The following is a 72,089-nucleotide window of genomic DNA, read 5'->3' as shown; positions in this document are numbered from 1 at the left end:
ATCCCTCAATAATATCATCCGCGCTCACTGGGGGTGTGTACAGACTCCGGAGGGGCTCCTACAGCCCAAACGCTATCATAAGCCAGATCCAGGCATAAATCAATATAGCATGCTGCGGCGTGCAGCCCGATCCAATAACGGTCACTCATAATCAGGCTCTCGGCTTCACTCAGTCATCAATCTCTCCAGTCTCACTCACAGGTTTGCAATGTCATGAAACTAGCCCGACAACAATAATATGATGTATCAATAAATAACAACTCATACTAAGATATGATATGAATGCATGAATATGACTGAGTACGAAATATCAATGAAATCAGTGAGATGACATCAAGAAACGACCACTATGGGTCCCAACAGTATCGGCATAAAGTCTAAACATGATATCTAGCATGATTGACAGCTCAATTACTTTATCACAGGGTGAAAACACGGATATCAACAAAACTAGGGCCACTATACAGTGCCATGGAAATAATGGAGTCCCAATACACATGGTGCACGCCCACACGCCCGTCACCTAGCATGTGCGTCACCTCAATACCAATCACATAACACGTATTACGGGGTTTCATACTCTCAACACTAAGTTTAGAAGAGTTACTTACCTCGAACAAGCCAATTCCAACATCGAGCAAGCCAAGCGATGCTCCAAAATGCCATCCCGCACGTTTCGACCTTCGAACGGCTCGAAACTAACCAAAAATAACTCAAGTAAATCAAACAATGCTAAAGGAATCAATCCCGATCGAAAAAATCAAATCTTGAATCAAAAGCACAAAACCGGCCAAAAGCCCAACCCGAGCCCGCCCATCGAAACCTGACAAAATTTACAAAATTCCAACAACTCATTCAATTACGAGTCCAACCATACTAGTTTCACTCAAATTCGACTCCAATTCGATGTTCAAAACTCAAAAAATAATATTATGAAACTTTAGGCCAAAACCCTCAATTTCCTCTAAAAATTCACAATCCAATTACCAAAAACGAAGGTAGATTCGTGATATAAGATCAAAAATGAGTAGAGAACACTTACCCCAATCCTTGTGAGGAAATTTGGTTCAAAAATTGCCTCAATCGGAGTCCCACATCTCAAAATATGAAAAAAGAACCAAAACCTCGATTTTTATAACTCTGCCCAACTATTCCGCATTTGCGATCAAATTGTCGCATTTGCGACCACCGCTTCTGCTGTAATTCCTCGCTTCTGCGAAACAGCCTCACTCAGCAAAACCACGCACCTGCGGTCCTTAAGCCGCTTCTGCGATTGCGCTTTAGCGCACTTGAATCGCATCTGCGGTTGCGCAGGTGCGTCCAAGCACCCGCACTTGCTATCCTCATGCCCAGCTCCCTTTCTCGCTTCTTTGATGGCACTGCCACTTTTGCGGCTCCACACCTGCGCTATACACTCCGCAGGTGCGGTCATACTATAACCAAAAAATCTTCAACAATGCAACATGGAATGAAAATGATCTAAACCTCGTCCAAAACTCACCCGAGGCACTCAGGACCCCGTCCAAATGTACCAACAAGTCCTATAACCTAACATGGACCTACTCGAGGGCTCAAAACACATATAGCAACATCAAAATGATGAATCACACCTCAATTCAAAATAATTGAACTTTGAAACTTCAACTTCCACAACCGATGCCGAAACCTATCAAATCACGTCCGATAGACCTCAAATTTTGCACACAAGTCACATTTGACATTACAAACCTGCTCCAACTTCCGGAATCGAAATCCGACCCCGATATTAAAAAGTCCACTCCCGCTCAAACTTTCAAAAATTCCAACTTTCGCCATTTCAAGCCAAATTCCACTACGAACCTCTGAATCACAATCCGGACGCGCTTCTAAGTCCAAAATCACCCAACGGAGCTAACAGAATCATCAAAACTCCTTTCCGGGTTCAAATTCACAAAAAGTCAAACTTGATCAACTCCCCCAATTTAAAGCTTCAACAATGAAATCCATTCTTCCTATTCGATTGCGAATAACCTGAAAATCAAAATTGACGATTCATATAAGTCATAATGCATCATACGGAGCTACTCATGCCCGTAAACTATCAATCAAAGTGAAAATGCTCAAAACGACCAGTTGGGTCGTTACACAAAAGGTTAGACAGAGTTTTTTTTCATCTTATACATGTTAGTTTTAGTCAAAGATTAGTAACAAGTACTAATTGTGTTAGCTCTTGTAAATATTTGCAGAATCTTGGGAACTTGCAAGCAAAAAACATGGAGAACAGTTGCAAGATAAAGAAAATGCAATGGGTGGAACAAGCATAAGCAATATCTTAACTCCATTATCTGTTAAAGAAATACAAGAAGACAGGGTAGCTAACACAAGTATTAAGTTCATTTCTTCAGGTAAAATTCCAAAAGTTAAGGACATTTTGGAGAATTGTGTCCTTAATATTAGATTCATACTTCAAATTGTCAGGACATTTCAAAAATTATGTCCTAATTTTTTGTTTCTTCATTTGACAATTTGCCCTAGAATTGAAGACTTGCAGCAAACTAATGTATATGTAGTGTTACTTGCAGAGCAAAATAAAAATGCAGTCATTAACCAATATACTAGGAAAAGAAAGAGAGATAGTATTGGTTTTGATGGTTCATCATTTGCTATTCTTACTCCTACTCCTCCGACTACACAAATGAGCATTGATGAGGGTTTGTCTATAGATGTTGAAAGAAATGTTGAAGAAGAGCTTGGTCCAGGGAAAAGGAATAAGAAGCTTAGTTGGCAATTGAAATCTCCTTTTGAACAGATAAACAAAAGAGGAACATCGATGTCGCACAATGAAAATACTACCGAGTATACAGGCTGGATAAAATCAAAATATACTCGTACATGTATTTTTCATTATGCCAAAGATGATGAAAAGTTATTGAAGAAATTCATTGGGTGGTTGGGCAAGGAGAAAAGGAAAGGTCGCAAAAAAGTGTAAGTCTCTAAATGTATTCATTATTTCTTAATTGCTTATATTTGTGTCTTGAACTTCTAATTTTAAATTCAAGACTAAGTGTCCTAAATTTTTGAGCTTCCAACTCAAAGTTCAGGACTAAGTGTCCTTAACTTTATGAACTTCCAACTCTAACTTCAGGACCAAGTGTCCTTAATTTTTAAACTTTCACTCTAAGTTTAGGACCAAGTGTCCTTAACTTATGAGCTTGTTACTCTAAGTTCAGGACTAACTGTCGTTAATTTATGAGCTTCCGACTCTAAGTCCAGGACTACCTGTCCTTAGTTTTTGAACTTCCAACTCTAACTTCAAGACCAAGTGTCCTTAATTTTTGAACTTCCACTCTATGTTCAGGACCAAGTGTCCTTAACTAATGAGCTTGTTACTCTAAGTTCAAGACTAACCGCCCTTAATTTATGAGCTTGTAAGTCTAAGTTAAGGACTACCTGTCCTTAATTTTTGAACTTCTAACTCTAACTTCAGGACTAAGTGTCCTTAATTGAGAACTAACTTCTAAGCTTTCTAACTTTGATATTATTTCAAATTTTTAGGGGACAAATTGATATATATGCTGAGGATAATGGTGTGAGAAAGAATCCATATAAATTGTACAATCAAAAAATCAGTAGCAAAATGTTCTTCCTTGAGCTTTCAGATAGTAGCTATGTACTTGATGATAAGGTTTGATAATTTACAAGGCATTTCTTTTCTTTCTTCTTAATTTATTATTTTTTAATTATTTATGACTGGTGGATTTGTTTTTCTTTTTTTTTACCTTTTTACGAAGCATATTGACATTGACTTGTATTATTTGAGAAAGAAGGAATGCTATCACCCTTGCGCCCATTCATTTCGTTGCACAACTACAAATATAGTTTTTGATAACTATATTCTACAAAGGTATGAGGATTTCAATGAAGATGCTTCAGATGAGTTTTGGTGTGGTGATAATCAATTGGTTCTCACATCATATGTGTGGGGTGACAATCGTAGATGTGGAATTGCTTGGACAGAGGTTGATAAAATCTTTTTTCCATGTCGGCTACCTTCAGCAGATAATGATGATGTGACGCATTTTCTTTTGGGGGTATTGGACTTGAATGAAAAAAAGATTGATGTGTACGATTCCATATATAGTGAACCATATGAGGGTGTATTGAAACACATTGAAATGTATGCGCGCATGATCCCCCACTTGCTAAAGTTCTCACAGTTTGAGAAAAATCTTAAGTCTTTTGGAAATGCATTCAATAAATTTGACATTCAGTGGCAAAGATCACCGAAACAAACTGGATCGTAAGTGTTGTCATTTACTATATAATTTATATGTACTTTAGATTTATTTATTAAAGATATTATTTAATTGACTCCCTATGCTAACGTTCTTTTTAGTACTGATTGTGGTGCATTCCTAATTAAGTATGTCGAGTTGTTGATGATGGAAAAGGATGTGGAGAAATTCCAACTTGAGGACATATCAAACTTCAGAAAAGAACTTGCAGCAAATCTTTGGGCACATGGAGAGTGGAAAAGAAATTTTGGTTATGAAATACCACCAGAAAAATTCGGCGACGACTATGATAGTAAAAATGAAACTTCTTGCCCGAAGGAGCTGTAGTGTAGTAGTATAGAAAGTCAGTTGTAGTGGAATTGCTAGTAGTATATTTCTGAAATGTCCTGTAAATTGTTCATAAGCCACTTTATTTTGTTTGTATAGCATAATTTTTTGAATTTTTAATTGCTGAAACTGGTCAATGTGTCCCAGTTGAGTAGCTACTGCCTACTCAATTGTCCCAGTTCAGAAGTTCTGCCCAATTTTAATGAAATCTGCAGCTTCATAATTGACAATTTCATTAGTCCAATTTGGTTCTTTCTCTTAACTACTGGTCTGTCCATTTTTGCACAGTTTTAAACTGCAATGTTTGATTAAATTTTCCAAAAGTTTTTCAGATTCCGTCCAGTTATTGTTGATTTACACAGTCTTGCAAATCTGTAAAGCTATTGCAAAATATTCCTATATGTTTACAAGGTAGAATAGACAAAGTAACACACATTGATTGTTCTAGAACTTCAGGACATAATGTTCATAAATGTCCTGATTTGTTGAAGGATGAAAATAATATTCAGGACATATTTTTCTGAAATATCCTGAACTTCTAGAAATCTAGACACTAAACTGAGATTTCCAGAAGTTAAGGACATTTTAGAAATTTATATCCTTAATATTAGATTCATACTTCAAACTTTCAGGACGTTTCAAAATATTATATCCTGAAGTTTACTTGTACCAATCTCATTTTAAAAATAAGATGTAGCAAGCTGCAGTCGTCAAGTTTTATAAAGAAACAAAGAGCACATAAGCACAAAAAAACTTTGAAAATTCAGGACATTTTTTATATAACCATCTGCTAAAGTTTACTTGCTCAAATAAAAACAATCTAAATGAATCCAATTTATATAAAAAACTTAAAAGACTAGATAAACATGAGTGGATATATCTATAATTCTTTATGCTTCCTAGAAAATTGGTGGACTGCGGGAGAATATATACAAGATATTCTATTATGACCAATTCTTCTCCAACTACCACATTTGAATGTTATTTTTGATGATTCGGTAGCTGGAATATGCCTTTTCTTCTGCCCTCTACCTGGCAGGACCTTGAAATCTGGAGGTTTAATAATTTGTGATTTAACACTCTCTGGTACAATCCAAGAATCCGTATGTCCTACAAGATGTATTTGTCTTTCATATGTTTTCAGCCAAGATTCCTTTAAGTACCAGTCTGAGCAGAAATTGGACTTCTTGATGTTTCTCTCTCGATAGTTGCAATTGCATGTATACATGGTAATTCATCAAATTGAAACAGAAAACAATCACACATTCTTTTGTTTAAGTCCACAAATAAAGTATTTCCTTCTTCCTCAACTCTAGAACGCCATGAATCAACAGGGAAGACCTTCAAAGTTGAAAAACTATAAATTAGTACATTATGTTAAATTATCATTAAAATAATAAGCTAAAGTAAGAACACAATGCTTAAATTTATAGTAAAAGCTAAATCTATCTTTTTTTTCAATTCCTCTTCTACCTAACATGAAACATCATAAAAAGTTCCTTCCGCTTCATTTCTTCTTTTATAAAACCAACGTTGCAGCTTCACTTGGATGAAATCCATCATTCTCAATATAGGAAGCTTCATTGCTTCTAATAGCATAGAATTCATTGACTCAACTATGTTTGTTGTGAGCATGTCATATCTTCGTCGTGGACAACAAGAACGCGCCCACCTTTCTGGTGGTTCTTCCATCAAGTAGTCAAAAGTCTTCTTATTAACTTTTGCTATCTCTGACATGTATAGATCAAATCCTTTGCGCCTGTATACTCTTGCAGCACTTTGAAAAAGTTTTATGACCTCACTTTTCACTTTCCTTCGCTTTAGGTTCTGCTCCAAATGATAGATACAAATCCCATGGTGGCTTTCAGGATATACCTTTGCGATGCCATGTGCAATAGATTGATGCCTATCTGATAAAAAAAATTAAATTGTCACGGCTCCCAATTGCATTGTGAAGCTCACTAAAGTAGCACTCATACGAGTTGTTATTTTCATATTCTGCAATCCCAAAGGCTAGTGGGAATATTTGGTTATTTGCATCCTTTAAAACTGAAATCATTAAAACACCATGATAATTTGAGTTCAAAAAAGTTGCATCAACAGCAATCACCGGTCTACAATGATTCCAACCAGCTATTGATGATCCATATGCATAAAACATATAAAGAAACCAGAAAATACAGTTTAACAACAAAAGGTGAAAATACAGGACACCGTGTCCTTAACATTTACACTGCACACATCAAAGTTAAGGACACCATGTCCTTAACATTTACAATGCACACACCATGTTCTTAACATTTACACTGCACACATCAAAGTTAAGGACACTATGTCCTTAACATTTATAATGCACACATCAAAGTTAAGGACACCATGTCCTTAATATTAACACTGCACACATCAAAGTTAAGGACACCATGTCCTTAATATTTACACTGCACACAACAAAGTTAAGGACACCATGTCCTTAATATTTACACTGCACATATCAAAGTTAAGGACACCATGTCCTTAGCATTTATAATGCACACATCAAAGTTAAGGATATCATTTCCTTAATATTTACACTGCACACAACAAAGTTAAGGAAACCATGTCCAAAATATTTACAGTACAAACATCAAAGTTAAGGACACCATGTCCTTAACATTTACACATGCACATATCAAAGTTAAGGACACCATGTCCTTAACATTTACATTGCACACATCAAAGTTAAGGACACCATGTCCTAAATATTTACAGTACAAACATCAAAGTTAAGGACACCATGTCCTTAACATTTACAATGTACACATAAAGGTTAAGGACACCATGTCCTTAACATTTACACTGCACATATCAAAGTTAAGTTAAGGACACCATGTATTTAATATTTATACTGCACACATCAAAGTTAAGGACACCATGTCCTTAACATTTACACTGCATACAACAAAGTTAAGGACACCATGTCCTAAAGTTTAAAATAGACTAATAAACTCTTTTTGTTTACCTGTTGTTGTCGTCTATCTTTATGTTAGTGTATGTCCCCGGGTTTTACTTTTCATCATGTACAAGTAAGAAGACAACAATTCATAATTCTCTTTAGGAATTCCTCTTATTAAAGCTGAAGCACGTTGAATAGCACGCCACGCCTTGTGATACCCAATGTCTAGTCCATGCAATTTTTGCATTTCTGCCATGACAAAGGCTGGTGTAACTTCAAACCTTGGGTCTCAAAGATTGTCAATAATGTAACAACTAATCAACTTTGAAGTTGTATGCCTTTGATCAGCTTTCATAGTGTTAACTGAGCAGTCATGATTTTTCTCAATCTTTACTATCTTAAATAGTGTTGAATCTTTAACTCTGAAAGCACGCACACACCACCCACAATTTTTATCATTGCATTTCAAAGAATATCTTGTTGAGCTTGATCTAACAAACTTGAATTCAAAATTTCATTTAATTGCTATAATCAAAAAACAGTTAATTATACTCTTCTTTTTGTCAAATATTGAGCCCACTTTTATTTCATCTAACGAAGCATTTTCTCTTAATATTGTAGTTGGGGATTCTTTTTGTTTCGACTTTGACCTTCGTCTAGTTAGTTGAGTAGAGGATTTTTCATCAACTTCTTCTATTACTGGTGCACTCTCTAAGACTTGAATACCCAAAGATTGTTGGTTGTCAATCTCTATAATGTTATGTCCTTCTACTTGAATAGAATTAAATGTTTGAAGCACCTCTTTAATTATTGGTTCAGGTTCAACCACATCTATTTCCATTATCTATTGGCATTTGTCTTGATTGTCTTGTTGAGTTTCTATATTGACATGTTCAAAGGTGCTTGTAGAGCCAAAAACTCTTTCTGAAATATCAACAATGAAACGACAGCCCTTGAAGAGTGAATGACATTTTAGTAACTCTATACATATGTGAAGATCTAAATCTTTGGATATAAGCATTCCCTTGCTTCTTCCCAGGTTGATATCAAACCATATCATTGCTTCAAATTTGTCTCTATCTAATTCAATAACTTCAAAGACCTGGTTGACGAAATCTTTAAATCGAAGTGCCTCAGGTACTAGAACAAGCTTTGTTTGATGATCCAGATACTTATAGTCCGCGGTCTATCTTCCATTAAAAGCAACTATAATACATATTGTATCCATTCTGCAAGTCAAGAAAATGGGAAATTCAAGACACTATGTCTTTAATATTTACACAATAGTCATAAAGTTAAGGAAACAATGACCTAAACTTTATCAATACAAGTTGCAAATACATGACACTTTGTCCTTAATATTTATACAACAATCATGAAATTAAGGACACGATGTCCTAAACTTGATTAATACAAGTTGCAAATATAGGACACTTTGTCCTCAATATTCACACAACAGTCATGAAGTTTAAGGACACAATGTCCAAAACTTTATCAATATAAGTTGCAAATACAGGACACTATGTCCTTAATATTTACACAGTAGTCATAAAATAAGGACATTTATCAATATGAATAAATGTCCTGATTTGTTAAAGGATGAAAATAATATTCAGGAAATATTTTTCTGAAATGTCATGAACTTCTGGAAATCTAGACATTAAACTGAGATTTTCAGAAGTTAAGGACATTTTAGAAATTTATGTTCTTAATATTAGATTCATACTTCAAACTTTCAGGACGTTTTAAAAAATTATATCCTGAAGTTTACGTGTATCAATCTCATTTTAAAAATAAGATGTAGCAAGTTGCAGGCATCAAGTTTTATAAAGAAATAAAGAGCACATAAGCACAAAGAAACTTTGAAAATTCAGGACATTTTTTATATAACCATCTGCTAAAGTTTACTTGCTCAAATAAAAACAATCTAAATGAATCCAATTTATATAAAAAAACTTAAAAGACTAGATAAACATAAGTGGATATATCTATAATTCTCTATGCTTCCTTGAAAATGGGTGGACTGCGGGAGAATATATACAAGATATTATATTATAACCAATTCTTCTCCAACTACCACATTTGAATATTAGTTTTGATGATTCGGTAGCTGGAATATGTCTTTTCTTCTGCCCTCTACCTGGCAGGACCTTGAAATCTGGAGGTTTAATAATTTGTGATTTAACACTCTTTGGTACAATCCAAGAATCCGTATGTCCTACAGGATGTATTTGTCTTTCATATGTTTTCAGTCAAGATTCCTTTAAGTACCAGTCTGAGCAGAAATTAGACTTCATGATATTTCTCTCTCGATAGCTGCAATTGCATGTATACATGGTAATTCATCAAATTGAAACTGAAAACAATCACATGTTCTTTTGTTTAAGTCCACCAAGAAAGTATTTCCTTCTTCCTCAACTCTAGAACGCCATGAATCAACAGGGAAGACCTTCAAAGTTGAAAACTATAAATTAGTATATTATGTTAAATTATCATTAAAATAATAAGCTAAAGTAAGAACACAATGCTTAAATTTATAGTAAAAGCTAAATCTATCTTTTTCTTCAATTCCTCTTCTACCCAACATGAAATATCATAAAAAGTTCCTTCTGCTTCATTTATTCTTTTATAAAACCAACGTTGCAGCTTCACTTGGATGAAATCCATCATTCTCAATATAGGAAGCTTCATTGCTTCTAATAGCATAGAATTCATTGACTCAACTATGTTTGTTGTGAGCATGTCATATCTTCGTCGTGGACAACAAGAACGCGCCCACCTTTCTGGTGGTTCTTCCATCAAGTAGTCAAAAATCTTCTTATCAACTTTTGCTATCTCTGACATGTATAGATCAAATCCTTTGCGCCTGTATACTCTTGCAGCACTTTGAAAAAGTTTTATGACCTCACTTTTCACTTTCCTTCGCTTTAGGTTCTGCTCCAAATGATAGATACAAATCCCATGGTGGCTTTCAGGATATACCTTTGCGATGCCATGTGCAATAGATTGATGCCTATCTGATAAAAAAAATTAAATTGTCACGGCTCCCAATTGCATTATGAAGCTCACTAAAGTAGCACTCATACGAGTTGTTATTTTCAGATTCTGCAATCCCAAAGGCTAGTGGGAATATTTGGTTATTTGCATCCTTTGAAACTGAAATCATTAAAACACCATGATAATTTGATTTCAAAAAAGTTGCATCAACAGCAATCACCGGTCTACAATGATTCCAACCAGCTATTGATGATCCATATGCATAAAACATATAAAGAAACCTGAAAATACAGTTTAACAACAAAAGGTGAAAATACAGGACACCGTGTTCTTAACATTTATACTGCACACATCAAAGTTAAGGACACCATGTCCTTAACATTTACAATGCACACATCAAAGTTAAGGACACATTGTCCTTAACATTTACACTGCACACATCAAAGTTAAGGATAATATGTCCTTAACATTTACAATGCACACATCAAAGTTAAGGACACCATGTCCTTAATATTTACACTACACACATCAAAGTTAAGGACACTATGTCCTTAACATTTACACTGCACACAACAAAGTTAAGGACACCATGTCCTTAATATTTACACTGCATACATCAAAGTTAAGGACACCATGTCCTTAGCATTTACAATGCACACATCAAAGTTAAGGACACCATGTCCTTAATATTTACACTGCACACATCAAAGTTAAGTTAAGTATACCATGTCCTTAACATTTACACTGCACACAACAAAGTTAAGGACACCATGTCCTTAACATTTACAATGCACACTTCAAAGTTGAGGATACCATTTTCTTAACATTTACACTGAACACATCAGAGTTAAGTTAAGGACACCATGTCCTTAACATTTACACTACACATCAAAGTTAAAGACACCGTGTCCTAAATATTTACAGTGCAAGCATCAAAGTTAAGGACACAATGTCTTTAACATTTACACTGCACACATCAAAGTTAAGGATTCCATGTCCTTAACATTTACACTGCACACATCAAAGTTAAGGACACCATGTCCTTAGCATTTACAATGCACACATCAAAGTTAAGGACACCATGTCCTTAATATTTACACTGCACACATCAAAGTTAAGTTAAGTACACCATGTCCTTAACATTTACACTGCACACAACAAAGTTAAGGACACCATGTCCAAAATATTTACAGTGCAAACATCAAAGTTAAGGACACCATGTCCTTAACATTTACGCATGCATACATTAAAGTAAAGGACACCATGACCTTAATATTTACACTGCACTCATTAAAGTTAAGCACACCATATCTTTAACATTTATACTGCACACATCAAAGTTAAGGACACCATGTCCTTAACTTGAATTCAAAATGTCCTTTAATTGCTATATTCGAAAAACAATTCAAAATGTCCTTTAACTTGATCCCACTTTTATTTCATCTAACGAAGCATTTTCTCTTAATATTGTAGTTGGGGATTCTTTTTGTTTCGATTTTGACCTTCGTATAGTTAGTTGAGTAGAGGATTTTTCATCAACTTCTTCTATTACTGGTGCAGTCTCTAAGACTTGAATACCCAAAGCTTGTTGGTTGTCAATCTCTATATTGTTTTGTCCTTCCACTTGAATAGAATTAAGTGTTTGAAGCACCTCTTCAATTATTGGTTCAGGTTCAACCACATCTATTTCCATTATCTGTTGGCATTTGTCTTGATTGTCTTGTTGAGTTTCTATATTGACATGTTCAAAGGTACTTGTAGAGCCAACAACTCTTTCGGAAATATCAACAATGAAACGACATCCCTTGAAGAGTGAATGACTTTTTAGTAACTCTATACATATGTGAAGATCTAAATATTTGGATACAAGCATTCCCTTGCTTGTTCCCAAGTTGATATCAAACCATATCATTGCTTCAAATTTGTCTCTATCCAATTCAATAACTTCAAAGACCTGGTTGACGAAATCTTCAAATCGTGAGACCTAGGCATCCTAGTGCTCTGATACCAACTTGTCACGACCCGAAATTTCTACTGTCGGGACCGTGATGGCGCCTAACATTTCACTTGCTAGGCAAGCCAACGCTAGAGAATCATTAAACCAAATCCTTATTTTCATTCAGTAAATAACAATAATTAGCTAAGATGAAATATAATAAGTGCGGAATAATATAAAAACTGTATTAATTACTACCACCCCGATCATGAGTCAAAATTCACGAGCATTCTAGAATTTACTACAAGTAATAGTCTGAAAGAAATACAACTGTTTGAATAAAAGAAACAGTAAAACAGAAGGATAGACGAGGACTTCAAGGTCTGTAAACGGCTACAGATCTACCTTAAGTCTCCGGATAGCCCTTCGTGCTTTTACTCTCAACCTCACCATAAAATTAATAGAAACGGCACGGCATCACCCTTCGTGCTTTTACTCTCATATCATGGCACGGCATCACCCTTCGTGCATCAACACTCACAATATGGCACAGCATCACCTTTCGTGCATTAACACTCAGAATATGGCACGGCACCACCCTTCGTGCATTAACACTCACAATATGGCATGGCATTACCCTTCGCGCATTAACACTCTCCCTTACCATAATGCAATGAAGAATTAACAACAGGGAGATAGAACAACACGTACAAACCTTACTTTAACATTGGGTTCCACAATATAAATCTCAACTTTGAAATAAATACTCAATTATCACCAGAAAATCCGTAAACATGATAAGAACGATCAATTTAACAACACTAGTCTAAACACGTAACAATTAGGCATAGGAAAGAGACAATATAAGAAAAACGGGAGAAAACAGGGAAACCAGGTAAATTGGCGGCGCATAAGTACTCGTCACCTCACATATACGGCGCTCACATACATTTCACATAGCAAATAATCTGAGGTTCCTAATTCCCTCAAGTCAGGGTTAGACACAACACTTACCTTGCTCTGAAGGCCACTTAATTCTCAATCACAGCTTTTCCTCTAGAATTCACCTCCAAACCACTCGTATCTATTCAAAAATGACTCAATGATATCAAATATTGCTAAAGGAATCAATTATATTGCATAAATTAAATTTCCCAAATTTTCCTCCAAAAAGTCAAAAATGGACCACGGGCCCGCTTGGTAAAAACCTGAGGTTCGGACCAAAATCCATTTACCTATTCACCCCCGAGCCCGGATATATAATTGGTTTTGGAATCCGACCTCAACTTGAGGTCTAAATCCCCAAATTTTCGAAATATCTAGTTTCTACCCAAACCCCTAATTCTACCATGAAAACTCTAGATTTTAGGTTGATAATTCACAAAATGTAATGGGTAATTGAAAGAAAATGGTTTAGAATCACTTACCAACACTTTGGGAAAGAAAATAACTCGTGAAAATTGCCTCTAGCCCGTTTGTTTTTATGAAAGTTGGACAATGGCTTATTCCCGTTCTTGATTCTCTTTTATGCACTGGGCGACAGCATTCATCGCTTCGCGAGGCCACTGTCGCGTTCGCGAAGAGTATCGGCTGCCAAACCTTCGCGTTCGTGAGACCTTGCTCGCGTTCAGAATGAAGGATCACTGACTCTCCCCCCGGTATGCCTAACACTACGCGTTCGCGGGGAGCTGGTTGCGTTCGCGAAGGGTAACGCCCCTATCGCTTCGCGTTCGCGACCAAGCCTTCGCGTTTGCGAAGAAGAAAAATCCAGCTGGCCAGTTTACTCTTCGCGTTTGCGAGAGTACCTTCGCGAACGTGAAGAAGGACATGCCAGAACACCTACTGCAGCAAAATACCATATTTTTCCAAAGTCCAAACATCCCGTAGCCTATCCGAAACTCACCCGAGCCCTCGGGACTCCAAACCAAACATGCACACAAGTCTAAAAATATCATATAAACTTGCTCGCGCGATCAAATCACCAAAATAACATCTATAACTATGAATTTAGCACCAAATCAAATATAATTCTCAAGAACACTTTAAAATTTCTATTCTCTCAACTGGATGTCCGAATTACGTCAAACCAACTCCGTTTATCACCAAATTTCACAGATAAGTCTTAAATATTATAATGAACCTGTACCGGGATCCGGAACCAAAATACGAACTTGGTACTAACAATGCCAAACATCAATCAATTCTTAAAAACTATTAAATTTCATACTTTTCATTTTCATCAAAAATTCATAACTCGAGCTAGGGACCTCCGAATTCGATTCCAGGCATACGCCCAGGTCCCATATTTCGATACGGACCCATCGGGACCGTCAAAATATAGATCCGGGCTTGTTTACCAAAAATGTTGAGCGAAGTCAACTAAAATTAACTTTTAAGGCATAAATTCTTATTTTCATCAATTTTCAACATAAAAATTTTTCGGAAAAATGCACGGACTGTGCACGCAAATCGAGGAGAGTAAAAATGAGATTTTAAGGCTTTAGAGCGCAGAATCGAGTTCTAAAATATAAGATGACCTTTTGGGTCATCACATTCTCCACCTTTAAAAGAACCGTTCGTCCTCGAACGAACATAGAAAAGTACCTGAGCTGGTGAAAATGTGGGGATATCTACTCCGCATGTCGGATTCGGACTCCCAAGTAGCTGCCTCAACAGGCTGACCTCTCCACTACACTCAAACTGAAGGGTAACTCTTTGATCTCAACTGGCGAATTTGCCGGGCTAGAATAGCTACCGGCTCTTCCTCATAAGTCAAATCCTTGTCCAACTGGACAGAGCTGAAATCTAACACATGGGACAGATCGCTGTGAAACTTTTAAAGCATGGACACATGGAATATCGGATGAACAGCTGCTAAACTAGGTGGCAACGCAAGCTTGTAAGCCACCTCTCCTACCCTCTCTAAAATCCCAAAAGGTTCGATATACCTAGGATTCAACTTGCCCTTCTTTCCGAACCTCATCACACCCTTCATGGGTGATACCCGAAGCGGCACTCTCTCCCCGACAATAAATGCGACATCACGAACTCTTCGGTCGGCATAACTCTTCTGCCTGGACTGAGCTGTGCGAAGTCGATCCTGAATAATCTTGACCTTATCCAAGGCATCCTGTACTAAGTCTGTGCCCAACAACCGAGCCTCCCCCGGCCCAAACCAACCAATTGGCGACCGGCACGCCTACCATATAATGCCTCATAGGGAGCTATGTGAATGCTCGACTGGTAGCTGTTGTTGTAGGCGAATGATGTTTGGCATATTTCGATATGTGTTGATGTTACTTTACCCATGTTTTAACCACTTCTTGATGTTATTTGATCTTTAAAATTCCCAACATGGTTTAATTATTGGTTTTATGACTAATTAAATTATGTGTGACGATTTAAGGTGTTTGGAGTGCAAAATATGAAGAAAAGGTGGTCTAGCCAAAGGAAGAAGGGTTGGATGCGTCGCATCCAACCTAGAAAAACATCATCTTTCGTGCACCCTTAGCAGTGAAGTCGGCCCATAGCGTCCACCCTCGCATGCAAAACTGGGAAGTAGAAGAGAAGAAGGATGCGTCGCGTCCACCCTCACATGCAAAGTTAAGAAATGGAGGACGAGGTGGATGCGTCGCATCCACCTTAGCATCAACCCCTGAAGCCGATTTGGACTAGGGTTAGGAGAACTCTAGCCCACGACTTTTGGACGCAATATATAAGCTTAAAAACGTTTTTTTTAAGTGGCGGATAGATCGGAGAAGGAGGAGAAGCTATAACCAAGTTCTAAAACCACGAAATTCGTCTGGAGTTCTTATTCTCTCTTTCTTTTATTGATTGTTATGCACTCTTATGAAATTTTGGATGATTGCCTGAATATGAGTGGCTAAGAACCCTATTGTTCTAGGGTCATGGGTATACATGAATGTTGATGTTTGAAGTTTAATTTGACGACGTTGGGTTTATCATATTGGGTTGTTTATTTAATTCTGTTTTTTTATTATTTTGCTGAGTAGCTAACAGTGAAATACTATCTACGAATCTAGAGTTGAACTCGAAAGTGGGAACCTAGATTGCATATAGAAGTAAATAGAGTAAGTTCTCAAACCCGGGCATCGGGGAACGGATTCGCGATTAGGATAGACATATACCTAATTACCTTACTCAGTTGCAATACAGGAATTGTAAATGCGTTCTTGTTAAACTTAATTCCATAGACATATAGGTATTAAGTTAACTTGAATAGGCGAGTAAGAACTCGACAGATTCTTACGAGTGAAATTAACCCTGTGAATCAACAATTCAGATAAATCATTTAGTTATTTTAAACTAAGAATGCAACATGAATGTTAGATGACCCGTGACCCTGGAATATCATATCCTATTGATTGTTATTCAAAACTATTTAAGTGTTGTGTTTAATTCTTAGCAATTCATTATTTGATAGTCTTTAGGTAGTAATTTAGAAAATTATATATTTTGTTAGAAATATCTTGAATCAATAAGCTATTCGAGTTTGAATTAGTCAAAAGTTAATCATAAGTCTTCGTGGGAATGATACTTTATTCACTACTTTATTACTTGACGACCACATATACTTGCGTGAGTGTGTTTGGACCCGACAAGTTTTTGGCGCCGTTGCCGGGGACTTAGAAATTAGCTACGTGACTAAGTTAAGCTTTTATTAGATATTTGTTCAAGTTTTAATTTTCAGTTTGCCTTGTTTGTGTCAACGCAGGATCTTCTCTCGAATGCAGAGGAGTAGAAGTGCAAACAACCTCATTCCTCTTGATCCAGAAATCGAACGAACACTACATAGAGTGAGAAGGGAACTCGAAGCTAGAACGACAATAGAAAGAGAGTTGGACATCGCAGTTCAACCACAGCCAATAGAGATGGCAGGCAATGAAGAGCGTCCGGTGATTGAAGCCGCAAGGCCCAATCTTGCGAATATGACTCAGGCTATTGTGAAGCCTGATATCACTGGGCATTTTGAACTCAAACAGTACATGGTACAGCTGATTCAGTCCACAGGACAATATGTGGGTCTATCTCATGAGGACCCGCAGAGGCATATTCATAACTTCTTGGAAATTACGGACACTTACAATTATCCGAACGTTTCCAAGGACTATGTCAGGCTGACACTATTTCCTTTTTCACTGTTGGGGGAAGCTAAGGAATGGTTGCAAAAGGAGCCCGCGAACTCTATCCACACTTGGGATGATCTAGCAAGGAAATTCCTGATCAAGTTTTTCCTAACTAAGAAGACAAAGTCGCTGAGGAGCCAAATTCTTGGGTTCCAACAACGGGATGGCAAGACACTTTGTCAAGCTTGGGAAAGATACAAGAAGCTACTCAGAGACTGCCCGCATCATTGTCAAACTGATGAGGTATTGGGTCACACTTTTGTTGATGGGTTAGATGAAGCATCAAAGATGAATCTTGACTCAGCTTGTGGGGGTAGTTGCATGGCAAGGCCGTATAGTGAAATACAACTCTTGCTAAATAACTTCACTGCTAATGACCATAATTGGCAAGGAGAGGGGGATTCAAGAAGGGGAATTAAATAGAAGGCAGCCGGGTTGATTGAGCTTGATGACTTTTCCGCCATGAGAGTCGATATAGCAAAATTGGCAAATCAGATGAATAGAATGACAACACAACAAATGCAACATGTACAGCAGATGTCTATTTGTTGCGAACTATGCGGAGACAGTCATATGATTGACATGTGCCCCACGAATCCTGAATCAGAATCAGTATAGGCCTCAAGGAAATTTTACTCAACCTCAGAAGCCACCCCAACAAATGGAAGAAAGTACGAATGACTTGCTGAAAAAGTTGTTGCTAGACAATCAACAGCTCAGGACCGATTTCAGAAATCTTGAGAGGCAAATGGGGCAGTTAGTAGCAAACCAAAATACTAGACCTACAGGCTCACTTCCCAGTGATACAGAGAAGAACCCTCAAGTTAATGCAGTTACACTTAGAAACGGGAGGGAACTAGAGGAAGTGCCAAAGAAGATAAAGGAAAAACCTATACCTGAGGGGGAGCTGACACCTAAGGCAATACAAGAGTCAAAGGAAAATGATGCAAGTTCAGAGCGAATGGGGGTTACAAGGCCACCACCACCTTTCCCCCAAAGATTGCAGAAAAAGAATGACGATCGCATGTTCAACAAATTTCTCTCTATGTTGAGTCAGGTTCAATTAAATATTCCATTAGTGGATGTACTTCGTGAAATTCCAAAGTATGCTAAGTACATAAAAGACATAGTGGCTCACAAGAGGAAATTGACTGAGTTCGAGACGGTTGCACTTACTGAGGAGTGCACATCAAGGGTCCAAAACAAGCTTCCCTAAAAGCTTAAGGATCCTGGTAGCTTCACCATTCCAGTGCGAATCGGTAATATTGACGTGGGACGTGCTCTTTGTGATTTGGGTGCAAGCATAAATCTGATGCCTTTATCCTTGTTTAAGCAATTGGGTCTGGGAGCTCCGAGACCAACCAATGTGATGTTGCAATTAGCTGATAGGTCCATAGCCTACCCCGAAGGAGTGATTGAAGATGTGCTGCTGCAAATTGGAAAATTTATCTTCCCAGCTGACTTCATTATTCTAGACTTCGAGGCTGATGAACAAGTTCCAATCATATTGGGACGACCTCTCTTGGCTACTGGTGATGCAATAATTAAAGTGAGAGAAGGGAAAATGATTATGAGGGTGGACAACGAGGAAGCAGTCTTCAATGTCTACAAAGCAATCCAACTTCCCCGCCACTATGAGGAGCTCTCTATGATATCTGTTATGGAGGTGGATGAGAAACTTCTTGACACGAGTGTATATCTAGACGATTCTCTAGAAAAAGCAATCATGATGTTTGATAGCTTGGAGATGGATGATGAGGTTGAGGAGATGATGCATATCCTAGATGCATCATGTGCTTACATGCAAGGAATAATCCCGTTTGAGCCCCTGAATAGGCCAAGTGGCCCCCCACCAAAGCCGTCAATTGAAAAAGCTCCAAAATTGGAACTTAAACCCCTACCCCCTCACCTTCAATATGCTTATTTGGGAAGTTCTGACACTTTACCTGTTATTATTTCTTCTCACTTGTCTAAATTACAGGAAGAAAAGCTATTAAGGGTGCTACGTGAGCACAAGCGAGCAATTGGGTGGACAATGTCTGACATTAAAGGCATTAGTCCAGCTTTCTGCATGCACAAAATCCTCATGGAGGACGGACACAAGCCAAGTGTAGAGCACCAACGCCGACTAAATCCAATCATGAAAGAAGTGGTAAGAAAAGAAGTGATTAAGTGGCTTGATGCAGGTATTGTATTTCCAATCTCTGATAGTAAATGGGTAAGCCCCGTTCAATGTGTGCCGAAGAAAGGGGGGATAACCGTAGTAGTTAATGAAAATAATGACTTAATTCCTACAAGAACTGTCACTGGATGGAGAATTTGCATAGATTACAGAAAACTGAACAATGCCACCCGGAAAGACCACTTTCCCCTTCCTTTTATTGACCAAATGCTTGATAGATTAGCTGGCCAGGAATACTACTGTTTCCTGGACGGTTATTCGGGGTATAATCAGATTGCTATAGCCCCAGAAGACCAAGAGAAAACTACATTTACATGTCCTTATGGCACGTATGCATTCAAGAGAATGCCCTTCGGTCTTTGTAATGCACCTGCGACTTTTCAAAGGTGTATGATGGCTATTTTTACTGACATGGTTGAAAGATTTGTAGAAGTATTCATGGACGATTTTTCTGTGTTTGGATGTTCTTTTGATAGTTGTTTGATGAACCTTGATAAAGTGCTAGCTAGGTGTGAAGAGACGAACTTGGTGCTAAACTGGGAAAAGTGCCATTTCATGGTACGTGAAGGTATAGTTTTGGGGAACAAGATTTCAAAAGATGGTCTACAGGTGGATAAAGCAAAGGTGGAGACGATTGAAAAATTGCCCCCACCGACATCCATCAAAGGCATTCGCAGTTTCTTGGGTCATGCAGGTTTTTATCGTCGTTTCATTAAAGATTTTTCGAAAATTTCTTCTCCTTTGTGCAGGCTTCTAGAGAAAGATGTTACCTTCAAGTTTGATAATGCATGTCTGAAAGCATTTGAGGAGCTGAAGGGAAGATTGGTGACTGCACCAATTATCATTGGCCCCGATTGGGCACAACCATTTGAGTTGATGTGCGATGCAAGTGACATAGCAATCGGAGCGGTGTTGGGGCAAAGGAGGGATAAAATCTTTCACTCCATTTATTATGCAAGCAAAACTATGAATCCAGCTCAGATGAATTATACAGTTACTGAAAAGGAGTTGCTTGCATTGGTGTGGGCGTTTGACAAGTTCAGATCCTATCTAGTGGGAACCAAAGTCATCGTCTACACAGATCATTCAGCTATCAAATACTTATTTGAAAAGAAAGACGCCAAGCCGAGGCTGATTCGTTGGGTCCTCCTCTTGCAAGAATTTGACTTAGAGATCCGAGATCGAAAAGGGATAGAAAATCAAGTGGCCGATCATTTGTCCAGATTAGAAAGTCGGGACCATGTAGCTGAAGGAGGGTCAATCAAAGAAACATTTCCGGATGAGCAAATATTAGCAGTCACCTCAGGTGAAGCCCCATGGTATGCAGATTATGTGAATTTTATTGCAAGTGGGGTGACGCCACTAGAATGGACACCTGACAATAGAAGAAGATTCTTATATGATGTAAGGTTCTACATGTGGGATGAGCCATTCTTATATAGGCAATGTGCAGATCAGTTGGTAAGAAGGTGTGTTCCTGAGGAAGAGATGAAGGCTATACTGCATGACTGCCATGCTTCGCCATATGGAGGTCATCACGGCGGGGATAGAACCGCCCAAAAAGTGCTACAATCAGGTTTCTATTGGCCAAAATTATTTAAGGATGCACATGCCTTCGTTAAAAATTGTGATAGATGCCAAAGAACCGGAACTATCATGAGGAAGCACGAGATGCCCTTGCAAAATATTCTGGCAGTAGAACTCTTTGATGTTTGGGGGATTGATTTCATGGGACCATTCCCATATTCTAACGGGCACAGATACATCTTGGTGGCGGTCGACTATGTTTCTAAGTGGGTGGAGGCCATTGCTCTTCCTACTAATGACGCAAAGGTAGTGGTAAGCTTTGTAAATAAGCACATCTTCACACGTTTTGGGACTCCAAGAGTGTTGATAAGCGACGGGGGAACTCACTTTTGTAACAAATTGCTGAATAATATTCTTGCAAAATACGGAGTTAAGCACAAAGTTTCCACTGCCTATCATCCCCAAACGAGTGGTCAAGTAGAAGTTTCCAACAGAGACGTAAAGCAGATTTTGGAAAAGACAGTAAGTATGAATAGAAAAGACTGGGCCGGGAAGCTGGATGACGCATTATGGGCATATCGCACTGCATACAAGACCCCAATAGGTACTTCTCTGTATAGGTTGGTTTATGGGAAGGCCTGCCATCTGCCCGTCGAGCTTGAACACAAAGCATATTGGGCGATTAAAAAGCTAAATATGGAGATGGACTTGGCCGGTGAGAAGAGATTGCTACAACTCAACGAGCTTGATGAGTTTCGATTGCATGCGTATGAAAATACCAAATTGTATAAAGAAAAGACCAAAAGATGGCATGATAAGCATATCCAACATCGTGAGTTTGAACCAGGTCAAGAAGTTCTGCTGTTTAATTCAAGGCTAAAGCTTTTTCCAGGAAAGCTTAAATCTCGATGGTCGGGTCCGTTTGCAGTGGTTAGTGTGAAACCTCATGGTGCGATAGAATTGTGTGATAAGGGGTCCAATGCGACATTCTTGGTAAATGGCCAAAGAGTAAAACACTATTGGGGTGGTGACATTGCACGTCACAAGACCACGATGGATTTAGTGGAGGCATGAAGAACATGTTGCGTCGTGCCGCGACGTTAAATCAGGCGCTTGTTGGGAGGCAACCCAGCTTTACTGTTTTCTTTTATTTTTGTTTACTTTTTATTTTATTTTATTTTTATTATTTTGTAGTATTTATTTTTATTTTGTAGGATTATGAGCATAGGAAGCAAAGCCATTAGAAGAGTGCAAAAGCGAGCTAGATGGTGAGGACTAAGTGTGGGGTGCCCACACAAAAGACGATGCCTGGGGGAAGTCTGAGTACCTCGTGAGCCGCTATTGCTTCGGCCTTTGACTTACCAGGGAATCTCGTTTACCCTCTTATTATTTATAGTGTGCATTGAGGACATTGCAAAATTTTAAGTGTGGGGTGAGGAGATCGTTTGGATGAGTTTCTGTGCTATTTTAGCTTAGTTGTAGTACTCATTCTTAAGTGTAGTATCTTCTGTATGATTTGAATTTATTGATGATGCCTTGTTAAATTGGATAGCATATTTTGTGGTGCCTATGTCTCGTTTACATGACTTATGTTCACCTTGCACTTAATGCTTAATATCTCGTGGCTCCGTGAATACTTAAGTGTAGTAGCTTTTGTGAAAGAAAAAAAAACGAAAAAAGTAGAAAAATTGGACTTTTCCCGACGATTGATCTCCTAGACAGTTTTCTTGAGGGATTAAAGTCTAAACAAAAATCCAAAATATGTCTTTTAGCTTTCTTTAGGTAGTAATAATCCCCTGTGGTTTTTCTTTGTGCCTCGGTTCTTTTCCATGAGATGTAGTTTGAACCGGGTAATTTTTTTTCTTTCCGAGTAGATTAGGAATTTAGGGAATAAAAGGAGCAAGAATGATGAACCTAGGCGCCCTTGACTTGTTTGATAGTAACATATTTATGCTTTGGCATGTGTAGTATCTTCTGTATGATTTGAATTTATTGAAGATGCCTTGTTAAATTGGATAGCATGTTTTGTGGTGCCTATGTCTCATTTACATGACTTATGTTCACCTTGCGCTTAATGCTTAATATCTCGTGGCTCCGTGAATACTTACATTGTTTGAGAGTCGGAATGTGACCGTCCTTAGTGAGTCATGTGCCATGTGTGGTGAGGTTTTTGTGTAGTCCATGTATTGTACTTGTGTCTAGAACTTGCCCGGTATGTGAGTTGAAGCGAAATTTGAGGTGATACTCGGTTTGAAAAATGATTTTCGGCTTTCTTTGATCTTTTTGCGCTTATTGCTTATCACAAATAAAATCTATCCTTAGTTAACCCTTTTGAGCCTGTAGACCTGTTATTTGGTACCCACATTACAAGCCTATACCCTTTTTATTCTTAATTGATATTGTTTTGATCCTTTTACCTCTTAAAGCACTTTAATTGTTAGATGAGCACTAAAAGAAGTAAGAAGGGACTAAGTGTGGGGTGACTTTTGAGTGGAACCAATGAAAGAAAGAAGGGTGCACTTATTTTGTAAAATAATACACCACTAGCGGAAATTGAAAGGAAAAAAAAAAGAAGAGAAAAATCTGGAAAAAAAAAAGAAAGAAAAATATAGATGAATAAATTATTGTCTTGTTCTTGCTAGTGGGTATGAATTAAAGTAGTGCTTAAAGAAAGAGGAAATATTGTTGGGGTGATATTATTTGTGAAATTGAAGTGGTGTTGAAGAATTTGCGCTTAAGTTATTTGATGATGTGTTAAAGTGCTTAGGAGGTTGAGTCACTATTCCTAAAATATATCCTACCTTTCCCTTAGCCCACATTACAACCATGAAAAAGTCCTAATTGATTTTAGATCGAGCGAGCTTTCATTAGTAGAGATTTACATTAAGGGCAAGCTTATGGTACCAATTACATGCATGTGACTTCTTTTGTGAGAGTGAGCGATTTTCGTTGATATATGAGCATGAGATTCGAATGTGTGGATTGATTTGACTTTCTTTGTTTTTGTGAGGGCACATGGTTTCACGAGGGATAGGTAACGTTATTAGACTTCTCTATGATGTTGGGTGTTCAAGCCATGAGTGCATTGTGTCATTGAGTCGGTTTTTGAGGCTAGGATTGTTGTGAGCATGTTGTCTTTGTTTGAATATGTTTAAAGAAGGGCATAAGTAAAGGGAAGTGTATGTGATGAATAGTCTAGAGCCTAATTATTGCAAATAACCATGGTCATAGGTGCAGTGTGCTTTGAATGATAAGAGCTTAATTTTGTTTCGTCTACTATAGTGATGGTTTGTTCGAGGACGAACAAAGGTTTAAGTGTGGGGTAGTGATGTTTGGCATATTTCGATATGTGTTGATGTTACTTTACCCATGTTTTAACCACTTCTTGATGTTATTTGATCTTTAAAATTCCCAACATGGTTTAATTATTGGTTTTATGACTAATTAAATTATGTGTGACGATTTAAGGTGTTTGGAGTGCAAAATATGAAGAAAAGGTGGTCTAGCCAAAGGAAGAAGGGTTGGATGCGTCGCATCCAACCTAGAAAAACATCATCTTTCGTGCACCCTTAGCAGTGAAGTCGGCCCATAGCGTCCACCCTCGCATGCAAAACTGGGAAGTAGAAGAGAAGAAGGATGCGTCGCGTCCACCCTCACATGCAAAGTTAAGAAATGGAGGACGAGGTGGATGCGTCGCATCCACCTTAGCATCAACCCCTGAAGCCGATTTGGACTAGGGTTAGGAGAACTCTAGCCCACGACTTTTGGACGCAATATATAAGCTTAAAAACGCTTTTTTTAGGGGGGAGAGATCGGAGAAGGAGGAGAAGCTATAACCAAGTTCTAAAACCACGGAATTCGTCTGGAGTTCTTATTCTCTCTTTCTTTTATTGATTCTTATGCACTCTTATGAAATTTTGGATGATTGCCTGAATATGAGTGGCTAAGAACCCTATTGTTCTAGGGTCATGGGTATACATGAATGTTGATGTTTGAAGTTTAATTTGACGACGTTGGGTTTATCATATTGGGTTGTTTATTTAATTCTATTTTTTTATTATTTTGCTGAGTAGCTAACAGTGAAATACTATCTACGAATCTAGAGTTGAACTCGAAAGTGGGAACCCTAGATTGCATATAGAAGTAAATAGAGTAAGTTCTCAAACCCGGGCATCGGGGAACGGATTCGCGATTAGGATAGACATATACCTAATTGCCTTACTCGGTTGCAATACAGGAATTGTAAATGCGTTCTTGTTAAACTTAATTCCATAGACATATAGGTATTAAGTTAACTTGAATAGGCGAGTAAGAACTCGACAGATTCTTACGAGTGAAATTAACCCTGTGAATCAACAATTCAGATAAATCATTTAGTTATTTTAAACTAAGAATGCAACATGAATGTTAGATGACCCGTGACCCTGGAATATCATATCCTATTGATTGTTATTCAAAACTATTTAAGTGTTGTGTTTAATTCTTAGCAATTCATTATTTGATAGTCTTTAGGTAGTAATTTAGAAAATTATATATTTTGTTAGAAATATCTTGAATCAATAAGCTATTCGAGTTTGAATTAGTCAAAAGTTAATCATAAGTCTTCGTGGGAACGATACTTTATTCACTACTTTATTACTTGACGACCACGTATACTTGCGTGAGTGTGTTTGGACCCGACATATAGTGACAGTCTATTTGGGAGACAGAGCATAATATGTCTATAACACATGCACGGAGCATATCCTCTAAGATCTGAATAGTGCGCTCGAACTGCCCGTCCTTCTGAGGATGAAATATTGTGCTCAACTCAACCCGCGTACCCAACTCATATTGTACTGCTCTCCAGAAGTGCGAGGTGAACTGCGTACCTCGATCAGAAATGATAGACACGGGCACACCGTGAAGACGGACAATCTCACGAATGTAAATCTCTGCCAACCGCTCCGAGGAATAGGTAACTACCACAGGAATAAAATACGCTGACTTAGTCAGCCTGTCCACAATTACCCAATCTGCATCGAACTTCCTCTAAGTCCTTGGGAGTCCAACCACAAAATTCATAGTGATATGCTCCCACTTCCACTCAGGAATTTCTATTTTCTGAAGCAAACCACCAGGTCTCTGATGCTCGTACTTTACTTGCTGATAATTTAGACACCGAGCTACATATGCAACTATGTCTTTTTTCATCCTCCTCCACCAATAATGTTGTCGCAAGTCCTGATACATCTTGGCGGCGCCCGAATGAATAGAATACCGGGAACTGTGGGCCTCCTCAAGAATCAACTCACGAAGTCCATCCACATTAGGCACACAAATACGGCCATGCATCCTTAAAACTCTATCATCTCCAACAGTAACCTGCTTGGCACCACCATGTCGCACTATGTCTCTAAGGACAAGTAAATGAGGATCGTCATCCTACCGATCTGGGATGCGCTTAAACAAAGAAGACCAAGTAACTGTACAAGCTAGAAAACGGCTGGGCTCAAAAATATCCAACCTCACGAACTGGTTGGCCAGGGTCTGAACATCCAATGCAAGTGGTCTCTCACCAACTGGAATATAAGCAAGGCTACCCATACTAGCTGACTTTCTACTCAAAGTACCGGCCACCACATTGGCCTTCTCGGGATGATACAATATGGTGATATCATAGTCTTTCAATAGCTCCAACCACCTCCTCTGCCTCAAATTGAGCTCCTTCTGCTTGAACAAATACTGCAAGCTCCGATGATCTGTCAATACCTCACATGGCATGCCGTAAAGATAGTGCCTCCAAATCTTCAGTGCGTGAACATGGTTTCCAGCTCTAGATCATGAACAGGGTAATTTTTCTCGTGGACCTTCAGCTGTCGTGAAGCATATGCAATAATCTTGCCACCCTGCATCAATACCGCACCCAGACCAATACGGGATGCGTCAAAATATACCGTATACGATCCTAAACCTGTGGGTAACACCAATACTGGCGTTGTAGTCAAAGTTATCTTGAGCTTCTGAAAGCTCGCTTCACACTCATCTGACCACCTGAACGGGGCACCCTTCTGAGTCAACCTGGTCACCGGGGCTGCTATGGATGAAAACCCCTCCACGAATCGACGGTAATAACCTGCCAATCCCAAGAAACTACGGATCTCTGTAGCTGATGTGGGTCTAGGCCAGTTCTAAACTGCCTCAATCTTCCTAGGATCCACCTGAATACCCTCTGCTGATATAACTTGACCCAAGAAAGCAACTGAACTAGACCAAAACTCGTATTTTGAGAACTTAGCATATAACTGACTGTCTCTCAGAGTCTGAAGAATGATCCGAAGGTGCTGCTCATGCTCCTCTCGGTTGTGGGAGTAGATCAAGATATCATCAATAAACACAATCACAAAGGAATCCAAGTAGGGCTTGAACACCCGGTTTATCAAGTCCATGAATGTTGCTGAGGCATTTGTCAGCCCAAATGACATCACTAGAAACTCATAATGCCCATACCGAGTCCGAAAAGTTGTCCTAGGGACATCGGATGCCCTAATCCTCAACTGATGATATCCAGATCTCAAATCAATCTTCGAAAATACCTTGGCACCCTAAAGCTGATCAAATAAATCATCAATCCTCGGCAATGGATACTTGTTCTTGATGGTGGCTTTGTTCAACTACCGATAATCTATACACATCCTCATCGATCCATCTTTCTTCTTCACAAACAACACAGGTGCACCCGGGGCGAGACACTAGGTCTAATGAAGCCCTTATCAAGCAAATCTTGCAATTGTTCCTTCAATTCTTTCAACTCTGGCGGGGCCATGCGGTATGGCAGAATGGAAATGGGCTGAGTGCCCGGAGCCAAGTTAATGCAGTAATCAATATCCCTATCGGGTGGCATCCCCAAGAGGTCTACAGGAAACACCTCTGGAAACTCACAAACAGCCGGCACTGAATCCATGGAAGAAACCCCGGCACTAGAATCGCGGACATAAGCTAAATAAGCCAGACAACCCTTCTCGACCATATATCGAGCCTTCACATAAGAGATAACCCTGCTAGTAGAATGGCCAAGAGTCCCTCTCCACTCTAATCGAGGCAACCCCTACAAGGCTAAGGTCACTGTCTTGGCATGACAATCTAATATAGCATGATAAGGTGACAGCCAATCCATACCCAGTATGACATCAAAATCAACCATATCGGGAAGTAGAAGATCTACACGAGTCTCAAGACTCCCAATAGTGACTACACATAAACGATAAACACGATCTACAACAATAGCATCCCCCACTGGCGTGGACACATACACAGGAGCACTCAAAGAATCATGGGGCACATCCAAATATGAAGCAAAATAGGATGACATATAGGAGTAAGTAGACCCCGGATCAAATAGAACTGAAGCATCTCTACTGCACACTGAAACAGTACATGTGATAACAGTGTCAGATGACTCAGCCTTAGGCCTGGCTAGGAAAGCATAACACTGGGGCTGGGCCCCACCACTCTGAACTACGTCCCTGGGACAGCCTCTAACTGCTGGTCTCCACCTCTAACGAACTGACCTCCACCTCTAACGGTCTGGCCTCTACCTCTAGCTGCCTGACCCCTGCTTCTGGCTGGCTGAGCAGGTGGTGCAGCAACTGGTGTCGGAACCATGGCACGAAAACTCTAATGTTGTGAGCTGCCCATTGCCCGAGGGCAAAATCTAGCAATGTGCCTCGAATCACCACAAGTATAATATAACCTCGGCTGTTGTGACTGCTGACCTTGAAACTGACCTGTCGACCTGAGTAACCACCCTGATAACTCTGGAGTAGAGGTGAACTAATAGGAGCGGGTGGTGCACTATAGGCTAGCTGGCTGGAATAATGCATCTGAGGGCCACAACTACCTGAGGCACCGTGGGATGCCTTGAGTGCTGAATGAAACGTCCTGGGAGGATGGCCTCTACCAAAAGTACCCCTACCTCTAGATGAGGCACCGCTGAACTCACCAGAATAACGAGGCCTCTTGTCAGACCCCTGACCTCCCTGAGCAAGAACGATCTTGACTCGCCTAGCGACATTAGCAGCCGTCTAAAAAGAAATCTCACTCCCAGTCTCCTTAGCCATCTGCAATCTGATAGGCTAAGAAAGTCCATCAATAAACCTCCTCATCCTCTCTCTCTCTCTCTCGGTGGGAAACAGAAGAATAGCATGACGGGCCAAATCCACAAAACGGGTCTCATACTGAGTAACAGTCATACTGCTCTACTAGAGACGCTCAAACAGACGGCGACGCTCCTCTCTCAATGTGATATGCAGAAACTTCTCTATGAAGAGCTGAGAGAACTGGTCCCAAGTAAGAGCAGGCGGCCTAGCTGGTCTGGTCAACAAATAATCTCTCCACCATTTCTTGGCAGAACCAGTCATCTGAAATGCAGCAAAGTCGACCCCATTGGTCTCCAATATACCCATGTTTCGTACAACCTCGTGACAACTGTCAAGATATTCCTGGGGATCCTCTGAAGTAGCACCATTGAAGTGAACAAGAAAGAGCTTGGTAAACCTGTCCAATCTCCACAAAGCCTCATAAGACATAGCTAACCCATCACCGGTCTGTGGCGCAACAACAGGCTGAACTACTCCGATTGGATAAGTTGTTGTAGCCTAATACTGGGGAGCCATCTGCTCCGGAGCGGGAGTGGTGGGAGTCTGGGCTCCTCCTCCAGCCTGAGAGACTGCTGGTGCCATGGGAAATGCGCCAGTCTGGGCCACGCTCTCCATAAGGCCCACCAAACGGACCAAAGCGTCTTGAAGTACTGGGGTAGCAATGAACCCATCCGGAACCTGAGCTGGTCCAGTAGGAACAGTCTGGGCTGGAACCTCCTCGTCGAGCTCTATCTGAGGCTCCACTGCTGGGGCTGCTTCTCGGGCTTTGGGCTGAGCCCTGCCCCTACCTCGGCCTCTGGCATGGCCTTGGCCTCGACCTCTGCCCCGCGTAGGAGCTGCCACTGGAGGCTCTGGCTGTTGTTCAGCTGAGGAAGCGTTACGTGTTCTCACCATCTATGAGAGAATAAGAGTAGAAAAGTTCAATCAGTATTGAGAAAATAACATCGCACGACAGAGAAGAATATAAGTGAAATTTGTTCCTAAACTTCATAGCCTCTGGAAGATAAGCACAGATGTCTCCGTACCGATCCTCCAAACTCTACTAAGCTTGCTCGTGAATCGTGAGACCTAGGCATCCTAGTGCTCTGATACCAACTTGTCACGACCTGGAATTCCCACCGTCGAGACCGTGATGGCGCCTAACATTTCACTTGCTAGGCAAGCCAATGTTAGAGAATCATTAAACCAAATCCTTATTTCCATTTAGTAAATAACAATAATTAGCTAAGATAAAATGCAATAAGTGCGGAATAATATAAAAACTGTATTAATTACTACCACCCGGATCTCGAGTCACAATTCACGAGCATTCTAGAATTTACTACAAGTAATAGTCTGAAAGAAATACAACTGTTTGAATAAAAGAAACAGTAAAATAGAAGGATAGAAGGGGACTTCAAGGTCTGTGAACGTACAGGAATAATGAATACAGTAAAGAAAAAATGCACGGCATCACCCTTCGTGCTTTTACTCTCAACCTCACCATAAAATCAATAGAAACGGCACAGCATCACCCTTAGTGCTTTTACTCTCATATCATAGCACGGCATCACCCTTCGTGAATTAAAACTCATAATGTGGCGCAGCATCACCCTTCGTGCATCAACACTCACAATATGGCACGGCATCACCCTTCGTGCATTAATACTCAGAATATGGCACGGCACCATCCTTCGTGCATTAACACTCACAATATGGCATGGAATCACCCTTCGCGCATTAACACTCTCCCTTACCATAATGCAATGAAGAATTAACAACAGGGAGATAGAACAACACGTACAAACCTTACTTTAACATTGGGTTCCACAATATAAATCTCAACTTTGAAATAAATACTCAATTATCACCAGAAAATCCGTAAACATGATAAGAACGATCAATTTAACAACACTAGTCTAAACACGTAACAATTAGGCATAGGAAAGAGACAATATAAGAAAAACGGGAGAAAACAGGGAAACCAGGTAAATTGGCGGCGCATAAGTACTCGTCACCTCACATATACGCCGCTCACATATATTTCACATAGCAAATAATCTGAGGTTCCTAATTCCCTCAAGTCAGGGTTAGACACAACACTTACCTAGCTCCGAAGGCCACTTAATTCTCAATCACAGCTTTTCCTCTAGAATTCACCTCCAAACCACTCGTATCTATTCAAAAATGACTTAATGATATCAAATATTGCTAAAGGAATCAATTATATTGCATAAATTAAATTTTCCAAATTTTCCTCCAAAAAGTCAAAAATCGACCACGGGCCCGCTTGGTCAAAACCCGAGGTTCGGACCAAAATTCATTTACCCATTCACCCCCGAGCCCGGATATATAATTAGTTTTGGAATCCGACCTCAACTTGAGGTCTAAATCCCCAAATTTTTGAAATCTCTAGTTTCTACCCAAACTCCTAATTCTACCATGAAAACTCTAGATTTTAGGTTGATAATTCACAAAATGTAATGGGTAATTGAAAGAAAATGGTTTAGAATCACTTACCAATACTTTGGGGAAGAAAATAGCTCGTGAAAATCGCCTCTAGCCCGTTTGTTTTTATGAAAGTTGGACAATGGCTTATTCCCGTTCTTGATTTTGTTTTATGCACTGGGCGACAGTGTGCATCGCGTTCGCGAGTCCACTGTCGCGTTCGCGAAGAGTATCGGCTGCCAAGCCTTCGCGTTCGCAAGACCTTGCTCGCGTTCGCGATGAAGGATCACTGACTCTCCCCCAGGTATGCCTAACACTACGCATTCGCGGGGAGTTGGTTGCGTTCGCGAAGGGTAACGCCCCCATCGCTTCGCGTTCGCGTTCGCGAAGAAGAAAAATCCAGCTGACCAGTTTACTCTTCGCGTTTGCGAGAGTACCTTCGCAAACGCAAAGAAGGACATGCCAGAATACCTGCTGCAGCAAAATACCAGATTTTTTCAAAGTCCAAACATCTCGTAGCCTATTCGAAATTCACCCGAGCCCTCGGGGCTCCAAACCAAACATGCACACAAGTCTAAAAACATTATACGAACTTGCTCGCGTGATCAAATCGCCAAAATAACACCTATAACTATGAATTTAGCACCAAATCAAATGAAATTATCAAGAACACTTTAAAATTTCTATTTTCTCAACTGGACGTCTGAATCATGTCAAACCAACTCCGTTTCTCACCAAATTTCACAGATAAGTCTTAAATATTATAATGAACTTGTACCGGGCTCCGGAACCAAAATACTGACCCGGTACTAACAATGCCAAACATCAATCAATTCTTAAAAACCATTAAATTTCATACTTTTCATTTTCATCAAAAATTCATAACTCGAGCTAGGGACCTCCGAATTCGATTACGGGCATACGCCCAGGTCCCATATTTAGATACGGACCCACCGGGACCGTCAAAATACTGATCCGGGCCCGTTTACCAAAAATGTTGAGCGAAGTCAATTAAAATCAACTTTTAAGGCATAAATTCTTATTTTTATCAATTTTCAACATAAAAGTTTTTCGAAAAGATGCTCGGACTGTGCACGCAAATCGAGGAGGATAAAAATGAGATTTGTAAGGCTTAAGAGCGCAGAATCGAGTTCTAAAATATAAGATGACCTTTTGGATCATCACACCATCTTCCATTAAAAGCAACTATAATACATATTGTATCCATCCTGCAAGTCAAGAAAATAGGAAACTCAAGACACTATGTCTTTAATATTTACACAGTAGTCATGAAGTTAAGGACACAATGTCCTAAACTTTATCAATACAAGTTACAAATACATGACACTTTGTCTTTAATATTTATACAGCAATCATGAAATTAAGGACACGATGTCCTAAACTTTATTAATACAAGTTGCAAATACAGGGCACTTTGTCCTCAATATTTACACAACAGTCATGAAGTTTGAGGACACAATGTCCTAAACTTTATCAATACAAGTTGCAAATACAGGACACTATGTCCTTAATATTTACACAGTAGTCATAAAGTTAAGGACACGATATCCTAAACTTTATCAATACAAGTTGTAAATACAGGACACTTTGTCTTTAACATTTATACATCAGTTATGAAGTTAAGGACACGATGTCCTAAACTTTATCAATACAAGTTGCAAATACAGGACACTATGTCCTTAATATTTACACAACAGTCATGAAGTTAAGGACACAATGTCCTTAACTTTATCAATAAAAGTTGCAAATACAGGACACTATGTCCTTAATATTTACACAGTAGTCATAAAAGTTAAGGATACGATGTCCTAAACTTTATCAATACAAGTTGTAAATATATGATACTTTGTCCTTAATATTTATACAGCAGTCATGAAGTTAAGGACACAATGTCCTAAACTTGATTAATACAAGTTGCAAATATAGGACACTTTGTCCTCAATATTCACACAACAATCATGAAGTTTAAGGACACAATGTCCTAAACTTTATTAATATAAGCTGCAAATACAGGACATCTTAATATTTACACAGTAGTCATAAATTAAGGACATTTATCAATATGAATAAATGTCCTGATTTGTTAAAGGATGAAAATAATATTCAAAAAATATTTTTCCTCAATACAAGTACAAGACACTTTGTCCTCAATATTTATATAACAGTCATAAAGTTAAGGACACGGTGTCCTTAACTTTATCTATACAAGTTGTAAATACAGGAAATTTTATCAATACAATGCAATCCAGAAAAGGAAAAAAAAATATCAAATCCCTTGTATCTTATTCTCCACCAACCAAATAAAAATTCACACAAACATACAAAAGCATATAGAGATATCTGAAATTTTAGAACTTACTGTAATTTTATGGAGAAACTTGGACGAGAAAGTTGAATTCTCTAGTTTGAAATAGGAGGAGAAAGGAGGAGAAAACCTTCTGTAATTTGGACGATCACATGCAAAGTTTGAGCGAAGTTCTCTGCAATTCCAAAAAGCTTATTTACGTTCTCTGCACGTAAATAAGCTAAGCGAAGTTATCACGTAAATAAGGAGCGTAGGTTTCAACGAAATTATTATAGCAGAGGGATATTTTCGTCCGGACGGGTAAAAGTTTATTAAAGTAGTGACTAAACACTAAAGACATTTTAAACAGTGGCTTAAAAGTAAATACATCTTTTATTAATGGCTAACTGTGCACTTCCCCCAAAATTTTACTCTACTATTCTATTTCGTACACTTATATGTGATATCCAATACACTAAAGTCTTGTAACTCAATGAATTTGTGGCTGAAACAGTGCGATAATGAGTCTAATTCGTTTGGCTTGACTTTCAGTTTTGCTGAATTAACTCCACGTATGTATATAAGCACCTATATGTCATGTACATTAGTATTAAATTCTAACAATATCGGGCATATGTTCGTGCATAGCACGGGCACAAACCATCTAGTCTTATTAAATTCCAGTATGAAATCTTGTTCCCATACCCAACAAATACATGTTTCATTCATTTTTAAATACCGATGCTCCAAAGAAAATGAGCCATTTCAACCTTCTGGCTTGCTGAAATTAAGTGTTCATCCGCTATCAAGGAACTGAAGAAGAAGAAGATTTTTAACTCTTAATTTAACATTATCTAGTTCCGAACTGTGTATTTTCCTATGTACCAACTAGATCGTGATGTGAACTGGAGTACGACAGGGCCATTTAGGGTGGCAAGAGCAGTTGCTTTCTGGCAGTTATTGACAATGGACTAAGTAGAATCCAGAATTGCTTCAACTTTCCGAGTCTCGTATATGTTTTTGGACAAGTAATGGTTATAGCTGCTTGATCATGTTTCACCACAATTGGTGTACCTATTTTTTTCCCCACTTGTTACTCGTATAGCCGGCAGGCTAGAATTACTTGCGTTGTTTTCCTTGCAGGCGCAGTTACAGCTTCTCTGATTCAATTTACTACTTACAAAGTTTATGAGTTAAATGTCTGCTATAATCCTAAACTTTGACATGTAATGTTCGTCCCGAGTTCCTATTGTACTTTCAATGCATTAATGGTGACCATATAGTTGCTGGATACCCCGTTCGCATGCCACCACAAAATGCATCAAGTATAAAATAGGTAATTGATACTATTACCGACTTGCATAATTATAGCTAATATAAGGATCCTAAAACCAGAATTAGCAAAACATCATTTACTAAAGGCAACAGAATGGTATGACAACTAATGATGAATAATTTAGAATCAAAATTTGGAACTTATAAGTATATGCAAATTACAGAAGAATAAATAAGAATGAAAAGGAAAAGTAGAATGACAAAATGAATTAGGAGCTATAAGTTATTACACCCTTCGCACTTTTGTAGGATTTCATAGTACAACATTGGAGTTCTCTCGTGGAGATCAGCCTCGTTTTTAGGCCCTCCTCCTCATCCTGCCGAGGCCTCTATCCTAATTTGATGCAATAAGCAAATGACACTCAACATTAACTACAAGTTGACACCAATAATCAACAAGGAAGAAGGCTTGGCGTAATGCTTTGTGGTTCCAACGAACCCACTACTGCCTCTTGTCTTTGCCTCTTCCGCTTCTTTCTTTCAGCACCGGTACGCTTCTTCTTTCCTTTCTCACAGTGGCTATCATTGCCACCATCTCCATTCACTTGGTGCTTCAGGAGACTGTTTTCTGATACAAGCTGATGAGCCAATCTTGCCAAACGAGGTCCTGATACAGAATTGTGGGGTATGTACCTGTATAGGTTATGACAGAGCAGAGATCCTCAGTTTTTAAACAGCTATTTGTAGCGGTGTCGAAAATAGACTACTCTGACTGACTGCATATCTCACATGGTGAGAAATCCAAGCAACTGTCTCCAAGCTGAATATTTGAGAAAATATATACAACAGGACATCTTACCTTCTAGAATATCTGTGTTCAGCAACAGCTGTCTTCTCGTGCCATAATAAAGGTTGAGGCTGGACTACATCCTCGGAGATAACCTACAAGAGAGCACAGAACTTGTAAGTTAAAACAAGAAAAATAAAAAAAGATAGAGTATCATATGACATGTAGCATATGATATTACGACTAAGTGATTAGTTGATGTCTAGCTCGTCATTTCATCGACTGAGCCGTGCAGTAACACTAAGATTGATAACTAGAAGTGCCATCTTAAGCGAATACTTTTAAGATGTAAAGAGATGTCTGCACATTTGAGGTAAACAGCAGACTTGGACATCTGCAAACGTTAAGACCAAAAAAAAAAAAAAAAAAAGAATTAAGTTCAGTTTTCCACTTTGCGGAACTGCTTATTTTAGTCTCATTTTAACTTTGTCTGCCTGAGGTCACCAGAATTTGATGTGAAATGAACTCAATATACACAGTTAAATATCTCATCCAATTCACAAAATAGGGGTATCAAACTAAAGTGGTGGTGATTTAGTCCATGGACTTCAGGCAGTTCTGATATTTTCTTCCAATTTTCTATCCTCTCCTCAGCCCTAATTTAATTTTCTCAAGCATAATAAAACATGTAGCTGATATTCTTAGTTGTTAAATCTTGAATTCCAAACCTTCACACAATTTCACCAGCAAACTGGAAAAATCTATATCATAGACGTGAAATACAAAATAGTAACCTTTTCAAAGCTATCTTTCTATTCATCACGATAACAATTGAGAGAAGCTAAAAAATATAGATGTTCCTTATACAAAATGTATTCCAATAATAGTGCCACAAAATAACGGTCATGCATATAAGAAAGCACAATTGACGATCGCCAAAAACCCCAAAGAAAACGCCTTCACATACCTTTCTAGGCATTATTACTCCTTTTGGTGGTCTAGGAATGTGAGGATGGAAAGAAGGGACTTTATAAAACACAGATCTGCAGAAGATCAAAATGTAATCATTCAAGAGAAGACCGTAGCCCTACTTTTTGCATATTTGAAGCAAACAAATTCAGAAAAACACGTACATGACTTTATTATCTGTTATCACATCCATGTCCTGAACGGGTGGATAGATCTCAACAGAACATACAGGCTTATCAGAAATGTATATGAATCCATTCATTCCATGACTGCCAAAAGAAATCAGTCAGCATCTAGTGGCAGAGCTTTTTTGATAAGTAGACATTGGAATACTTTCTTTATTTACAAGGAAAAAGAATCAGCAATCAGCACATGTAATGCAACTATTATAGAACACCCAGGAAGACACCAAAAGTAGAAAATCAAAAGACATCCCCTTTTCTGACGAACTTATATTAGCTCTTATACATGTAAAGATGAAAGACCAGTTATATTGTGTCCCGCTAGGATTCTGCAAGAAGAGCACCCTCTCAGACCATGTGCCACTATAACTGTATAACAAGATTGGTTTTAATAGGGGCAACATTTTCAGGCAATGGCAGAAATGAACCAGCTTAGCTAGAAAGGAGACACTTCATTCCAATTAAGGTACTACCAGTAGTTGAAATCTTCTCATGCAAATAAGTGGAATCTAACCACCCAAAGAACAATTAGCCGAACACAGCTTCACTTGATACTACATAAGAAGAAGCAAAAGCTTTTCCCATGTTCCTTAATCCAAGTTTACGGGGAAGAAAGAATGAATCTGCTACGTGATGTACGCCTATGTTACTCGGACTCTTCAAAAATGTTGTTGGGTGCGTGTCGGATCCTCCAAATTTAGTGCATTTTTGGAGGATCCGACACGGGTGCGGCAACCCTTTTGGAGAGTCCAAGCAACATAGATGTACGCAGTTAAATATAGTGAGTCAACCACAAAGCGTGCACATGATTCTACCAATCGATGCCCCAAGCAACAAATTTTAATCTGTGCCAACGGAGTGAAAATGGTGAAGGCACTCCTCAGTCTCCAAACTATTCAAATGTCACAAACAGATAAAACAAGAGTAAGTCCACTTCCTGAATGGCACCCGCCATGATCACATCACCTGAACTCGGGATGGATTTTCCTTTTCACTTTAGCCTTTGGCAACTTTGGATTGTCCTTGTTCCTTGCACAAAAAGCAAGGATCTTCGCTGCTAGAGGATGTGACATGTAAACAAACAACATATCAAGGCCAAGACTGTTTCTGTGCTTTTCGTCAACCTAAATCGCAATAAACAGTACGAGAATTAAGTGTATATCAGACAAACATAGATGTAAAGTTCAGGGGCTAGAAGTTGTGATGGGAAACAATGTTGCCAAGGCTCAAACAATTCCAAGAATTACTGCTGCTTCATGGATACGTGTTTTGCATACACATGGCTGTATAATGGCATCTGCAACATTATTCTTCGGTTATAATATTAGTTACATTACCGTTAAAGTATCTTCAACATTTGCAATCTCAGATAGAAGACGGCTCTCTTCAATAAATGGCAGCTTACAAACAGCCTACAAACCATAAGAAACATTGATATCATCCTTAATGTTTTCCCAGTTAATTAACTCAAAAAGAAAAAGAACGGCTTGTATTACGAACGATAATTGGACAGGGAAAAAGAGGGATCCACAGCAGGTTCAGATACTAGAAGTAGAAAGTGATATGAGCAATAGATTGTAAGAATAAAGTAGATTATCTAAAATTACCTGCCAAGCATGCCTCTTCCCATTCATATCAAGCTCAAAATCTGCCGAAATATGTTTTTAATACATCTCAAGGAAGGGATATTCGTTAAGCAATGGAATCATTTTTTTTTTTTCAAAATCCACCTTACCACTAGGATAGAAGTTCAAAATAGGGGACAATGGATCTGTCATCAACTTCCTGTAAGAAAAGGGAAGTGCTTGTGCACTGTCATGTACACCAGCTCTGTTATACAAAGAAATGAAGAACAAAACCATCTACACAAATCAAAAAGAGCATAGGTTTTTAATACCTTGCAGCTGGAAGGACACCCATTAGCTGATCAAAAGGCTTGAAGGGCTTGCCAATTGTGAAGTGGATTTTCAATCGGTCAAGATCATGAAAATCAGATGCGAATGGAGCATAGTGATAAGGATAAAACCTGCAGTTTCATATCAAAACAGAACAACTGCGCCATTAATTTCCCAATTTGGCAAAAATAGCTAATTAATGGAAAATATGCAACACCAAATACCTAAACAAATCAACAGCCAAAATGGATCAGATAACACGCATAGAAGGGGAAGGGGGAGGGAAGAATGACTATACTAACAATAACCAATGAACAATATGGTCAAGACCCGATCAAAATAAACTTCCTGGAAAAAAAAGCTGAAATAAAAAAGGCAGAAAGTAGAGCAAAACCATCCTTATCCAGAAAAGGGTAGAGCAAAACCATATACTTCTGAAATCTTTCATGCTAGAGACAAATCTGCATAGTATATTTTATAGTCTAACACAAGATATTCAAGAATGAATAGAGACTTTCCTTTTAAGTATTTCTATAAAAAAAAAATTGTTTCTATGGTTAGAAAAGTAAGAAACATCCCCCCTACAGCAAATTAAAAATCATAAGTAATTCTACCAGATCAAAACATGCTACCAAAAATCACTCAGAACTCCTGTGTGGCCAACTCAGGTTGTTTAGAAGTATATCGGCTCCACTTCAATTAAAAGAAACAACCAGCTGGTGCAAGAGGATTAGCTATTTGCAAGATTAGTTTGTTAATAATATATCACTTTCGGTGATGAAATAGGCTCTGGAAAATTTGTGCAAACTTCTTGGCTAATTCTTATTGTCATAAAGTGAATAATTGTTTTACTTCTTGTGAGAAGGCACGGGAGAAAATATGTTATTGATATTGGATGATAAATACAATACAAGAGGTCCCTATTTATAGCTATACACTACAAGGAGATATTACTCCTCTTCCAATATGGGACAAGACTACACTATACATATCTATAAACTAACACTCCCCCTCAAGCCGGTGCATACACATCATATGTACCGAGCTTGTTACACATGTAACTAATACGAGAACCAGTAAGAGACTTAGTGAAAATATCTGCTAGTTGATCATTCGACTTTACAAACTTTGTAACAATATCTCCTGAAAGTATTTTTTCTCTGACAAAGTGACAGTCGATCTCAATGTGTTTAGTCCTCTCATGGAACACCGGATTTGACGCAATATGAAGAGCAGCTTGGTTATCACACACTAGTTCCATCTTGCTGATTTCTCCGAACTTTAACTCCTTGAGCAACTGCTTGACCCAAACTAACTCACACGTCGCCATAGCCATGGCCCGATATTCGGCTTCGGCGCTAGATCGAGCAACTACATTCTGTTTCTTGCTCTTCCACGAGACCAAATTACCTCCTACTAGAACACAATATCCAGCCGTAGAACGTCTATCAAAAGGTGATCCTGCCCAATCAGCATCTGTGTACCCAACAATCTGCTCGTGGCCTCGATCCTCGAATAGTAATCCTTTGCCTGGAGCTGACTTTATATACCGAAAAATGCGAACAACTGCATCCCAGTGACTATCACATGGAGAATCCATAAACTGACTTACAACACTCACCGGAAAAGAAATGTCAGGTCTAGTCACTGTGAGGTAATTCAATTTGCCAACCAACCTCCTATATCTCGTAGGGTCTCTAAGAGGCTCCCCATGTCCAGGCAGAAGCTTAGCATTCGGATCCATAGGAGAGTCAATAGGTCTGCAACCCATCATTCCAGTCTCCTCAAGAATGTCTAAGGCATACTTCCGCTGTGAAATAACAATACCTGAGCTAGACCGAGCGACCTCAATACCTAGAAAATACTTCAATCTGCCCAGATCCTTAGTCTGGAAGTGCTGAAAGAGATGTTCCTTCAGATTAGTAATACCATCCTGATCATTACCAGTAATAACAATATCATCAACATAAACCACTAGATAAATACACAGATTAGGAGCAGAATACCGATAAAACACAGAGTGATCAGCCTCACTACGAGTCATGCCGAACTCCTGAATAATTGTGCTGAACTTACCAAACCAAGCTCGAGGGGACTGTTTCAAACCATATAGTGACTTGCGCAATCTACACACACAACCATTAAACTCCCCCTGAGCAACAAAACCAGGTGGTTGCTCCATATAAACTTCTCCCTCAAGATCACCGTGGAGAAAAGCATTCTTAATGTCTAACTGATAAAGAGGCCAATGACGTACAACAGCCATGGACAAAAAGAGACGAATAGATGCTACTTTAGCCACGGTAGAGAAAGTATCACTATAATCAAGCCCAAAAATCTGAGTATATCCTTTTGCAACAAGACGAGCCTTAAGCCGATCAATCTGGCCATCCAGGCCGACTTTGACTGCATAAACCCAACGACAACCAACAGTAGACTTACCTGCAGGAAGAGGAACAAGCTCCCAAGTGTCACTCGCATGTAAAGCAGACATCTCGTCAATCATAGCATGTCGCCATCCTGGATGAGATAGTGCCTCACCTGTAGACTTAGGGATAGAAACAGTGGACAAAGAAGATATAAAAGCATAATGTGGTGACGACAGACGATGATAACTTAAACCGACATAGTGGGGATTAGGATTAAGTGTGGATCGTACACCTTTGCGGAGTGCAATTGGTTGACTAAGAGGAGACAAGTCCGCAGTAGGTGCAGAATCTGATGCGGGGCGTGAATCACCTGGGCCTGATGCTGGATGTGGACGACGATGATAAGTCAAGAATGGTGGAGCTGCAGAAGGTTGAACTGGATTATGTGGAGGAACTGGAGCTATAGGTGGTGGAGCTACAACCGGAATTGTAGGTGGTGGAACTGGAGCTATAGGTGGTAGAGCTACAACTGGAGCTATAGGTGGTGGAGCTACAACTGGAGTTGTAGGTGGTGGAGCTGGAGTGACTGAATCTCCAAAAGATGAAACTGGTAGTACCTCAGAAATATCTAAGTGATGACCTGAACCTGTGAAGTATGATTGGGTTTCAAAGAAGGTAACATCAGCGGACATAAGGTACCGCTAGAGGTCAGGAGAGTAGCATCGATACCCCTTTTGTGTTCTCGAGAAACCCAGAAATACGCACTTAAGAGCACGAGGAGCTAACTTATCTGTTCCTGGAGTAAGGTTATGGACAAAACAAGTGCTTCCAAAGATACGGGGTGGAAGAGAGAACAAAGGTAAGTGGGGAAACAAGACAGAGAATGGAACTTGGTTCTGGATAGCTGAAGATGGCATACGATTAATAAGATAGCAAGATGTAAGAACGGCATCCCCCAAAAACGCAACGGAGCATGAGATTGTATGAGTAGGGTACGAGCAGTTTCAATAAGATGTCTATTTTTTCTTTCAGCTACCCCATTTTGTTGAGATGTGTACGGACAAGATGTTTGATGAATAATCCCATGAGATTTCATAAACTGCTGAAATGGGGAAGACAAATACTCTCGGGCATTATCACTACGAAATGTGCGAATAGAAACCCCAAATTGATTTTGAATTTCAGCGTGGAAGGTCTGGAAAATAGAAAACAGCTCAGATCGATTTTTTTATCAAAAATATCCAAGTGCACCTGGAATAATCATCAATGAAACTAACAAAGTAGCGGAATCCTAAGGTGGAACTGACCCGACTAGGACCCCAAATATCTGAATGGACTAAAGTAAAAGGTGACTCTGCTCGATTATCAAGACGTCGAGGGAAATGGGAGCGGGTATGCTTACCAAGCTGACATGACTCACACTCTAGAGCTGACAAGTGAGATAAACCAGATACCATTTTCTGAAGTTTTGACAAACTGGGATGTCCCAACCGTTTATGTAATAAATCTGGTGAATCAGTAACAGGACAAGTTGTAGAAGGAAGACAAGATGTGAGTCCATGTGATTTAGCAAGGATAAGGTAATAAAGTCCGTTTGATTCACGCCCGGTACCAATGATCCGCCCCGTACTGCGTTCCTGTATAAAAACATGGTCATCAAGAAATAAAACAGCGCATTTAAGTGATTTGGCTAAGCGACTAATAGCTATGAGATTAAAAGGACTATTAGGAACATAAAGGACTGAATCTAAAGGTAAGGAAGGAAGTGGGCTTGCTTGACCTATTGCAGTTGCCATGGTTTGAGACCCATTGGCCATTGTGACTTTTGGAAGAGATTGAGAATACGAAATAGTAGTGAAAAGAGATTTGTTACCAGAAATATGATCTGATGCACCTAAATCAATGACCCAAAACTCAGAGGATGAAGATTGGGAGAAACAAGTCACGCTATTACCTGTTTGAACAACAGAAGCTATCTCAGACGATGTCTGCTTACATGCTTTATACTGAAGGAACTCAATATACTCTGCTAAAGAAACCATCCGACTTTTCAAAGCATCGGTCCCCATGTCGCTACAATTTGTAGTAGTAGCTGAAGAAATAACTTGAAAAACACTATTTACAGCAGGAAAACAGAACACTGTTCTGCGCCGGAACACTGTTCACGCCGGAAACACTGTAGCTCGCCGGAAAATTTCAAAGTTGTCGGAATTTGTTGTAACCAGGATGGATAGACTCGGAATTCCTTTGTGAGCAAGCTGTCCTGAAGAAATATTTTCAAAAAATGGCCAGAGAAGTCACTGTTCACGCCGGAAAAATATAAAAGTGGCGGGAATTTGATTTGAATTAGATGGGTAGGCTCGGAATTTTGAGGAGAACACACTGTCCTGAAGAAGCTTCGCGAAAAAATGGCCGGAAAGTGGCCGGAACCCTCGCCGAAAAAGTTGTTTCCGGCGCGTGGAAGAGCGTGGCGGCTTTTCTGCCGGATAAAATTTCAAGGGGTTGGTAGTCGGAGGGTGATCTACCTGATGGTGGTGTTGGTTTTAGCACAACACCGACAGAAAGTGACTTTCACTTAGACAAGCCTTAGGTCACCGGAAAAATTACACGATGACTAAGTTCTTTCTTCCCGGTTAACGCTGGAATGACGCACAGCGATCTTTTCTCACTAATGCTCTGATACCATGTGAGAAGGCACGGGAGAAAATATGTTATTGATATTGGATGATAAATACAATACAAGAGGTCCCTATTTATAGCTATACACTACAAGGAGATATTACTCCTCTTCCAATGTGGGACAAGACTACACTATACATATCTATAAACTAACACTCCCCCTCAAGCCGGTGCATACACATCATATGTACCGAGCTTGTTACACATATAACTAATACGAGAACCAACCCACCATACACAAAGAAGGCTACACCAACCAGCACATTGCTGATACATTTACTCCAAATGTTTTAAATTTTTCAATAAAGACTCCAAATGTTTTAAATTCTGTACCGAATTCACCAAATTCAGGTAATAGTTGACCTTATTCTCTAGATACTTGCACAGAAATGATTGATGATACTATCCAGAGGAACAATAATTAGCATACTGCTTGATGCCTAGATAGCTCCAAATATAGATATATCACATTTTGCAGATTCATGCATTCTTTTGTCAAAGATTGGCCAGCAGTCAAAATAAGATGCACTAGAGTTATACCATATTGACCCACTGGCAATCCGATTAAGGGTCACTTAGCTGAGTTTTCTACACAAAATTAAACACCAATTATCAATTGCTCAGGAAAGTTCACTAAAAACATAGCTTGACATGTTAATGACATAAAACCAAATAATGCTCATGCTAAGAAGCAGCAAGTCAGGAAAGAAAAGAGCAGGACAGACCATTGCCAGGAGCACACTCCTTGGTAGTAATAATGCATGACCCAACATATTTCAAGACCTATATAACAGGAAGAACACAATCATAAAGAAAGAATAGATTAGAGAAATGGAGCAATCAGTTTGTGATTGAGATTTTGAAATACGAGATTAAATGAGGAAGGAGTTTCTTCAAGAAGAAAAGAGGTATGTCATCTAAACGAAGGTAGTGGTTCAAGCAATGCTGCAACACCTTCAGGAAAACATTCAGTCTATAGGACACATATGACATTCTTATTTTTCAACTGGTAAAGTCTTATATATATTGATATAAAAAATATGGTACTAAGTTGGTACCAGTGGGTTATGATGATTGTCCTGTAGGCGTATATGATATTAAATCTGCTTACCGCATCCCTTTGAATTTTGACGCAATCTTCTTCGGTTTGAACCTCAAATTTTTCCACATAGTATCTTTCTTTCCAGCCTTCTTCTCCTAATTTAACCTGACAAATACGACCCAGCCACACAGGATATTCTAGAAGCTTTTTTTTCAATGAACCTAAATGGAAATAAAAGGATGACTAAGAGACCTTATCAACCACAGAAAGGGTCTTGTCTTGTACATGGTTACTTTTGTCCTGATTCTGCTGAACAGCCAACTGTGTAAACGACAATCACCAAACATGGATTACGAAATTGATCAGATTCTCTATCCATCAAGAACTTCAAATAAGGTTAAGTGTTCAACACATCACACTCACATTTAAAGTTGGGCGTTGCATGTGTATCCCCCAATGCTTCTGTGCCTGAATAAATAAAAATTTTGATTATAATAAAATATTTACTGTTTAAAAAAATCCAGAGTTAATGACGATGCTTAAATTTCTGACAGAGAAGATAGACCACAGATATTGCATAAAGAGTTCAACTCAAACAAAAAGTAAACACGTCACTGAGAGGTGACCACACAAATTGTAGCAAAAGTGCAAAACAAAGGTTAAGACTTGCCAACCCCAAAAGATAGGAGCCAAGAGAACCCCACATCTACTAAAACTGGGATGGCATGATATAATGACATCACAGACAAACCTGGATACGCTTCCTAAAGACAGCATTCTCATAAGAACCAATGGCTTGTATAAAGTGCCCCACCCTCTCCAAATTAACCTGCAGTAATGAATGGGCAAAACCCATAATCAAATACAACTACTAAGTACTTCAAACATATCATGCGGATTAGACAACTTTAGAGCCAGAAAAGTTCTATCAGGCATTAAAACTAGTTAATGATTGGATACAAGATTTACAAACCTTCACACACACCTATAAATTTAACATCAATAAAGACCAGACCTTGCATATTTCAGACAAACTAGGGTCACGTCTGCTTCATACAATAAATCATCACAATAGCCTTCACAATTGTTATACCAACGAGCAAATGGTAAGACAGAAAGTACATATGGAAACGTGGCATAGGTCGGAAATGAAAATGGAGCAACACAGAGAAGCAGACAATTCTGTACCTGGCAAGAATTAGTAAGATAGCCACCCAAATTGACAAATTCCTTCTTGTAGACATCAATCAGTAAGTCAATGGCTCCCTAGAGGTTCACAATTAAAAGAACATTCAGAATAGAAGCAGATGGGACAAAGGAGATACATTCAATATGAACACCAACACATAACTCTTTGCCAGCAAAATTCTAGCTCCAAAAACCAAAGGGCAATTAGTACTGTAGGCTAAATGAGAAAAGCACTAATTAGCATCCAAAGAATACAAACCTCTGATATCTCCAAAGATGGCACATGGGGAAGAAAATCATTTCCAACAAATAAACACATGAAAACAAAATCATCTATCAGTCGCTCCAGGTCTAGTTTGACAGTTGGATCTGGAATTTGAAGTTCGTATCCCAAATAATCTCTGAGTACCCATACTTTAAGAAGCTGAAAAGATCCAGCAGCAGAAATTTAGAAAGATACAGTATAGTATAATATAGTATAGTATAATATAATATAATATAATATAATGTCCAGTATAGGTAAGACTGGACATCCTGTAAGTAGCAATCTTATGAAGTATTTGCTGGAAATGCATTTATTTGGTATGATACAACAAGGAAACAGATAATACCAGGTACTTAAATAATTTGATTAGGTTAACAGAAAGGGAAATATGGTAGTTCACATGATTTACATACAACTATATCTTTATCCACATGGAAAGAAAGAGGGAGAAATTGACCGCTTTATCATACATGTGGACTGTGACCGCAGGACAGTTTCTATGTATCACTATATTAAGTTATAGAAGCACATAATATGGACACACATGGTTTTAAAGTTAGCTGTCTATTTTTCGTCTTTTACATTTTCAATTTAAATCAAATTGACATCGCTTTTTAACCATAACCTTTTCAAAATAATTAGTTCTTCATATATATATGCTGCGCCACTATAAATGTGATAGACAGTAAGACGTGCATTTCATACTTAATATGGTTGCACTTGAACATCGAAAATTCGAACTTGTAACTTAAACACTGTCAGGTTTTTCCTATGTATCCTTCCTCTGCCAAGCTCGTGCCAACCAAATTTTTGTTCTCTCTCATAACCTAGTTGTATCCTTGTCCAGGACGCATACTTGCTTGCTAATCCCCTTACTTGAGTTATTGAACTGATAGCTATTAACAGATAATACCGCCAGATAACAGGGAAACAATTGGAACCTAAAGGTAATAATAAGGATTATGCAATCCGTTCTCAATTCTCCTTACAGACAAAGTATGACACTGGACACATATAAATTTTATTTCATCTACTCCATATGAGAAAAGTAGCAGGAAAACCAGAATACGAGGGATTGAAAGAACCATGTTGGAGATGTCAGCCTTCTTTTGCCAATTTTCCACCCACGATAACAGCGTCCTCCAATAAACTCTCTCTACTTAACAGTTTACAGGGTGTTCGTCAACCCAAACCCTCTTTCCTATATTTTTCTATCTCGTTTTCTCTGTCTTGGTTTTACTTATTAGATCTAAAGGTGAGTGAGAATCATAGATGATTAACTTTGACATCAATTGTAACAAAATTCAGTAACAGTTCATCTAAATTAAGACAAATGGAGAAATTGTCAATTTGTTCTATCAGATTAATTTCAGATGGCAAACCAATTTAAACCAAAGAAACTATTTTTATTCCCTCGAAATTGGTACATCATATACAGAGCGAGTACCTTCCAATTGTTTCTTGTTAATTCAGTAAGCCAGCTTTTGACGGCTTTCTCCAAATATTTTCCTAACTGATAATGATTAGGACAGAGAGATAGAGAACAATTTAATGGCGGATAAGATGCCAGTATGAGATCATAACTTCAGAAATCCAGGATTTCATCTCCTCTCATTGCCATTTCTATTCTTTCTTTCATCTGTATTTGTTGGTTTTTCTTAATTTATAACCACAAGAAACTAGAACCAGTTTGGATTTTGAACATATAATCAGGAAGAGAAAAACGTTCTAGAAAAATTTATGAAAGGAAACAGAAAGAAAATGTTTTTCCAGAAACAAATGGAGCCTCAGCATTCAAACATAAGTTACTTTGATTTTCTGAGAAAAATTCCCTTCTTGGAACCACCATAGATTCAGTTATTTGGATTCACAAACATAGATTAATTTCCCACAGTTCTCGAAATAATAAGAATTTTTCGGAGCAGCATAATAGAAGTATAGAACTATATTGAGCAGTTCTTAAAATTTCAGCTTTCAGAACAAGACAACCACATCAAATCCCTACAACTTACTGCAGGGGCGGAGCTTAATAACACAATGGTACACCATCGTCATACTAAATCAAATTTCTAACCTGAAACTTCTGTTCTGATATTAAGTTCGCTAAGTCCTTGCCGCATCCTTCCCCCTTTTTTGGGTGCCTACCTGCTTGTTGTCTATACATATCTTGCCTATTCCGTTGACCTCTATCCTTTGATTTATCTTTGCGGACATCCTGCAATCAAGGACAAAATTCATTACATAGCCAGCATAACTTGTTTCCCCCTTGTGATGACATAGCCAGAAGAACGTGAAAAGAAAAAGACCTAAAACAACACAAATCCAAAAACACACTGACCTCTCTTAGAATTGAAAAGTGAACTTCATGTGACGCCAATGCCAGCATTATCAAGTCTGCGTCCTGTGGAAACACCAGAAAATATGTAAAAAAAACCCACTTGAAAGATGTCATGAAAGAACACTTCAGCATAAAGCAAAAAGGGCAAGGTAGGCTGCTGTAGAGTACGGCAGAAAAGAGAAGGAAAGAAAAGTAGGGTGCCACAAATTACCAAACCATACAAGCAATGCCGTGTATTAGGATCAAATCCTGGAAGATTCCTTTGCAAGCGAATATAAGACATTATCTTATGCTCCCCTTCACCAGGCACACTAGCATCAGAGAGAATAACCTGAAAAGATCTCGGTGTAGAAGAAGCATAATGTATGAGGGAAAAAGCATATCCTATAGAGCATGAGAGCAAGTGTCCAGCAGAAGTACGCTTACCTTGATTCCCTGCCAACCAGAGTCTACATTCACTTTCAAACGTACATAGTATTGAAGTGCAGATGACAGCAGTTCCATGAATTTCGTTCCAGGTGTAATAACATTTGAATCCAACTTTTTAGTACTTAAACCTTCCCGTTCTGTTTCATCATTCCCTCTTATTCTCCCTGTATCAGAGGCCTAAAAACAATAAAATTCAATCTGCTTTGTTAGAAAAGGAAAAAAGGAAAGAAAGGGGGAAATCCCTACACTGTCAAAACTTCCAAATTCCACTTCTGGAATACACTTCTATGTTGTTCGCTTGCAACATATATGTCTATTCCTGCTTTTTGTATGTTGAACTCGTAAATTCCCAAATTAGATATTCAAAACATTTAGGTTGTTAGTTTACATATATGTACATAATGTAGTCTTGTCCCACATTAGAATAGGAGTAATATGTCCTTGTAAAGTATAGCTATAAATAAGGATTTCTTGTATTCTATTGAGTATCTAATATCAATAATATATTTTCTCCCGTGCTTTCTCACATAGTATCAGAGCAATCGTGAGAGATTTATCGTTGTGCATAAATTACAGCGATTCCGGGAAGAAAGACTCTTCGCCGTACAATTTTCCGGCGACTTAGAAGGTTATCCGTAAGCAAATCACTTTCTGTTGGTGCTGTGCAAAAACCAACAACACCACAAGACTCCTCAGGCTTCGGCGACCAAACCCCAGTCAACCCCACCGGAAAACACATGTCCACGCGCCCTCACGCGCCGGAAAAGGAAGAAATTTTCGGGCGAGATCTGACCCACGCGCCGGCGCGTGAGCCCTGTTCCGGCCAGATTTTGAAAAAGTTCTGGTTGAACAGTCGGATCGCCTAGTAATTCCGATCCTACCCTTATTGTTTTCGTTTCATTCCAACCACTTTGAGTTTTTTCCGGCAGCTACAGTATTCCCTTATTCTGTTTCAATGTTTCCTTACTCTGTTTCAGTGGATTATAGTTGATTCTTTCTCTTATTTGGTAATAATTTGCAACGATGTCTTTGGGATTTGATGTTTTTGGGTCTAGAAACATGAGTTCTGGAAACTCTAGTGTTATGATTACCTCGGAACCTTTAATGGGAAGTTCAAACTACTTAGCTTGGGCTTCATCTGTCGAGTTGTGGTGTAAAGGCCAAGGTGTTCAAGATCATTTAATCAAACAGTCTAGCAAAGGAGATGAAAAGGCGATAGCACTTTGGGCAAAGATCGATGCTCAGTTATGTAGCATCTTGTGGCAATCTATTGATTCCAAGCCGATGCCCTTGTTTCGTCCATTCCAGACATGTTATTTGGTTTGGGCAAAGGCTCGTACCTTATACATTAATGACATATCTCGCTTCTATGATGTGATATCGCGGATGACAAACTTAAAGAAGCAGGAATTAGATATGTCTACTTACTTGGGTCAAGTACATGCAATCATGGAGGAATTTGAGAAGTTGATGCCAGTTTCTGCTAGTGTTGAAAAACAACAACAAGAGCAGCAACAGAAAATGTTTCTAGTTCTTAACCTCGCTGGACTTTCTAATGATCTTGATTCAGTACGCAACCAAATTTTGGCTAGTCTGACTGTTCCCCACAATTGATGAATTATTCTCTCGATTACTCCGCCTTGCTGCAGCACCAAGTCACCCAGTGATCTCATCACAGATACTTGATTTCTCTGTTCTCGCATCCCAGACAGTGGATGTTCGGGCATCTCAAACTATGGAGAATAGACGAAGAGGAGGTTGTTTTGAAAGATCTAGACCCAAGTGTTCTTATTGTCACAAACTTGGACACACTCGTGAAATGTGTTATTCCTTACATGGTCGTCCACCCAAAAATGTTTACATTGCTCGGACCGAGACTACAGGTAACCAGGGATTTTCTTTATCTAAAGAAGAATATAATGAGCTCCTTCAGTATCGAGCAAGTAAGCAGACATCTCCACAAGTAGCCTCGGTTGCTCAGACTGATACTTCTGTTGCTGGTAATTCTTTTGCTTGTGTTTCCTAGTCTAGTACTCTTGGACCATGGGTCATGGACTCAGGCGCTTCTGATCACATCTCTGGTAATATATCACTTTTGTCGAATATTGTATATTCACATTCTCTTATCACTGTTACTTTAGCCAATGGATGTCAAACTAAGGCAAAAGGAGTTGGACAAGCTAATCAATTGTCTTCTATCACCCTAGATTCCGTTCTTTATGTCTCTGGCTGTCATTTTAGTCTTGCATCTGTTAGTCGTTTGATTCGTGCCCTCCATTTTGGTATATATTTTATTGACGATTCTTTTATTATGCAGGACCGCAGTACGGGACAGACAATTGGTACAGGACGTGAATCAGAAGGCCTTTACTACCTTAACTCACTCAGTCCTTCCACAACATGTCTAGTTATTGATCCTCCAGACCTAATCCACAGACGTTTAGGGCATCCGAGTTTATCCAAACTTTAGAAGATGGTGCCTAATTTATCTAGTTTGTCTACATTAGATTGTGAGTCGTGTCAGCTTGGGAAACATACCCGAGCCTTCTTTCCGCGTAGTGTTGAGAGTTATGCAGAGTCTGTTTTCTCCTTAGTTCATTCTGATATATAGGGTCCTAGTAGAGTCAGTTCAACCTTGGGATTTCGTTATTTTGTTAGTTTTATTGATGATTATTCAAGATATACTTGGCTTTTCTTAATGAAAGATTGTTCTGAGTTATTTTCTTTATTCCATAGTTTCTGTGCTGAAATAAAAAACCAATTTGGTGTTCACATTTTTCGCAGTGATAATGCCTTAGAATATTTTTCTTCTCAGTTTCAGCAGTTTATGACTTCTCAAGGAATTATTCATCAGACATCTTGTTCGTATACCCCTCAGCAAAATGGGGTTGCAGAGAGAAAGAATTGGCGCCTTATTGAGACTGCTCGCACACTTCTAATTGAATCTCATGTTCTGTTGCGTTTTTGGGGTGATGCAGTTCTCACAGCTTGTTATTTGATTAATCGGATGCCTTCATCTCCCATCTCTTATACTCTCTTCCACCTCGTGTTTTTGGGAGCACGTGTTTTGTTCATAACTTAGCCCCTGGGAAAGATAAGTTAGCTCCTCGTGCTCTCAAGTATGTCTTACTTGGTTATTCTCGTGTTCAGAAGGGATATCGTTGTTATTCCCTGATCTTCGTATGTACCTTGTGTCGGCTGACGTCATATTTTTGGAGTCTAAACCTTTCTTTACCTCTGCTGACCACCATGATATATCTGAGGTCTTACCTATACCGACCTTTGAGGAGTTTACTATAGCTCCTCCTCCACCTTCGACCACAGAAGTTTCACCCATACCAACCGTTGAGGAGTCTGGTGTTGTTCCTCCTAAATCCTCAGCCACAGGAACACCACTCTTGACTTATCATCGTCGTCCGCGCCCTACATCAGGCCCAACTGGTTCTCGTCCTGCACCTGACCCTGCTCCTACTGTGGACTTGTCTCTTCCTAGTACACCGATTGCACTTCGAAAAGGTATACGGACCACACTTAATCCTAATCCCCACTATGTCGGTTTAAGTTATCATCGTCTGTCATCTCCTCATTATGTTTTTATATCTTCTTTGTCCTCGGTTTCCATCCCTAAGTCTACAGGTGAAGCGTTGTCTCATCCAGGATGGCGACAGGCTATGAGTGACGAGATGTCTGCTTTACATACAAGTGATACTTGGGAGCTTGTTCCTCTTCCTTCAGGTAAATCTACTATTGGTTGTCGTTGGGTTTATGCAATCAAAGTTGGTCCCGATGGCCAGGTTGATCGACTTAAGGCATGTCTTATTGCCAAAGGATATACTCATATATTTGGGCTCGATTACAGTGATACCTTCTCTCCCATGGCTAAAGTCGCATCAGTCCGCCTTTTTCTATCCATGGCTGCGGTTCGTCATTGGCCTCTCTATCAGCTGGACATTAAGAATGCATTTCTTCACGGTGATCTTGAGGATGAGGTTTATATGGAGCAACCACGTGGTTTTGTTACTCAGGGGGAGTCTCGTGACCTTGTATGTCGCTTGCGTCTGTCACTTTATGGTCTAAAGCAGTCTCCTCGAGCCTGGTTTGGTAAGTTCAGTACGGTTATCCAAGAGTTTGGCATGACTCGTAGTGAAGCTGATCACTTTGTGTTTTATCGGTACTTTGCTTCAAGTCTCTGTATTTATCTAGTAGTCTATGTTGATGATATTGTTATTACTGGTAATGATCAGGATGGTATTACCAATCTAAAGCAGCATCTCTTCCAGCACTTCCAAACTAAGGATCTAGGCAGATTGAAGTACTTTCTAGGTATTGAGGTTGCTCAGTCTAGCTCAGGTATTGTTATTTCTCAAAGAAAATATGTTTTAGACATTCTTGAGGAGACGGGGATGATAGGTTGCAGACCTGTTGACACTCCGATGGATCCGAATTCTAAACTTTTGCCAGGACAGGGGGAGCCGCTTAACGATCCTGCAAGCTATAGGCGACTGGTTGGTAAATTAAATTATCTCACAGTGACTAGACCCGACATTTCTTATCCTGTGAGTGTTGTAAGTCAGTTTATGAATTCTCCCTGTGATAGTCATTGAGATGCAGTAGTCCGTATTATTCGGTATATAAAATCGGCTCCAGGCAAAGGGTTACTGTTTGAGGATCGAGGTCATGAGCAGACCGTTGGATACTCAGATGCTGATTGGGCAGGATCACCTTCTGATAGACGTGCGTCTGGATATTGTGTTTTAGTAGGAGGAAATTTGGTGTCTTCGAAGAGCAAGAAACAGAATGTAGTTGCTCGGTCTAGTGCAGAAGCAAAATATCGAGCAATGGCTATGGCAACATGTGAGCTAGTCTGGACCAAACAATTGCTCAAGGAGTTGAAATTTGGTGAAATCAGTCGGATGGAACTTGTGTGCGATAATCAAGCTGCCCTTCATATTACATCAAATCCGGTGTTCCATGAGAGAACTAAACACATTGAGATTGATTGTCACTTCGTCAAAGAAAAGATACTTGCAGAAGAGATTGCTACAAAGTTTGTGAGGTCGAATGATCAGCTTGCAGATATTTTCACCAAGTCCCTCACTGGTCCTCGTATTGGTTATATATGTAACAAGCTCGATACATATGATTTGTATGCACCGGCTTGAGGGAGAGTGTTAGTTTACAGATATGTACATAATGTAGTCTTGTCCCACATTAGAATAGGAGTAATATGTCATTGTAGCTATAAATAAGGACCTCTTGTATTGTATTGGGTATCTAATATCAATAATATATTTTCTCTCATGCTTTCTCACATAGGCTTCCCTTTTACAAAAGTCCCCCAAGAAGAAAAGCCAGATTCCTGTCTAATATGATCAAGAATTGTATTTAGCTTTTCAGAAATATTCGGGTTGGTGCTCGAGCAAGAAATCACCGTTGCCGAAAGTAGACAAGGTCAAGTATGAAATCTAGACCTTCGAAGGAACTTTTTTGATTGGGAACTGGACGCTATGGGAGCTAACGAGGGGGCTGGAAAATGTGATACAGCTGACTGACACACCAGATGCTATAATCTGGAAAGGAGGAAAAATGGTATTCCATGGTAAAATCCTGTAACAGTACCATGATGAAGCTTGGAGGGGGAGAACAACATATGGCCTTGGAAATCATCTAGAAAACAAAAGCTTCCCCTTGAGCTACATGTTTTGGTAAGATTATAATGAATGAAGCTTGTCTTACTCAAGATAAATCCCAAAAAGGTGGATTCAGACTAGGCAATAGATGCTATCAATGTCAAGCTGAAGCAGAATCCGCTAAATTTATTTTTGAATTGCTGCTTTGATTGGGACATTTGGGTCATGTTCCCGAATGTATCTGGAGGATTTGATAGTTCCTGTAACCGTTAAAATATGCACTAAAAGGCTGGAGAGGACAGTGAATGGGGAAGCAAACCAAATACATATGGAACGCTAACCTTTATGTATATTTTGGTGCTCATTGAATGAAAGGGATAGAAGATGTTGTGAAAACACTTGTATGCTTTTTCCTTTTGTGAAGTCTAGGGTTTTTAAACTGCTATGCTCTTGGTGTAATTAGAAGCAGAGACTCATGTATTTTCTTTTGCGGGACTTCCTGGATTCCCTTCATATTTTAGGGAACCCATGTCCTCTTTTGTGTACATATTCAGCTCTTTCTTGGTGCAAATCAATGAAACTTTACTTATCAATATAATCTGATCAAGAATAGTTTCCACATGGTTTACTAATAGATTTAAGGTGAAAAAACTCACTTCATTAGCAGCATCTTTAGCAGCTCTGAAACGTCTCGCACGCTGTTGATTCATTTTGGCACGTGGTGCAACACCATCTGCAGATATTATATCATCATTAGTCGAGGAATGAGGTAAATAAATCAAATTAGCTATTGCTCAATATGGTTCCTATGACAATCCTACATCTCGCAATGTTTTAATGAAGAATGGAAGTGGTACACCTGGGCAAAAGTTTGAGAAAATATTTAGCAAGCTAGACCAGAAGAACTCACTTCTGCATTGATTACAAAGAAAATGATCACATCTATGATCTAAATGATTTAAACAAGAAAACAATAAGTGTGACATCATACAGACCTTTGGAATAAATAAGTAAATATATCGACGACATCTCTACTTCAAACCTCAAATGCATGTAAACACAATCTCTTATATACAGCATTTAACTTCTAGACGTATTTCGCAAACAATGTTTTGATTTATGGCAAAGCAACCATTACTAATATCTTTCACTTTTTGCCATAACATATATAAGTTCCTCTTTTTTTGAAGGAAATGTAGCACATACACAAGGAAAAATAGTTTGGTTAACAGGTTAAGTACTAATTTATTTATCAGAAAGGTAATGTAAGAAAAAAATTCAAGAGTTTCATCTTAAGCTTCTCTTTGTTGGGGCTTGCCATCCAATGGCCAATGGAAAAAAGAGAGGCAAGGTAGCAAACACAATTTTACCTCCTAGCAAAAACTTCCGAAGTAAGACTTTAACACGAAGACAACTCAATTGTCCACGATTGTTATGCAGACACCCGTGCTCTCTACTTTACTGGGATAAAGCTAAACTCCCATCTGTTTGATGTTTCTTGGTTTTCTATTGCTTTCTCAAGGTTCTACTTTTATTCAAATGTTTTTTTTTTTTTGAGAAGTTTTTACTCAACTGTTACGTTAAACTTACAACAGGCAATAAGGATAAACCTTTCAACATTGCACCAACTAAATTTCAAGGTAAAAGTCTTTTCACTGATGTCAAAACAGCACTGGCCGAGTGCTGGGCTAGTTACATACATCAAATAGCCAAAGCCAAAAACAGAAAATAGAAGAAGCAAAAGATTGGGTTAGGCCGACTAATATAGCCTCATCTATACATGAAGAGATTCAAAATCCTCTAGAATAGTTTCAACTTCCCCTATGTTTTACATGAAGCAGCAAACAAAGTAACCAGTTAAACTAGTCTCCTAGATGGGGTTGGAGAGTCCTTCAAAGCACCTTTGATTCCTTTCTTTCCAAATTGTCTACCAAATAATGTTTAAGCATTTCTCTTGAGCATTTTGTCATAACTTTCTAAGCTCCAGCATCGAAGCACTTCAAGTGGGATGTGGGTATCACCCACTACACTCTCATTATAGATAAAAACATCTGACGTTGTTGGAATGTCACTTTGTAATGGAAGAATAAATGTTCTGAACTTTCATTGAATTCCACATAAAAAACATCTACGTATTAAATAACTGAAAACCTCTCCTTTGCAAAGCATCCAGTGTTAGACATGCTCCTTCAATCACTAGCCATGTGAAGCAATTGACTTTGTAGGGTGCATTGGATCTCCAAATCTGTGACCATGCTCATTGGCTGCTTTGGAAAGCAGTTCAAAAGAAAGACCCTTTAGACACACTCATCACAGGCTTTGGACGAACAGTTGGAGTCCAATCCTTTATTGAAGACGAATACGCCTGGGACCAAGTTACTATTATTTCTTTTTCTACTTTTGTGTTAAGCTGATCAATTTTTTTAATAAATGATTGGCTACAAAGGGATTCTTTTTTTTTTTTTTCTGAAAGTGTCACAAGCTTACTCCTAATTTAATTTTTAATTTTCTTGTAAAGTTTTTGTAAAAAAAAAGAATTAAATTCAATTTTCTCTCTTATTTAATATAACAATACTAGTGAATGATGAATAGCATGAACTAATAGAGAAAATTCCTTCACTATGCAGTTTCCAGCTTAAGGAATTTTCATTGTTAGACCAACTTTGATGGGTCTCCAGCAGCTTGAGAAATTCACATGTCCTTTCCTACTCCCAATCATTCAAGTATCTTCTAATAAAATCCAAGTTCCAAGTGTAGTGAAGATCGACATTGTGATATAGAAGCTTCCTTTTAAGTTGATAACTCAAACAAATCACGAAAAGTATCTTTGCAGGGAGAATATCCGAGCCAATTATCATGCCGGACAGAGCTTTTTCTTCCACTTCTAGTCACTATACTACCAAAAAAAAAAACTCTAGACTACCAATAAAATATCGGCTCCATTCTTTCAAAATCTACTTTTCCAGGTATATTAGTTACAAAAAAAGCTTCCCACCACCCTTTAATTAGCTTTTAAGCCCTCAAATTCTAGCAACTTTTTTTCAAACTTGAAGTAGGAGTTAGTTTTTTCCCAATTTCTACACCGGAGAATGATTGGAGGATGATCTCAAGCAAGTTTTGGTAGCACATATTGTTGATACAGCTGACCTCTTCATCCAATTTAATTGAAAAGAGTATTCCATCAATCCTCGAGGTAGCATTACCATGTTCTCCTTGAAACCAAATGAATTTTCCTTCATTCAGACGGGCATCTATCAGCTACAAATCCTCTAAACATGAGTTAGAATTCAACCATTGTTTCTGTAGTTCTGTTGCTGCATTTTCTTTCCGACGCAAATCTAGTAATTAAAATCCCCAACTACCACTCAAGGACCAGACAATCAGTTAGCAATAAGAGCATCATCATAATTTTCTATCTTTAATGAAAGACAGCTCATGAGAAGAGACAAGTTTCCAAATAATCTTCCTTAAACTTCGGCTAGCACTTTAGTTAAAATCTTCAATAAACTACTGATGAGGCCGATGAGTCTGAAATCACGTACCTCTTTTGCTCCCACTTTTTTGGTAATAAGAGTAATGCGGGTGGCATTCAGACTTCTAACGAAATGTTCTTGTACAGAGCAAAGATTAAGTGGAGAAGGGCATAGATCCATTATCCACCAAGTCTCGAACCTTTTAGCACTAGATTTCTAGATTATATGAGAAAAGATGATACGTCCTGGTTCAAGCTGTTGTTCACCATAGCTGGTTACTTCTCACGATTTGAATCAGGTCAAAATTCCAATCTCAAATTTTCTAGTCACCCTCGTGCTTGTCTCAACCAAATTGGAATTTTATACACCAAATCATCTGTTTCACCTCAATTTCTTTTGAGATATCATCTATATTCTATAAAGCCCTTTATCACCAAATCATCTGTTTCACCTCAATTTCTTTTGAGATATTATCTATATTCTATAAAACCCTTTATCCTAATCCTTGCCCTTTGGAGGTGGCTTTTCAGAAGTGTCTCCTATTTAGTTTCAAGCCGCCCCACAAATTTGTCCTTAATGCCTTCAAAATTCCCCATGACCATAGATGGCCTGGTAGACCTAACAATCGGATCCAAGACCATTTTGATCTAAAGTCAATTGGGATATACCCTGAAGTAGGAGTCACCCTCTCATTTCAGAGTCCTCCGTTTCCAAGTACCAAGCTTCACACATCCCGTTTCTGCTTTTGAAGAGAACTCGAAGAGAAAATGAAACTCGTCCAATTCAAAGACTTGGGGACCTTCCACTTATTCTAGACCCATTTTCTGATCTCCAAACAGGTTGCAATTTCATCTTGTTCCCGATAAAGCATCTATTTAGAAAAAAAAAATTAAAGGGTGCATCTGTTTAGAGAATCTTCTTCCATTTTTCATTGATCCTGATTCTTCTGTCTCCCTGTCTAGTATTGCTAGGATCTACCGTGTTCTCTAACCAACGGTTTAGCTTCGGAACCTCTATATATGGTTGAAATGGGTTAGAAACTGAGAGTGTACTCTCTTTGCCAGCAAAGCCCTGAATTTTTGTTGTAACGTCTTGCCATCCTGCACCTTGGAACACTTTTACTATGATGATAACTCTTCTCTTAATCCTCTATGCTGCACAAAAATACTGATATATCTCCTGAAGTCGTTAAATTTCTGCAAAATAGCATATTCATACACCTCATTTTTCTCGTTCCATCTTCTAAAGACATCGTCGGAGATGCTTGAATCCAGGTTGAGCATCTGACATGTCCAAAATAGGAACTTTCTGCGAACAGTCATGCATTGGACAATGAATTTCCTTCCCTCGATCCATGCATACCTTCTGTCCTTGTCGACTGTGTGTTTAGGTATCTCAAAAGATTTGTTCTAGCTAAGAAGAAGGTTTTCCTTCCCATCGAAGCCTCTTGGGAGGACTTCTAGAGAGAGAAAAAGAGTGTTTTATAATTCAATTCGTGATGTTTTTAAGAAAAGAAGTATTTTCTTCCTTCACTCCTTTATCTGTATTTAGATAAAAACTAAAGACTTGATATTTATTTTCAAACAAGTCAATATCCGATGCTATACCAAAATTTAATTAAATCAATCACCATATACCAAACTAGATCATATGAAATAGGAAGGATGTAATAGTACATTATATGAATTCCTAACTGAATCTTTTGAAAATCCTAAGTAAGTTACTAGATAATATTGCACGGTGTATCCAAAAGAAAGAAAGCCAATATTGGACTAACCTAGTCAACTTCTTTAAATGATGATAATAGCAAAAACCACATACTGGAATTTACAACCTGGACAACTAGGTGAACATAGAATATATTGATTGTGAAAAGTGATGATAGTTGACTAACCAATCGCCATGTATAAAAGCTTGCGAGGCCTGACAATTGAAAAGATTCTATCAATGTAGTTGAAAACCGCTTTAAAGACTTGATCATGTGTCTCCGGGGCAGGCTGCAGATACTCCAAAACAATTGCGAGGTCAACAGAAGTTAAAATTTGCAGCATTTATATGTATTGTATATGTAAAAAAACTGTACCAGGCTTTCTGGATGAAAACAAGGGTGAATGATTCCGTTCATATCCAAATAAAGATTATCGAATTCAATGCCGTTGGGATTAGGGTCGCTAGTGTCAATTGGGACAGTGACCCCATTAATGACGGCTGGGGTTTCTTCGTTAACCTCAACAACAGACTGTGGATAACGCTCCAGTAACCATCGATAGAATGCAGGTATTCCCATTTTCTGAAAGTAGACTTGAGTAACAGGAGAACTCGGGGTTTACGCTAGGGTTTAAGGTTTTGTATGCCTATGGGCTTTTTCGCTGTTAAGATACAGAAAATTTTATATCAGTTTGAAACCATGCAACATTTTAGGGGTCGAGTTGAATTACTTTACTACATTGTAATTTCAGTCTCTTATACCTTCATTGTAGTATGGTTGATTCCTTTCACAAAGAGATTAAAAAATTAAGAGAATTTAATATAAATAACTCGGGGGGGGGGGGGAATGGGGGGGGGGAAATCCTATTGGTTCAAAGCCAAAGTTTAATGTGAGGCTTAATTTTTTTAAAAAAAATTATAATATTATTATAAATAGAATTGTATAATGTTTATATTTTAGAGAGATTTTATGGTTTATTACTTGGTGGCTAAGCCACTTTTTCCTATAAATAGAGGTATTCTATTCCATTGTAATTTATCCAAATCAATAAAAATTCTCTCTCTCTACTTTTCTCTGCAATAATATTCTTCTTCTTTTATTGTTTCATAACACGTTATCAGCACGAGACTCAAACCAATTGAGTAGAGGCTTTGGGATATGTGCATGGTGCTCAACTTGTACATAATATTGAGCATAATGATTGTCAATTGTTCCATTATTCCTTGAGAAATAAATTCTGAATTTAAGGTAAGTATTTTACCTTATTTTTCTTTTTAAAATTCTTGAAATTCTATAATTTGATTTTAAATACAAGCAAAGACAATAAATTTTATTTATAACTCTAATAGAGTTTGTAGAAATTATAACCACCCGAAGTGGTGAAATTTCTATGTCTTGCCATGATCAAATTCATGTATGATTATGAGCACAAGAAGTGGGAACCCGTCCCATTGAAATTGCTTCATTCTCGTTCCCTTAAGAGAATGTGGTAGCAATATATAATAAGTCTGAAAGAAGATAAAATTAATACCGTGAAGGTATCAATGGATGTGGACGTGGCAATAGACGAAATTATAATCGTCATCATTGTGGTAATGAGAATAATAAGGATTCTCAAAATAATCCTTCACTCTTTGAAAGTAATATTTGTCATCAATTTAACATGAGATTTTGTAAAGCACATATAGATGATTATGGTTTATGCATGATGTGAATGTGATAACATGCCATTTATGGATACGTATTCATTCTTGGAAGAATATGAACGTGCTAATGGTAGTGAATATACCACACTCACCTCTAAAAGGAGGTTTGAGATGAAATAAGAAAATAATGTCATAAATATAGCATGAATGGTCATTGATCACGTACCTATTGTCACGACCCAAAATCCATAAAGGTCGTGATGGCGTCGGGCACCACTGTTAGGCAAACCAACTAATTACTTAATTGGGTTCTCATTTTATTTTTTTGAAATCATATTTTTCCTTCAATTTAAATAGTAAAGAATAGGAATTTACAGAGTAAATAATAATACTTTTAACAAATTCAATACAGAACAACCCATAATCATCCCAAAACCTGGTGTCACAAGTGCATGAGTATTAACTAGGAATATAAAATAAAATACAACAGTTGTCCGGAATACAAATTGGACAGAAAAAATGTAAATACTCTGAAGGAGACTCTGTTGGCTGTGGGTCGACAAATGGAATGCAGCTCACCTAGGTCCCCGCATGTATACACGCCTCTGCTCTCACATGGCCTCTAGACATATATGTACCTACACAAAAATGTACAGCAAGTATAGTACAAGTACGTAAGCAACGTGTACCCATTAAGTATCTAGCCTAACCCCAAAGAAATAGTGACGAGGAGTCAACATCGACGCTTACTAGTGGTCCAATAAGGCAAATACAGTAAGAAGTAAAACAGATATGGGGCAGAATAAATACGCGAATTAAACGAATATAAATATGTGGTACAATCTTCCTCTCAACAATAAACTCAACTCTCGATTAGCAGTCACCTCCTCCCCCGGAGTGCATATATATCTATAATGGACCTCACCAGATGTCACCTCCTCCCCCGATGTACATATATATATAATGGACCTACCAGATGGGTCGCCATAATTCAAATCAGGAAAACTCCCAGATACACTGGCCCTTTGTACAATTAATACGCATGATTCCCTAGAAGGAGTTTTTACAGAAATGCCAAGGCGTACGGCCCGATCCCATCATAATCTGGTATATAACCATAGATACATCTATTATATATATTGCTGAGGTGAACGGCCCGCTCCCATGAGAGTATAGTACATAATCCTGCCAAGGTGAACGATCCGATCCCATAAAGTGTGCGCACTGCCGAGGGTCGAACGGCACGAACCATAGATGTATCTATCCTGCCGAGGCGAACGGCCCACTCCCATTAGAATAAGAAAGCTTTGACGGGTCCTTGACCCCACTCACGAAGGGACAAGTGAGTTTTAGGAAAGCTTTGGGGAAAGCCCTTCGATGAGAACGCATAATGCGGGGGAAATTCATACGAGGAGTACAATTATTTTGTGGCAAGTCATAAAGTTCATCTGATCTCTACAATAACTAGTTACCGCTCTACACAAGTCTAGTCTCAAATTTTAACATGTAATAAGGAACCTAATAGGCAAGAGACAACTCAAATAGTACAGTTATAGCATGGCATGAACCTGAGTCTACCCGGAAAATAACATGAATATAGCTACGTACAGACTTTCGTCACCTCGTGCGTACGTAGCCCCCGCAATAAGTAGCAAATATCAATTACAACACCTGGGGTAGTTTCCCCTCATAGAGTTAGACAGGAGACTTACCTCGCTCCGAAATTCCATAACCGGCTCCAAATCCTCTCTAACACCTCAAAACGATGCTCGTCGCTCCAAACTAGTCAATTAAGATGCAGCCCAATCAAAATGTACTCTAATACTCATAATTAATTAATTTATAACAATTTCCAACTCCGCTCGAAAAATTAATAAAGTAACCATCGGTCCCACGTGCCCGGATTGCGAAAAATTTCGAAGATAACTATTACCCATAACCTCACGAACTCAACTATATAATTTATTTCCAATTCCATGTTCAAATTCGTGGCCAAAATTCAAAAATACCAATTTCTAGGTTTTCTATCAAAATCCCACAATTTCTACCAATTTTCATGTTAAAATCTACCCATAATCTATATATTGAACTCACATTAAGTAGAAATTACTTACCTCACAACGCTAGGTCGAAATCCCCTCCTTGAAAGCTCTCAAATCGCCCAAGAGTGAATGAAAATGTGATAAAAAAAATGGCCTAAGTCCCGTATTAAATGAACCCTCACTGCCCAGTGACGCATCTGCGGTCCCGCACCTGCGGCAAATGCCTCGCAGGTGCGCCTTTCCCTCACCTGGCCGGGCTCCGCATCTGCGGACAAGGAGGGTCGCTTCTACGAACCTAGCGACCATGTCTCTCGCACTTGCGCTCACGCAGGTGCGCCCAATCATCAGTATCTGCGGATTCTGGAATGCCCTCCATTTCTCGCTTCTGCGGCTCGTGGCTCGCACCTGCGGCTGGCCAAGCGCAGGTGCAATTATGACAGATCTGGGAGCTTCAACTGTTACTCCAAGCTTCCGACTTGGTCCGAGCCTTGTCCGATTGACACTCGGGGCCCCCGGGGCTCGCCCGAACATACCAACAAGTTTAGAATCACATAGCGAACTCGCTCGAACTCTCGGAACGCCCGAAACAACATTAAAACTAAGAATCGCACCCCAAAACCAATTGAATCAAATTTATGAACATCAAGTTCTTCTATTCACTCAAAATGCGCCGAAACGTAGTTAGACTACTCGGATTGACACCAAAATTTGTGTGCAAGTCATAATTGACATTACGGACCTACTCCAACTTCCGGAATCGAAATCCGACCCTGATAACAAAAAGTCCACTTCCGGTCAAACTTCTAAAAAAAACCTTCAAAGTTCTAACTTTCGCCAAATGGCCCCGAAATGACCTACGGACCTCCAAATCCACATCCGGACGCGCTTCCAATACCAGAATCACCATACAGAGCTATTCCCAGACTCAGAAATCCCTACAGACATTGATAGGATTGAAATGCACTCCAACCCAAATTTATGAAATTCTTCCAAAATGCCAACTTCCACAATAGGCGACGAAACGTTCTCGGGTCATCCAAAACCCGATCCGGACATACGTCCAAGTCCAAAATCATCATACGAACCTGTTGGAACCTTCAAATCCTGATTCCAAGGCCGTTTACTCAAAAATCACCCTATAGTCAATTCCTCCAACTTAAAGCTTCCGAAATTATAATTTTTTTTCTTTCCAAATCAACTCCGAACTTCCCGAAATTAAATTCCGACCACGCGTACAAGTCATAATACCTGAAGTGAAGCTGCTCAGGGTCTCAAACCGCTGAATGACGCGCTAGAGCTCAAAACGACCGGTCAGGTCGTTACATTCTCTCCCACTTAAACATACGTTCATCCACAAACGTGCTAAGAACTACTCTGGAGTTGTCTGACATCGCTGTTTAATACCTCGTGCACCTACCCATGCTACCATAACCCAGTTGAGCACATTTACTCGAGCAAACCTGAAAATCCTCCCTTTTATCTAGTCAAATAAGCCTTAGAGCTAAATTCCAACATCTTAAATCCTCTACCAGGTCTGTTTCCAACATACGAACACTATATTAATCACTACACGATGCACCAATACATGTTTTCATACCTTCACGGAATCCACACCATGCACCGCATAATTCACATGACCATAATAACATCCCCTTATAACAACAGCCGAAAATATCACGAATCTGATGCTCACAACACACCTCATGACCCATATAAGTCCTGTTCCAACTCTTACAATACTTCCACTATAGAGAAGATGTGTAGAACTCATAACCACCTGCCAAATCACAATTTATAGAGTATCTCCTCCCGACAAGAACCATTACCTCATTCTGGACTGAATAACAACATTTACTCTTTAATATGCTTCATATAAATCTGATCGCACTGATCCCAGTTCCAAAAATCTCGTCTCACCTAGTACAAGCTGATCAGGCAATAAGCCACCTTAGACACTGCCAAAAATCTCGTATGATGCCATAATGTGCCAACAAGCTACAGACTCGAAAGCAATACATAAGGGGAAAAAAACGAACTTTGGAAAGAACTACTCAACCCACGTAACTAATTAAACAACCGAAAGGATGTTATAAACCTTCCTCAGGAAATGAGAAGCAAAACACGCAATAATAGATATGGGAAACTGTACTCAATAACACACTGTTGCGGCGTGCAATCCGATCTACACATGATATCGTTGCGGTGTGCAACCCGATCCAACCATGATACCCGTGGCGGCATGCCACCCGATCCAATCAACATATCCGTGGCGGTGTGCCACCCTATCCAACCATATACCCGTGTCGGCGTGCCACCCGATCCACACATAATAATCTAAAGAAAACACACATCAAGCCGAAACACTCATACACACTATATGACCTGCATCTCGAGAGCCATCCTGCTCACATAATACCACAAACCATACGGGATCTCAATGCGAGTGCGAATAATCAAACCACCTCACAACCCACTTGGTATAATATAGATTACACGGGATAGCTGACGACAGGAATAATATCCAAGGCTTGAAGACCCTTCCGAAAACAACGCTATGCTGAGATGAGCACATCCGGCCTGATATAGAGCCCACATTCACATTTAGATCCATCCACAGACCTCAACCGATTCTGATCATACCATGCTTGGCTAAATAGCCTCTCAAGGACCCACAATGACCTATTCACGACACATAAGAACAGTCGTCAAATCAGGAACAAACTTCCACATTCCACAACCAAATAAACCGAGCGCCCTTCAGGCATAAATTCTCCCATTAGCGATAGTACCACAATCTCCATACTTGGTTTTAAATCTTTAATCAATCAAGTGACTACATGTCACACTTATACAATCTTTCCGTGGGATACACTCCCACGACCCTCCGCATTAGGTAACAAGTCTGCATATCCATACCACCGATCACACTAATGTTGTAAAGCAAATCAAGAAGCCACAAATCAGTACACAAAGCCTCTTACACAGGACACCGATCTCAGGTGACGCTAAAGACAATACCAACTTACTCTAAACATCGGAATTCTTCCCTGATCATCCGAGCTCGTGACATTCTTGTCAACATCGAACCGCAACCTTGATCCTCAGCTTCCAATTTCCATGCTACTCACTGCACCTAATATGCTAATACGTGAGAGTACCAGAATTCCATAATAACCCCTGATCCACTAATAGGATAAACACTTCATCATATAGAAACCTTTTACTTAGCTCATTTCGGAAGAACCAATGCAACACGCAACTTAATTCCCAAACCGCAGAAAATACAACCTCATGTCGTAATCTAAACGGCCATAACTCTTCCGAAAATCCCTTTACATAACAAAGCCATAAGAATCGAATACCTCCCAAATCAACCAAGTTGTGGTGGCGCTCAAGCCCAAGTGTACAACCACAAACTACATGTATAACTTCACGTTGGAGAAACTGGCCACTACTATAACCGTGCTCATTCAACCATTACTAACCGAGCCACTTCTTCTAATTTACTCGGGACTTGCCCTAGAAACAATGATAGCTCCATTCAAAACATCATGAACCAAAATTTGCACTCATCCCGAGTGACCTTATTTCACGAGACCACGTTGTTTCCAAAACCCACAAACCATCTCATACCTTCCTTATGCGCATATTTGCATCTTCAACTGGTACATCCATTCTGAAAACCCCTCTATGAATCCGAAGTTATTTTCTCCCATTCCTCAAATGCCATACCGCAGACCGATGATAACGTAGAACACTCCAAGCCACCTTTTATAATCCAGTGCAAAAGCTCAGATACTTAACCATACTACTGGCTCGAAATCCTTAGACACCGCACTTTTAATAATTTTTTTTTGAACCTACTAGGACCATTGTTGAGAGTCACCCACTCTGGCTTGTCCTCGAATATAATCAAACTCCAAGGCTCTGCTAGCACATGAACACCCTCTCGAAGAAGCAACCGGTTGAATTCCTTTCTTTATATATCGCATCCACACGAAGCATAGACTCCGAGTCTTACCAAAACCTCTGATAAGGCCAAATTTAGTACACATTCCTCCAACCCTTTGCTCAAATTACCACTGATGTTTTCTTTCCTTACTCGTAATAACCCACCAATACATAGATAACCAGAAACCGCACGAGTAGACAACTACGCAATCCAATCATAAACGGTGGGGCTCTCCCACTTAGCTTGAAGCTACAATTACATAACCTTGGGACCCACCAAGATTCCTTATCCCCCATTGACATCAGCTGAAAGTGCAACAATACATCCCAAACTCGAAGTCATGTTGCATCCAAATAAAATCCGTGAACCTAGTCATTGCCCATCATGAATCCCCAAATTGCTGTAAACTTTCCTCAAGGCATGTGGCTATCCTACCACAGAACCCATATGTTACTCTACCACTCTCCCACTTTGGTTAAACCCTCTCCTTTAAGAAAATCCTCGACTTCTACTTTTCATTCTTGACCTTATAGCAATTTAACCACCGCAAAACACATCCCGGCATGCCCTTCCTCATACTTCGCTGCCCGAATATTGCCCCAAATCAAATCCATACATGTAGCACCTGAATAAATGAGTCGCTACCAACTCTAAACCTCCTAGAATATCATCTTTCTCGAGCCATCAAGATTAGAAACACCAATTCAATTTCGAACCGTGACACACCGCTATCTCTGACAACCGCTCATCAGGCACCATTTCGCAATACCCTGCCCCGAAGGCCAAAAATCAAAAAAGATCATAACACCGGCGAACCTTAATGTTTCAACAATGGCGACAATGCTAAAGAATACCTCACAATCACTCGTAAAACAGCCCATCGGTCATAACTCACAAATCACTCATGCCTCCCAGTCACTCAGCACTCGGCACTCGGTACTCGGCACTCGCACTCAGTAGGTACCTGCGCTCACTAGGGGTGTGTACAGACTTCGGAGGGGCTCCTACAGCCCAAGCACTATAATCTGCACGGACAACTCACGTGCTATAATATCATATCAGAATCTGCACGGACAACTCACGTGCCATAGTAAGCCAATAAGGCCTGCTGCAGGCGGGCAGCCCCGATCCATATAATAGTAATAATATATATATAAAGCCAACATGGCTTGCTGCAGCGTGCAACCCGATCCCAAAAATATCCTCACAATCAAGTCCTCAGCCTCACTCAGTCATAAACCTCTCAAGCCACTCGGGCTCTCAGTAAAACAGGGTATTCAGCCCAAAATAACTTTTATATGCATCAAAACAGAGTAATGAAAACTGAGTTATGCAGTAAACAGGTATAACCATGACTGAGTATAGATTTTCAATCAAAAATAGTGAGAGAATAGTAAGGCCCAAATATGGCATTCAGCCCAATTTACGGAAACTCTTTCTAAAACACATAAGTATCATATAGTTTCAACAAAATATACAACTTTACAGTCGCTATGGGACGGACCAAGTCACAATCTCCAACGGTGCACGCCCACACGCCCATCACCTAGCATGTGCGTCACCTCAAAATAGTAAAATGATACGAAATTCGGGGTTTCATACCCTCAAGACTAGATTTACAATCGTTACTTACCTCAAACCGGTCAAATCTCTACCCCGCGATGCTCTTGCCTCTTGACTCGGCCTCCAAATGCTCCGAATCTATTCACAATCAGTACAATACCATCAATATACGCTAATGGAATGAATTTCACAAGAAAAACTACCAATTCAAACCAAAAACCCGAAATTGGCTCAAACCCGGACCCCGGACCCACGACTCGGAATCGGGTAAAAGTCACAAATTACGAATACTCATTCACTCACGAGTCCAACCATACTAGTTTCACTCAAATCCGACTTCGAATCGACATTCAAATCCCAAAAATTCATTTTATGAAGTTTTTACAATTTTCCCCAAATTTCCACCTCAAAGTACTAATAAGATGATGAAATTATTGATATATTCATGCATATTTACCAAATTCGGGTTAGAATCACTTACCCCGATGAATTTCTTGAAAAACCCACGAAACATCGCCACAAACCGAGCTCCCTAGGTCCAAAATGTGAAATAATACCCTAAAACCCGTTTATATAGTGCACCTCTGATCTCCCACTTCGCGGTCCGCGAACTTTTGAGCGCGGCCGCGCCCCAGGTCCCGCGGTCGCGAAAAAATGGTGCGGTCCGCAAAATTCTTGGGGCTGCACTGCCAGGCTTTAGTATTTTGGCCATAACTTTCTCTACGTATGTCCAAATGATGACTTCTTTACCTTTCTAGAAACTAGACACGAAGGGCTACAACTTTCATTTTTGAATCATCTCAAATTCCTTGTAGATCAAAAGATATAGGCTTCCGAAGTCGGACCAGCGGATCTGCAGAACTTTCCCCGGAGTGCGGCCTCGGCAGAATTATGCGGTCCGCGAAATTCCAAGCGCAGCCGCGAAATTCTGCTGAGGTCCGCGAAATTCAAAGCACCAGAACCATACCTGAGTTCCGGAAATGTCCGGACTCGCTCAAAACTCACTCCGAAATACACCCGAGGCCCCCGGGACCTCAACCATACATACCAACTAATCCTAAAATACCATATGAACTTAGTTGAACCTTCGAATCACTCAAAACAACATCAAAATACCACATTACCCTCGGATTCAAGCTTAAGAACTTCTAAACTTCCGAATTCTACAACCGATGCCGAAACCTATCAAATCACGTCTGAATAACCTCAAATTTTGCACATACGTCACAAATGACACTATGAACCTACTCCAACTTCCGGAATTCCATTCCGACCCCGATATCAAATTTTTCCACTGCCGACCAAAATCGCCGAATTTCCATCTTTCGCCAATTCAAGCCTAATTCCACTACGGACCTCCAAATCACATTCCGGACGCACTCCTAAGTCTAAAATCACCTAACGAAGCTAATGGAACCATCAGAATTTCAATCCAAGGTCAAAATGCTAAAAAGTCAAACTTGGTCAACTCTCCCAATTTAAAGCTTCAACAATGAAATTCTTTCTTCCAATTCGATTGCGAAATACCTGTAAACCAAAAACGACGATTCACACAAGTCAAAGTACATCATGCGAAGCTACTCATTCCCTCAAACAACTGAGCGAAGTGCAAATGTTCAAAACGACCAGTCGGGTCATTACAATAACCCTCGGGCCCACGTGCCAGGATTTCGAAATTTTTTGAAGATAACTATTACCCATAACCTCATGAACTCAATTATATAATTTATTTCCAATTCCATGTCCAAATTCGTGGTGAAAATTCAAAAATACCAATTTTTAGGTTTCTATCAAAATCCCACAATTTCTACCAATTTTCATGTTAAAATCTACCTATAATCTATGTATTGAACTCACATTAAGTAGAAATTACTTACCTCACAAAGCTAGGTCGAAATCCCCTCCTTGAAAGCTCTCAAATCGCCCAAGAGTGAATGAAAATGGGATAAAAATGGCCTAAGTCCCGTATTAAATGAACCCTCACTGCCCAGCAACTTTTGCACCTGCGGTGCTTTGGGCCGCATCTACGGTCCCGCACCTGCGGCAAATGCCTCGCAGGTGTGCCTTTCCCTCACCTGGCCGGGCTCCGCATCTGGGACAAGGAGGGCCTCTTTTGCGAGCCTAGCGACCATGTCTCTCGCACCTGCGCTCACGCAGGTGCGCCCAATCTTCCGCATCTGCGAATTCTGAGCTGCCCTCCATTTCTCGCTTCTGCAGCTCGTGGCTCGCACCTGCGAGCTCTCTCATGCGGTTGGCCAAGCGCAGGTGCGATTATGACAGATCTGGGAGCTTCAGCTGTTACTCCAAGCTTCCGACTTGGTCCAAGCCTCATCCGATTGACACTCGGGGCCCCCGGGCCCCCGCCCGAACATACGAACAAGTTTAGAATCACATAGCAGACTCGCTCGAACTCTCGGAAATCCCGAAACAACATTAAAACTAAGAATCGCACCCCAAAATCAATT

At 39.3% G+C, this 72,089-nt stretch overlaps 1 protein-coding gene across 1 annotated transcript; it reads right to left on the bottom strand.

The window, feature by feature from the left end:
• Window positions 1-35,603: 35,603 nt before the first annotated feature.
• On the bottom strand, window positions 35,604-61,147 carry LOC107828154 (5'-3' exoribonuclease 4-like). Its single transcript, XM_075247494.1, has 24 exons — window positions 60,797-61,147; window positions 60,608-60,710; window positions 55,897-55,973; window positions 49,608-49,787; window positions 49,393-49,512; window positions 49,182-49,244; window positions 48,918-49,058; window positions 46,838-47,002; window positions 46,579-46,656; window positions 46,142-46,219; window positions 45,814-45,858; window positions 45,643-45,711; window positions 45,460-45,555; window positions 45,272-45,302; window positions 45,074-45,131; window positions 39,303-39,431; window positions 39,141-39,217; window positions 39,013-39,053; window positions 38,743-38,817; window positions 38,372-38,529; window positions 37,388-37,492; window positions 37,222-37,297; window positions 36,327-36,409; window positions 35,604-36,160 (listed from the first exon to the last, which is right to left on the bottom strand). Exons 1-24 carry the CDS (start codon window positions 60,998-61,000, stop codon window positions 35,920-35,922), a joined length of 2,493 nt encoding a protein of 830 aa, XP_075103595.1. The 5' UTR covers window positions 61,001-61,147; the 3' UTR covers window positions 35,604-35,919.
• Between the last annotated feature and the right edge of the window lie 10,942 nt (window positions 61,148-72,089).

This window comes from Nicotiana tabacum, chromosome 24, assembly GCF_000715075.1.
Source record: "Nicotiana tabacum cultivar K326 chromosome 24, ASM71507v2, whole genome shotgun sequence".
In the NCBI taxonomy this organism is placed as follows: Eukaryota; Viridiplantae; Streptophyta; class Magnoliopsida; order Solanales; family Solanaceae; genus Nicotiana; species Nicotiana tabacum.
Note: the sequence above shows the minus strand (reverse complement) of the source record. Positions and strands in the feature narration are given on the sequence as shown.

Excerpts from the sequence above, each read along its gene's own strand:
- LOC107828154 (XM_075247494.1), bottom strand. The coding sequence starts at position 61,000 with ATGGGAATACCTGCATTCTATCGATGGTTACTGGAGCGTTATCCACAG. Across the intron at positions 46,657-46,837 it reads CATCTTTGGAGATATCAGAG|GGAGCCATTGACTTACTGAT; the intron begins GTTTGTATTCTT and ends GTGAACCTCTAG. Across the intron at positions 38,818-39,012 it reads GGAAGAGGCATGCTTGGCAG|GCTGTTTGTAAGCTGCCATT; the intron begins GTAATTTTAGAT and ends TATGGTTTGTAG.